At 38.6% G+C, this 61,287-nt stretch overlaps 3 protein-coding genes across 4 annotated transcripts in view; 1 reads left to right on the plus strand and 2 right to left on the minus strand.

Annotated features, from left to right (window-relative positions):
• Positions 1-8,782, minus strand: part of LOC139143657 (adhesion G protein-coupled receptor L4-like) — a 24,653-nt gene extending 15,871 nt beyond the window's left edge. Inside the window, exons 1-3 of the mRNA XM_070714151.1 lie at positions 8,550-8,782; positions 1,776-1,938; positions 339-851 (exon numbers count right to left, since the gene is read on the minus strand). Coding sequence (XP_070570252.1) covers positions 339-851; positions 1,776-1,938; positions 8,550-8,702 — 829 coding nt within the window. The 5' untranslated portion in view covers positions 8,703-8,782. The remainder of the gene's footprint in view (positions 1-338; positions 852-1,775; positions 1,939-8,549) is intronic.
• Positions 8,783-25,472: 16,690 nt separating this feature from the next.
• Positions 25,473-48,169, plus strand: LOC139143658 (protein CASC3-like). Its single transcript, XM_070714152.1, has 11 exons — positions 25,473-25,625; positions 35,097-35,189; positions 35,951-36,049; positions 36,631-36,752; positions 38,191-38,361; positions 38,682-39,361; positions 39,682-39,960; positions 40,320-40,490; positions 41,269-41,540; positions 42,310-42,438; positions 42,890-48,169. The coding sequence occupies exons 1-11, from the start codon at positions 25,518-25,520 to the stop codon at positions 43,406-43,408; spliced, it is 2,643 nt and encodes an 880-aa protein (XP_070570253.1). The 5' UTR covers positions 25,473-25,517; the 3' UTR covers positions 43,409-48,169.
• A 245-nt stretch (positions 48,170-48,414) lies between these two features.
• Positions 48,415-54,059, minus strand: LOC139143662 (uncharacterized). Of its 2 annotated transcripts, XM_070714174.1 has the most exons (4): positions 53,921-54,030; positions 52,255-53,426; positions 49,807-49,926; positions 48,415-48,722 (listed from the first exon to the last, which is right to left on the minus strand). In XM_070714174.1, the coding sequence occupies exons 2-4, from the start codon at positions 53,297-53,299 to the stop codon at positions 48,547-48,549; spliced, it is 1,341 nt and encodes a 446-aa protein (XP_070570275.1). In that variant the 5' UTR covers positions 53,300-53,426; positions 53,921-54,030; the 3' UTR covers positions 48,415-48,546. The 2 variants fall into 2 exon arrangements, 1 of the variants encoding a protein (XP_070570275.1); XR_011554649.1 differs by lacking the exons at positions 48,415-48,722; positions 49,807-49,926 and having other exon boundaries at positions 53,292-53,431; positions 53,921-54,059.
• Positions 54,060-61,287: the final 7,228 nt, after the last annotated feature.

Below are 61,287 nucleotides of genomic sequence, written 5' to 3' on the forward strand. Positions count from 1 at the left end.
TTCCATTTAATGACGGCTCTTCTGTCACAGAGATCCGGTATTTTTCAGCAGTTTAATAGTGTTTGAAATTACGTATATAAGTAACACTAAAAGACAGGGTTCTGGAACAACTGGTGAACAACCACTAATTTCGACATTAAAAGGGCCAGTATTTCTACTCCCCAAAGCGTGTTGATATACACATTTCAGCTAAATAGTGGGTGTTTCAATCTACATTCGTTTGGGAGTAGAGTACGAAATTACAATCGACATTCAAAATAGCAATAACGGAAAAAAATCAAAAGTTTGAGTTGCTGGCCCTTTAAATAGTGTACAAGGACTTTTTAAAGTTTACTCACCAGTTGTTGTCCCTGGCGTACATGTTTTAAACGCCGAGGAAGTTGTTGGTCGAGTTGTGAGGGGCATTCGAACTGCACTTGGTGCACGCCCCTCTGACGATGTCCCCACATAGGTGGTGGGGTTCACCCTCCCCTCGGTCGTCACGCCTCGAGTCGATGCTGTCCTTGCGGTAGTGGGAATCAGCTGTGTCTCGGTTGTCGCACCTCTTTCCGACGATGTCTCTGCGCGGGCTGTCGGGTTAAATCTTACCCCGGTCGTCGCCGATGCTGCCTCGGTTGTCGCAATCCCTCCTGACATTGTCTCCGAAGTAGCTATGGGATTCACTTTTACCTCTGTTGTCACACCTTCCGTCGACGCTGCCCCTGCTGTTGTGGGGACGAGCAGCGCTTCGGTTATCGGAGGTTCCGTTGTCACCGTTCCTGATGTTATAGGAATTACCGCTGCCTCGGCTGTCGTACGCCTTCCCGATGTTTCCTCTGCGGTTGTGAAGCTCGGAGTTGTAGCAGGGAAGTCTAGGGTAAAACAAACACCTTTTTTAATGAAAGTTTAGTTTCAATATAAACACCTTCCATTTCATGTCGACCATAAACATTATCTTGTTGGCCATAACTATTTGTACTTTCTTTGGTTACCGTAGCGCCCCCCCCCTAATATAAACAGTTTCCTAACTGATGAAACTGTTACTGTTACTCTTTGCCTGAATTTAACATGACACCATTGATGACGGATGCTACAGGTATCACTCCTGGTGTATCTTTTGACATATTTCATATTCGAAAACAATCCCGAATATCTTTGTATTCTTCCTATGGGATATTTAAGTATTCCTGAAAATGAATTGTCTATAATGTACTCTGTTATTGAGAACAAATTGTAGTCAGATTATAAGATGTACCAATACATTTTGCATTACACGATTCTGTTGAACATTTGGCATTGTGACATTACTTTTTGAAGTAGAACAAAAATGAATTATTTTTGCAAATAGAAAAATAACAGAAAGTGTGTTAAAAGTTAAAGGAGATCAAAAAGAATTGTTGGCTTATAATACATGAAGCCTTTTCTTTGTCAGTGAAACTATGGCTAGGTTTTGGAATCAACACCTGCATCCAGGTCTGTAGCTATCCAAACGTTTGATTTTTTTGCAATTAGGCCCCTACATCCATTTACAAGTTTTCATCGATGAAAAAAGTCTCCCTCTGAATTGGGGAGTTTGGAGAAGTGGTACAATATTTGTTCAGCGATGTGTGAATGTACGTGGCACAGTTTGAGTAAATGGGTGTCACTAGAACGGGGAAAAACAGATGTGCGTCAAAATAAGTGAATGTAAGCAACGCAACAAAATCGTCGCAATGGCTACCAGATATCACCATGGAGATTTTTTCAAGGACTTGTTTATTTCATCCGGGTTTTCATTGTCGGCATATATGACTTACCGAAATGTATCTCACACAGAGTAGAGATGCCGGTAGAGTCACAGCTCACGTCGTTCCATTTCATCGACCTTTGAACTGTGTGCACACAGTTTTCGCGGTTCCCGGGCTGGTCAGTATTCCAATAGAACACACTTGAGACCTCTCTGTCAGACCACACCCAAACCTGTCAATGATGAACATAATTTATCTTCTTTACTGCACACCATGTTGACTCCATGATGCATAAGGGTAGGAGAAAGAGGGATTTGTTCTGCATCTCGGGCAAAAGAGATGCGATTTTCTTTTTTTAAACCAGTCCGATATGAAATTTCCACAACAGTTGTTATTTTCACCGACTGCAAAATATTTTCTTTACCCTGCAGTGTTTTGCGAGTATGGAGGAAACTTTGAAGAGGAGCGCCATAAATGTTTGTTTGTTTGCTTTTTGTGCTCGTATGTCAAAACTATAGTCCGGGGCTAGAGGGGGTCTACGTGCACCCCCCCCACAGGATAACAAACCTGTATTTTTCAGAACCCTTGGGATCCCTAGAATACGAAATGGAATTTTAACAGGAAAAATATAGGGACGCAATAGCTGTTTATGGTCATGTTTTGAAGGGTACCGCAAAATCACGATTTTCCAAGCCAAATGCATTTTCGTCAAATCTGTCTTCTTGTAAGTCATGTGCTGAGCTCATTTTTTAACATAACCTCACTTGTTTGGTATCATTAGAAAGGGAATTTATTCCTCTTTAAGATGACATATTGCATTATGCAATATCTTCTACAGTTTTTGTCAAATATAACCAAAACTTACCCCTTACCCCAAAATTTAACATTGCAAATTACAGTAAACTCAAATTCTACCAATTTTTTAGCTGGGCATAATAAAATATGCATTGCTTTGTCTGAAATCTGTTTTATTTGATACAAGGACATGTCAGAAATATGAAATAGACTTTTAACAGAAAAAATATTGGGAATCTACAGCTGTAACAGTCATATTTTGAAGGGTACCGCAAAATAACAGTGTTGCAGATTTGCATGCATTTTTGTTAAAACTGTCTTCCTATAAGTTATCTGCTGAGCTTGTTTTGAATATAACCTGGCTTGTTAGGTATCATTAGAAAGATAATTTACTAATCTTTGAAATGACATATTGTAACATGCAATATCGTGTGTAGTTTTCATGATATGTAACCAAAACTTACCCCATACCCCAAAGTTTACATTGAAAATTTCAGTCATAGCTAAAACCAAATTCTACCAATTTTTTTAGCTTGACACAAAAAATCTGGCCGTTTTTGCTATTAAATCTATTTTATTTGGTACAGGGACATGTCAGAAATATGAAATAGACTTTTAACAGAAAGAATATTGGTATTCTATGGCTGTAACAGGCAATATTCTGTGGAGTACTGCAAAATCACAGCAGTGCAGACTCATATGTGCTTTTGTTAACTTTGTCCCATTGTAGGTCTTCTGCTGCGCTTATTTTATTACATAACCATGTTTATTTGGTATCATTAAAAAGCTAATTTACTACTGTTCTAAATGACATATTGTTATATGCCATGTCTGATATAATTTTCATGGAATATGACGAAAACTTACCCCATACCACAACGTTTATATCGAAAATTACTTTCGTAGCTATCGTCAAATTCTACCAATTTTCTAGCTAGACATAACAAATAAGGCAATGCTTTATATGAAATCTTTTTATTTGGTACTGAGGAATGTCAGAAATATGAAATAGACTTTTAACAGAAAATATATTGGGACTCTACAGCTGTAACAGTCATATTTTGAAGGGTCTCGCAAAATCACAGTATTCCCAACTCGCTTGCTTTTTGTTAAATGTGTCTTCTTATAAGTCATCTGCTGAGCTTGATTTTTGACATAACCTGGCTTGTTAGGTATCAATAGAAAGGTAATTTACTAGTGTTTAAAATGACATATCGTAATATGCAATGTCTTGTTTAGGTTTCATGAAATAGGACCAAAACTTACCCCATACCCAAGTTTACACAGCAAATTACTGCAAATCTGAAACTCTACCTTTTTTTACAATTTATTAACTTTATATACCAAAGGCAATGCTTGTATGCAATCTATGAAATCTGTGATTTTGTTAAAAAAGTATGTCACAAATATGAAACTAACTTTTAACAGGAACATAATATGATTTTGTAGCCTTTTGGATCATATTTGGAAGGGTACCCAGGTATCAGGGCAAATTTGCCGAAACACATACATTTGCAATATATGGGTTCCCCTCCAAAAATGATCCAAATGGCTACTAAATTGTATCATCTTCCCGTTATAAGTTAATTTATACTTGTGACATACTTTTGTAACAAATAAATCAGATTTTAAACAAGAATTGCCTTTTGTATTATGTGCAGCAAAAATGGTAGAATTTAAGATAAGCCGTAATTTGCGATTTGAACTTTTTGGGTATGGGTAAAGTTTGACCATATTCCAGGAAAACTATGAATGACATTGTATATGACAATATGTCATCTTAAAGAAAAATAAATTCCCTACTAATGATACCTCACAAGCCAGGTTGTGTCACAAAATAAGTTCAGCAGATGACTTACAAGAAGAAGAATTTAACAAAAAAGGTGCCAGTTTGCGGTACTGCGATTTTGCATTTCCCTTCAAAATATGGCTGTTACAACCATACAGTCCAAATATTTTTTCTGTTAAAAGTCTATTTCACATTTCTGACATGACCCAGTACCATATACAACAGATTTAATACCGAAACAGAGCTATTTTCATCATGTCTAGCTAAAAATTCACGGAATTTGATCACGTTATCTATGACAGTACTTTCAATATAAACCTTGGGGTATGGGGTACGTTTTGGTCATATTCCATGAAAAATATACAAGATATTGCCTGTTACAATATGTCATTGTAAAGAATATTCAATTACCTTTTCAATGATACTAAAGAAACCTAGTTATAATCAATAACAAGCTTAGTAGACGACTTATAAGATGACAGATTTAACAAAAACGCATACGAATCAGGAATACTGAGATTTTGCTGTACCCTTAAAAATACAGCTGTTACAGCTATAGAATCCTAATATTTTTTCTGTTAAAAGTTCATTTCATATTTCTGATATGGCAAAATACAAAATAAAACAGATTTCATACAAAAAATTGTCTAATTTTTTATGTCTGCGTAAAAAATTGCTTGAATTTGACAGTAGCTATGACAGTAGTTTTCGATGTAAATTTTGGGGTATGGGGTAAGTTTTGGTCATATTTCATAAAATCTGTACAAGATATTGCATGTTACAATATGTCTTTTTAAAGACTAGTAAATAATCTTACTAATGATACCTAACAACTTACATTATATTCTATAAGAAGCTCAGCAGATGACTTAAAAGACGATAGAATCAACAAAAATGCACACAAGTCAGGAATACTGAGATTTTCCTGTACCCTTCAAAATCTGACTGTTACAGCTGTAGATTCCCAATATTTTTTCTGTTAAAAGTCTATTTCATATTTCTGATATGTTCCTGTACCAAATAAAATAGATTTCATAGCAAAAACGGCCAGATTTTTTGTGTCAAGCTAAAAAAGTGGAGAATTTGGTTTTAGCTATGACTGCATTTTTCAATGTAAACTTTGGGGTATGGGGTAAGTTTTGGTTATATATCATGAAAACTACACACGATATTGCATGTTACAATATGTCATTCTAAAGATTAGTAAATTATCTTTCTAATGATACCTAACAAGCCAGGTTATATTCAAAAACAATCTCAGCAGATAACTTATAAGAAGACAAATTTAACAAAAATGCATGCAAATCTGCAACACTGTTACTTTGCGGTACCCTTCAATATATGACTGTTACAGCTGTAGAATTCCAATATTTTTTCTGTTAAAAGTCTATTTCATATTTCTAACATGTCCCTGTACCAAATAAAATAGATTTCATAGCAAAAACGGCCAGATTTTTTTGTGTCAAGCTAAAAAATGGTAGAATTTGGTTTTAGCTATGACTGAAATTTTCAATGTAAACTTTGGGGTATGGGGTAAGTTTTGGTTACATATCATGAAACTACACACGATATTGCATGTTACAATATGTTATTCTAAAGATTAGTAAATTATCTTTCTAATGATACCTAACAAGCCAGGTTATATCCAAAAACAAGCTCACAGATAACTTATAGGAAGACAAATTAAACAAAAATGCATGCAAATCTGCTACCCTATGATTTTGCGGTACCCTTCAAAATAAGACTGTTACAGCTGTAGATTCCCAATATCTTTTCTGTTAAAAGTCTATTTCATATTTCTGACATGTCTCTGTACCAAATAAAACAGATTTAATAGCAAAAACGGCCATATTTTTTGTGTCAAGCTAAAAAAAATGGTAGAATTTGGTTTTAGCTATGACTGAAATTTTCAATGTAAACTTTGGGGTATGGGGTAAGTTTTGGTTACATATCATGAAAACTACACACGATATTGCATGTTACAATATGTCATTCTAAAGATTAGTAAATTATCTTTCTAATGATACCTAACAAGCCAGGTTATATCCAAAAACAAGCTCAGCAGATAACTTATAAGAAGACAGTTTTAACAAAAATGCATGCAAATCAGCAACACTGTTACTTTGCGGTACCCTTCAAATATGACTGTTACAGCTGTAGATTCCCAATATTTTTCTGTTAAAAGTCTATTTCATATTTCTGACATGTTCCTGTACCAAATAAAATAGATTTCATAGCAAAAACGGCCAGATTTTTTGTGTCAAGCTAAAAAAAATGGTAGAATTTGGTTTTAGCTATGACTGAAATTTTCAATGTAAACTTTGGGGTATGGGGTAAGTTTTGGTTATATATCATGAAAACTAACACGATATTGCATGTTACAATATGTCATTCTAAAGATTAGTAAATTATCTTTCTAATGATACCTAACAAGCCAGGTTATATTCAAAAACAAGCTCAGCAGATAACTTATAGGAAGACAAATTAAACAAAAATGCATGCAAATCTGCAACACTGTTACTTTGCGGTACCCTTCAAATATGACTGTTACAGCTGTAGATTCCCAATATTTTTTCTGTTAAAAGTCTATTTCATATTTCTGACATGTCCCTGTACCAAATAAAATAGATTTCATAGCAAAAACGGCCAGATTTTTTGTGTCAAGCTAAAAAAATGGTAGAATTTGGTTTTAGCTATGACTGAAATTTTCAATGTAAACTTTGGGGTATGGGGTAAGTTTTGGTTACATATCATGAAAACTACACACGATATTGCATGTTACAATATGTCATTCAAAGATTAGTAAATTATCTTTCTAATGATACCTAACAAGCCAGGTTATATTCAAAAACAAGCTCAGCAGATAACTTATAGGAAGACAGTTTTAACAAAAATGCATGCAAATCTGCAACACTGTTATTTTGCGGTACCCTTCAAAATATGACTGTTACAGCTGTAGATTCCCAATATTTTTTCTGTTAAAAGTCTATTTCATATTTCTGACATGTCCCTGTATCAAATAAAACAGATTTCAGACAAAGCAATGCATTTTTTATTATGCCTAGCTAAAAAATTGGTAGAATTTGAGTTTTACTGTAATTTGCAATGTTAAATTTTGGGGTAAGGGGTAAGTTTTGGTTATATTTGACAAAAACTGTAGAAGATATTGCATAATACAATATGTCATCTTAAAGAGGAATAAATTCCCTTTCTAATGATACCAAACAAGTGAGGTTATGTTAAAAAATGAGCTCAGCACATGACTTACAAGAAGACACATTTGACGAAAATGCATTTGGCTTGGAAAATCGTGATTTTGCGGTACCCTTCAAACATGACCATAACAGCTATTCCATCCCTATATTTTTTCTGTTAAAATTCCATTTGTATTCTAGGGATCCCAAGGGTTCTGAAAAATACAGGTTTGTTATCCTGTGGGGGGGGGTGCACGTAGACCCCCTCTAGCCCACGGACTACTAGTCGTTCAGCACCAACGGTCATCTAAGGGAGCTGCTCTACCGATGAGCTAGGTAAAAGTTCAAGGGACAAACTGTTTTCATTTAGGGCATACTTTTTGTCAAGCGTCTATTTGACGAGTCGCTTATATGGGCCACAACCTTATTTAGGGACCGTGAATAATTTAACACGCGCAAAGTAAACGAGGCCCGTTGCGTTATAGTTCAAAAGCCCCTCCACATCCGACGACAAAATTGTGGCGTGAACTTCTTTCACTCACCATAAACTGCCCAAATACGTTATTTAAAGCTTTTGAACTTCCATAATTAAACTGTTCATAGACTTTTGAACGACAAATTTTTTACAAATAAAAGTATAATTTATTGTAGAAAATTTATTCATATTCAGGGCAACTTTGACGGGCTGCAACTGTTATATCGCGATAACAGTGTTATTTTCGCAACAAACAATGAGATCACTGTATTTCCGCCATTAATACACAGGTATAATATAACATGACGCAAGTTAACGGTTCTCCAAAGTGAGGTTTCGAGGGGTGGGCAACCCCTCTGGTTTTTTTGAACATTCTACTCATATGTTGATAAAAATACAAAAGAATGCATTGCCATGCATATCAAAGAATATGCAAATTGTATAATGTTATGTACATTAACAACGCCTTTGTTTTTTACCAAGCTGTGGATAACACAGTGACGTATATTCTCGAGTTACAGAAATGTTTCGGTATTCATATACCGTGTACCTCCTACGATTACGAGCTTACACACCGTTTATGCACTTACTTGGCTGCGTGAACTTTCACGTTCTAAGGCTAACCACCATTTCTTACTTGTAATATCTCTATCATGCGACAATATCATGGCATTTACACTGTCAAGTGTACTGTTCGTCTTGATGTTCACCAATCCACCGCCAAGGCTCTGGCAATATCTCATCGCCTCTTTTTGAATAAAAGTTTCAAAATGGAAGAGGTAACAGGTGCCTTCGCTCCTAAGTGGAACCCAATCGCCACTTGGGCAGCCTGAGAGAGAGAGAGAGAGAGAGAGAGAGAGAGAGAGAGAGAGAGAGAGAGAGAGAGAGAGAGAGAGAGGGGACATTACATCTAATAATTCCGATGTAAATGGGCAAGTGATTTGTTTTACTCTGAAATATTGAATTAACTTGACGTTGTGTCCCAAAACAAAACAAAACAAGATCATGTGAATAGCCGAATATCATGTTAATCATTACCGCCAACATTCAAACGATGGTAGCTGGTAAAGTGTGACGATGACTTCGAAAGCAGATCTATACACATTTAGGCCTTTGTTTATCTGACATCTTCTGTTAGACTGGGCAGCCGCTGGTCCCGTCTGAGCCTTTAACCCTTTCACCGCCATGGTTTCTCCCAAATCCATTGTTGTCAGTGGCGATTGTGGACCTGTTTACAGGGCACTGGGGTGAACAGGTTAATTTTCCTAACCTTTGGGATGAAAATTCACACAGGGAGTGTTGCCACGGTTTCTTCGGCTTTCGACTTCGAGAAAATTCGCAGCATATCGAACGACATGCTTTGTTATGTGAAGGACTTTGTAATCCCAACCATCGGCTGAATTTCAATGAGTGATTCGTGCGTGTTGGTACAAAACAGAACACCCATTGCCTATGAATGTGAGAGAGCTATACTTACACACTGTATTTGTTCAAATACAGGGATTGTAGTTTTAAAACAGGCAGATTTCAGGCCCCCTCCCCGTCCCGAAAAAAAAATATCGAGTGACAATTCCCCCTAAAAGTCAGGACATTTACTGCTTGCACATGCACGGAGGTTGTCCTAAGAAACGGCCCTGCCTCTAATTGCCGCATGAGCCAACAGTATGGTGTTTAAGACTTTGATGCGGTCAGTGTCCTGTGGGTATTACCTTTTACAACTGCCAAACCTGCTGGATGTGTAGCAACGAACAGTAACAACCATGCGATTTTCGCTTTTGTTAGTTGTTGTTTACAATTTTCACTTCCTAATCACTTTGTTTTTATCAACTTCTGTTTTATCTATTTTCTCAACAGTTGTCTTTTACTGTGACCAAACACTAGTTCCCCTCTAGCATAGTAAGGACATGAAGGGGAATACAACTGCCCGTTTTCAGATTGACTCCGCAATTTTTGTTGAACGTCATTGAAACTGTTGTACGCTAGACATTTGTTCGGAAATACTGTAGCGGGGATTATTTTGTTGAATTCATCCTTGAAAGTGAAAATATGACGTAACAGTCTTGAAAAAAAATCGCGCGAAAACCAGAAAGAAATCTAACTTTCGTTGCGTTCAGTAGCAGGATTTCGATTATCGAGCACAAATTTGCTGTAACAGTATTTCAAGGTTGTACCGTTGAAACCACGTGACGTTTGTGCGCGATATCTTAATCACCGTTCGGTCTTTGTGTTGACGAGTTTCTTGTTTTTAAATATATAAAGGAAGTTCCTAGCTCACAACACGAATCGCTCGCCGCAGTACGTCGATTGGGCAGCAGGCACGTGGGCAAGACCGGTCCTCAAAGACTTGAGGCCAATAAAGTTTATCCCTCGATTGGTTATTTCGTTCAAAACTCCACTCTGTTCATTGGTGTGATAACTGATTGTTCATCAGTTTTCTCGGAAAAACACGACCAATAGCGCAACAGTTGAACGAACATTTCGACTCGTGAATCTGCAATTAAGTTGTCCGCAATTCGTGACAGGTTTGATTCTCAGGAGACAAATGTTTTATAACATGTAAACTCGCAACACACCTACGGAGAATTCAGGGTGTGACGTGTATTCATCGTTCCCCCACCCTGTCAATTTAATATTGGACAAATACTTTACGGTCAAACGATTACAATTAAGGATACAACTGGAAGGATATTTATTTCACACATGAACAGAAAAGAAAAAAAACACAGAAAAATACAGACACGCTATAAGGATTAGTAGATTGGGTAAGGACTAAAAATAGTACACATGTACTAACCGAGTCCAGTCCCCCTGCAATTCACAATCGCTGAATTTATCATTTTGCCATAGAGCGCTGTCTTGAACATGTAGACTATGGTGTCCAATCCATGCCAAAATTACTACTTTGATTTTGCAACACAACATGCCATTCCGAATTCTATTTTACAATTCAACATGCTATTTCACAACTCAACATGCTATTTGACAACACATCATGGACTTCCAAATCCTATTTTACAACTCAACATGCTCTTCCCAATTTCATTTGACAACACATCATGGACTTCCAAATCCTATTTTACAACTCAACATGCTCTTCATTTGACAATTCAACATGCTATTTCACAACTCAACATGCTATTTGACAACACATCATGGACTTCCAAATCCTATTTTACAACTCAACATGCTCTTCCCAATTTCATTTGACAACACATCATGGACTTCCAAATCCTATTTTACAACTCAACATGCTCTTCCCAATTTCATTTGACAACACATCATGGACTTCCAAATCCTATTTTACAACTCAACATGCTCTTCATTTGACAATTCAACATGCTATTTCACAACTCAACATGCTATTTGACAACACATCATGGACTTCCAAATCCTATTTTACAACTCAACATGCTCTTCCCAATTTCATTTGACAACACATCATGGACTTCCAAATCCTATTTTACAACTCAACATGCTCTTCCCAATTCATTTGACAATTCAACATGCTATTTCACAACTCAACATGCTATTTGACAACACATCATGGACTTCCAAATCCTATTTTACAACTCAAACATCCCATTCTAAAGCTAGCTCTGCGGAGCAGGGCAGTGTTACTGGCTATCGAACAAGATTCAAAATGGCGGACGCGAAATGGTCCCCTCGCACAGAGAGAGAAATGCGAACTTTGCACAAGTCTAAAAACGCAGCTTAGTACATTGTGTATCTAAACAAAATGAGCGTGCTCGAAAACTAGGATCGATCACGATTATAAATTAAAAATTGCCTGTTTTTGGAAAAGAAACTGCGCGCTGCAATCAGCAGTTTTGTCTATTGTGCACCGTGCGTGGGAGGCTTATCGTGAAAGACCGAGATTTACTATATGGCGCATCTGATATGGTCCCATCGCATAGAGAGATGAAAATAGGCTTTGTCTAAGTTCAAAAGCACAGCTTAGCTCATCGTGCATCTAGACAAGTTGAGCGTGCTCAAAATAGGAGATCGATCACGATTTTGGGTGAAAAAAACCGATTGTTTTCGGTGGAGAAACTGCGTGTTGCAACAGTGGTTGGTTTTGCCTATGGCGGTCAGCAGGGCTGTGGTGGGAGGCCTTTAGCCGGCAAGGGGTGGACCATTGGGGAGTGGAAAATTTTCGAAAAAAAATTCCCCACAAATTTCAATAAAAATAATCAGCCAAAGAAACTTGAGAAAAACAGATGACGCACTTAGGTAAAAGGAAAAAAAAATCCGTCAAAATTCTGAAACATTTTTATTTAGTCTGCATCAGATATACTATGATTCTTTGGCCAAGAAAGGGGGGGGGGGAGGGGAGATCTGAAGGGTATAATCGTGGCCAGTAAATGAAGTAACTTTTTTATTTTATAACTTTTTGTTTTGTTCATCATATGTTTTTCTTTCACTGAAGTTTGGCATCGTAAAGTAATTCGAGATATAAGATAATATAAAAATCATATCTGTGATATCGATTGTTAACAACTGTATTGTGGGTCTTTACACTATGATTAATTAACAAGAATTCAACAATTCAGGCAGCTTGCATCGGTACATAAAATGGGAAATATTCACCAACCATATGACAAACAATCACTTTCTTTGTATTTCACTATTCAACGAAACTGATTTCCATTGTAATGTTTAAACTTTATTTTACAATTAAACATTACAAATCCGTATTTTTCTTTTCAAAATTTCATTTGTACACTTGTCTTGACGGTTGAATACCGTGCGTGTGAAATGCAATAGTGCAGAAGAATACGGATAGCGACATTACAGCGACCTCTATCGGTTGTTATCCACAAGTCTTTCTCGCGAAGTCCGTTCCAACAGAGCTTTGACCCTTGTCTGGCCCCATATTTGTATCATAATCATAATGAACGGAGTGTCTATTGACACCCGGGTGTCAATAGCCAGAAGCTGCCCTATATGGCTATTGACACCCCTCGACCCGCGACCCTACTCGAATACCTTCAGAACCGAGCTAAGTTACGTTGTTCATTTCTTGTTTCAGACAAGTTGATGCCCACTTTTTTGCTGTAGTGGGTAGGCCTACAGCTTTAATAAGGTAAAGTAACTGTGTAATGTTGTAGAATCATATCAACAGCTCGGGGTCAATAATTTTTTTCAGCGGGCGAAGCTTGTCGAACAACATTTGACCCGAGTTGCGGAACCTTTGAACACATGCGGACATACTAAACACCGACAAGGACCGACAATAGACCGAGAAGGACCGACATGTGACCGACAAGTTGAATTAAACATTAAAACCATTCTTTTTCGATGTTTTGGTTTTAAAATGTCATTTTCTACTATTTTGGTGAATATAAACGCGATTGACAATGGCATTGAAAAAGGAGAACGAAATATCGGCCAACAAGTAAATCGTGTATTGAAGCAGTTCTATTGGCCTTGCTATTAAGGACCGACAAGTTGCTGACAAGTTGAATTAAAACCATTCTTTTTCGATGTTTTGGTTTTAAAATGTCATTTTCTACTTTTTTTGTGAATATTTACTCAACTGACTGAACTGAATTGACGAAACTGAACGAAATATTGGCCGACAAGTAAATCGCGTATTGAAGTAGGTCTATTGGCCATACTAATAAGGACCAACAAGTGATCGATAAGGTGGATAATTATCATTCTTTTTCGATGTTTGGGCTTTAAAATGTCATTTTCTACTATTTGGTGAATATTAACACAATCGACTGAACAGAACGAAGAAACTGTACAAAATATTGGCCGACAATGAAATCGTATATATCTTGAAGCAAGGTGTCACATATGCTGGAAACCAAAAAAATTTTTTAACTTGTCAATGACTTTTGGGTCACTTGTCGGTTTCTTTCTTTATACTTTTAGTTGTCGTAGCTTCAGATCTCTTTGTCGCTGTATTTTGTTTTTAAACTGTTCTTTTATTTCGAAACTGTATATATTTACAAAGATAGTAGAAAGTAGAAAGTAGTGTTTGAATGGCGAAAGTTCGAAAAATCGTTTTTCATTTTAATTTGTCGATGAGTCTTTGGTCACTTGTCGGTCCTTTCTTGACTTCATCTCTAAAGTTGAAAGTGAACTAAATGCGTCCATTATATAGACAATGACGACAAGTAAACCTCGTTCACAAATTTTTAATTATAATTTTTGTGAAATGAAAGGTGGCGTAAATTAATCGCTCACCATGATCAATGCCTTGCCGCTGAATAGGTTGGAAATTAGCGCGTCATCAGACAGCAAAGTTGTGAATTTATGGAATTGCTTTTATCAAACTAGCCCGGAGAAAAAAGGAACTTTAAAAAGGAACTTTAATTAATATCGAAAAAAAAACTAAAATCGTGTCACTTCGGTTCTTGACTTCATTTCTAAAGTAGAAAGTGCAGTTTAAAAGGCGAACGATCGAAAAATAAAGTCGTTTTTTTATTTTAACTTTTCCGTAACTTTTGGGTCACTTGTCGGTGACTGTCTTTGTTTGTATAGTTGTTGCAGCTTTGACAGATCTCTTTGTCGCTCTATTTCGATTTGAAACTGTTTTTTTTTTCAAAACTGTGCATATTCACCAAGATAGTACAAAGTAGAAAGTGGTGTTTAAATGTCGAAAGATCGAAAAAAAATCGTTTTTATCTTTAACTTTTCCGTGACTTTTAGGTCACTTGTCGGTCCTTCTTTGACTTCATTTCTAAAGTTGAAAGTGAACTGAATGCGTCCATCGACACAATGACGACAGGAATTTAATACTTTTATTTTCGAAACTGTTCTTGCGAATCTTTTGATACTCAAAGAGATAGTACAAATAGGCGTTTAACAGGTGAAACGTCGAAAACAAATCGTTTTCATTCAACTTGTCGGTCCACCACTTTTATCTCTTAGTTGTCATAGCTTTAGATCTCTTTATTGCTAGATCACTATTATATGTTATTGTTCAGTTTATTGCATTCTTCGATAATACAGTTGAGTGATAAAGAAGGCCTCAAACCCAATCCATTGTTACATTAAGATGTGAAACCACAAAAGATAGTGGATAGATTACCCTTCGAGGAAAAATCAAACGATCCCATACAAGATGGCGTCTACTACTTCCGGGTAGGGTTTCCTTGTCTGCCACACGGTTACTGCCGTCATGTCGCCCTGTTTTTTCGTTACCATTTGGTCAATTGTGTTCATATTCACTTAATAGTAGAAAATGACGTTATAAAGCCCAATCATCGAAAAAGGGGTTTTCATCCAACTTGTCGGTCACTTGACGGTCCTTGTCGGTGCTTGTCGGTGCTTGTCGGTGTTTAGGCGGAATTTCGAAGGAATGTTTTTGGATTTCTATTGAGAATATATGTTGTTTAGAATAACTAAGCTAAGTTTGGTTGAATTTGGAGGCCGACTGGTGAAAAGACGGGAGGGGTGTCAATAGCCAAATAGAGTGCCGGTTGGCTATTGACACCCATTGGTATAGGCCGCCTGCAGTAGCACTGTAAGACCACAAAATGACGACGAAAGAAGCTTTTTCGAAGGAATGTTTTTGGATTTCTATTGAGAATATATGTTGTTTAGAATAACTAAGCTAAGTTTGGTTGAATTTGGAGGCCGACTGGCGAAAAGACGGGAGGGGTGTCAATAGCCAAATAGAGTGCCGGTTGGCTATTGACACCCATTGGTATAGGCCGCCTGCAGTAGCACTGTAGGACCACAAAATGACGACGAAAGAAGCTTTTTCGAAGGAATGTTTTTGGATTTCTATTGAGAATATATGTTGTTTAGAATAACTAAGCTAAGTTTGGTTGAATTTGGAGGCCGACTGGCGAAAAAACGGAAGGGGTGTCAATAGCCAAATAGAGGGCCGGTTGGCTATTGACACCCGGGTGTCAATAGCCAGGAGAAGTTCTATATGGCTATTGACACCCGGGTGTCAATAGCCAGGAGAAGTTCTATATGGCTATTGACACCCGGGTGTCAATAGACTCGGCCTTGTATTTTACATCTCCGCTTGCTGAGGCTTAGTTGTCAGTTGTCATGGCTGCTCGCTACTTATGATAATCATTGAAATGAATCGTTCACGTAACACAGCCTTCATCAGGCAGACCATCACAGAGAAAATACAGCTATTGGAAAGAGAGTTAGAAAGTACCGATCATGAGTATGATGGGCTACACCGAAGAATGGTAACACTGCTCCGGCTTGTTGTTGTTCTGAACGGCACTGGTCATGGTATCATAAATGATGATGTAGTGACCATCTCCAGCAAGCTGAGTATGAAATATCTCAATTGCAAGCCTGTGTATATGACGAGGGATATTATGTGGAATTAGAAAGAAAAGCGAAACCGTCAAGACAAGTGTACAAATGAAATTTTGAAAAGAAAAATACGGATTTGTAATGTTTAATTGTAAAATAAAGTTTAAACATTACAATGGAAATCAGTTTCGTTGAATAGTGAAATACAAAGAAAGTGATTGTTTGTCATATGGTTGGTGAATATTTCCCATTTTATGTACCGATGCAAGCTGCCTGAATTGTTGAATTCTTGTTAATTAATCATAGTGTAAAGACCCACAATACAGTTGTTAACAATCGATATCACAGATATGATTTTTATATTATCTTATATCTCGAATTACTTTACGATGCCAAACTTCAGTGAAAGAAAAACATATGATGAACAAAACAAAAAGTTATAAAATAAAAAAGTTACTTCATTTACTGGCCACGATTATACCCTTCAGATCTCCCCTTCCCCCCCCTTTCTTGGCCAAAGAATCATAGATATGATTTTTATATCATCTTATATCTCGAATTACTTTACGATGCCAAACTTCAGTGAAAGAAAAACATATGATGAACAAAACAAAAAGTTATAAAATAAAAAAGTTACTTCATTTACTGGCCACGATTATACCCTTCAGATCTCCCCTCCCCCCCCTTTCTTGGCCAAAGAATCATAGTATATCTGATGCAGACTAAAATAAAAATGTTTCAGAATTTTGACGGATTTTTTTTCCTTTTACCTAAGTGCGTCATCTGTTTTTCTCAAGTTTCTTTGGCTGATTATTTTTATTGAAATTTGTGGGAATTTTTTTTTCGAAAATTTTCCACTCCCCAATGGTCCACCCTTGCCGGCTAAAGGCCTCCCACCACAGCCCTGCTGACCGCCATAGGCAAAACCAACCACTGGTTGCAACACGCAGTTTCTCCACCGAAAACAATTGTTTTTTTCACCCAAAATCGTGATCGATCTCCTATTTTGAGCACGCTCAACTTGTCTAGATGCACGATGAGCTAAGCTGTGCTTTTGAACTTAGACAAAGCCTATTTTCATCTCTCTATGCGATGGGACCATATCAGATGCGCCATATAGTAAATCTCGGTCTTTCACGATAAGCCTCCCACGCACGGTGCACAATAGACAAAACTGCTGATTGCAGCGCGCAGTTTCTTTTCCAAAAACAGGCAATTTTTAATTTATAATCGTGATCGATCCTAGTTTTCGAGCACGCTCATTTTGTTTAGATACACAATGTACTAAGCTGCGTTTTTAGACTTGTGCAAAGTTCGCATTTCTCTCTCTGTGCGAGGGGACCATTTCGCGTCCGCCATTTTGAATCTTGTTCGATAGCCAGTAACACTGCCCTGCTCCGCAGAGCTAGCTTTAGAAAGGGATGTTGAGTTGTAAAATAGGATTTGGAAGTCCATGATGTTGTCAAATAGCATGTTGAGTTGTGAAATAGCATGTTGAATTGTCAAATGAAATTGGGAAGGCATGTTGAGTTGTAAAATAGGATTTGGAAGTCCATGATGTGTTGTCAAATGAAATTGGGAAGAGCATGTTGAGTTGTAAAATAGGATTTGGAAGTCCATGATGTGTTGTCAAATAGCATGTTGAGTTGTGAAATAGCATGTTGAATTGTCAAATGAAGAGCATGTTGAGTTGTAAAATAGGATTTGGAAGTCCATGATGTGTTGTCAAATGAAATTGGGAAGAGCATGTTGAGTTGTAAAATAGGATTTGGAAGTCCATGATGTGTTGTCAAATGAAATTGGGAAGAGCATGTTGAGTTGTAAAATAGGATTTGGAAGTCCATGATGTGTTGTCAAATGAAATTGGGAAGAGCATGTTGAGTTGTAAAATAGGATTTGGAAGTCCATGATGTGTTGTCAAATGAAATTGGGAAGAGCATGTTGAGTTGTAAAATAGGATTTGGAAGTCCATGATGTGTTGTCAAATGAAATTGGGAAGAGCATGTTGAGTTGTAAAATAGGATTTGGAAGTCCATGATGTGTTGTCAAATAGCATGTTGAGTTGTGAAATAGCATGTTGAATTGTCAAATAGAATTCGGAATGGCATGTTGTGTTGTAAAATCAAAGTAGTAATTTTGGCATGGATTGGACACCATATGTAGCCTGGCTATTTAAAATAAATTCCATATCAAGCATTGCCAACCAATGAAACAATGGTGGAGTGTGCTCAAATATGTCGTTCCCGGGAGTTTGTAAGTCTAGAGTAGGTATTATTCGTTTCAGGGTGAGATTTACTGGCTTAAGGTAAGTGATAAGTGTTCCCCAAAAATTCTAACGAATAACATGTTGGCTGGGGGACAATGTGCTTCAGCTTTGTAATATACCGGTCCTCGATCTAACTGTTTTATTTACTTTATTTGTATGTTCTTTCCATGTAAGTTTGTTATCAAGGTCAACCTCAATTGAGAGCTTTGAACTTCATGGATCTGTTCCCCTTTAATACTGATTATGCCTTGGCATTTAACTTGTCTATTTTACCGCGGAATATTACGAATTTGGCCGAGGACTCATATACGAACTTACAAGCCTGCTCTGATCAACAACCTATGGGTGGGCGGTTCGTTTTTAAAGCTCTTGGAGTAAGAAAAAACTTCATTGTTTTTCGGAAATCGAAACTTTTAATTTTCCCCCAAAAGAGTTTAACACAAGGCGGCAGCCATTTTGAATTTCAATATCGGTACTAAATGTTCGGTAATTTGTTCCTCAAGTGCCAAACTTCGCAGGATTCGTGATTAAGCGAGAGAATGGTTGAAAATTTCATTAAAGAAAGTTTGAGCAAAAGTTTCAGCTTCGAGACGCATACTACAATGACATACGATAAATAATTTACGGTCAAACTATCACAATTAATGATCGCCAAACGCATGAATAACATACTTCGTGTGGAATAGGTGTTAACGACCGCCGATATATAATTGATGAATAATTTCATGTACTGTCAGATTTCAATGTTCCCTAGTATAACAACCAATTTTTTCTTTGTTTCTCAATTAAAACAAACAAGCAAATAAACAAACTTACGATTTTGCAGTAATCAAACGCGAAGTTAGACTTTTGACGGTGCAATTTAGGTGTCTTCAAGCACGGAGAATTACAGTAAGAAAAGAAACGCTCTGAAGCATTTTGCTCTAATAACCACACTCGGAAAATATTTTACAGTTGAACGATCAAATAGCAGTATCACTGAGTACATTCATTTCGCTACTCGCGAAAGTGCCAACTGCCAACGCCCTATAACATGTGAAATGTTTTCTGAATGTTTTCTGACTTATTGAGTAACAGAAAAATTTCACTCCATCGATATTTCGTTATTTGTCTGAGACGATCGCCAGTTTGACAACGTTATAATTCCTGGTAATAAGCAAACAGCTGGAAAAAGTCCAGTTCAATGTTTTTTGTTTTGCGAAAACTTGTCATTGACCTTATACATCTGCTAACGAGAATAATAGAACTTTGCCATGCGGAACGCCCGCGTGCGTTCGGCAACATTAGAGAGGTTCGGCTACACGTTTTAGGTGAACATGAGCGCGTAGAATCCACGTTGGCGTTTGCGTACACGTTCGCGTGCAAAAGTCCGTTTGGCTACGCATTACGCCAACCGTTCTTGTGGCACGCGCAAGAAATGATTCGGCCCGGCTTGGGTCCGCGTAGTCTGTTTCCGCATCACAGGGATAGCTCAATGGTTACCAGGTATGCCGCGAATCGACGAAGAAATTTCACATAAAAATAACGAAAATACATATATATCTTTGAGGATGTCACTATCATATATCCAACTATAAACAACTGCATGAATGATTCACAGTTTTTACCATGTTTTGATACCTAAAGATGAGAATAAATTTACACGTTTACAAATTACGTGAAAACAGCTGTCTCCACGTAAATACGCGACGCCGGCTCCGTGTACGTGAAGAACGTCCGCACAAGTCGATGACATCATCTGCATCATCGCAGAAATTCGTGACGTTACGCGTTCACGTTCGCGTAAAACGTGTAGCCGAACCTCTCTATTACTGTTTCCAGGCGTCCCCACTATAGACCCCATGTGCACAGCCGCGTTGGCTGTTGAACGGTTTCAAGGACCCATATTGAACGATACGCCAGAATGTATTACGTCTGGCGCTCTGTACGTGTAATTCACAGGCTATCCAGAGTGCATGAATCAGAAGGAAAAATGTTGAACTTGCATTGAAACGGCCAATTCTGGTCCCATTTGACGCTGCAGTCAAGAATGTAAGATGTTTTTGCAATACGGCCATTACGAAAATACCGCAAAGAGACATTTTCGCCACGCATACCCTTCTGCGATACGCTGCGCCAATGTCCTCGTGCATCCTTTGCCGTGTTTCGGTGATAACCTCATACTATCGTCAGAAAATAATTTGTTGCTGAGCTGATTGTACTTTAGAAATACTTACATTCTTTCTGAGTGTATCTTTGTTATTTCGAAAAAAATGTACGCTAGTAGACATTCTCAGTGAAAATGGGGGAAAAAAGCGTCCTGAAACATTGACCAAAGTTAAACGCGATTCACCAGCTCTTCCGGAGTTTACCACAGGGTACAGGGGAAAGTCCCCTGGGTTGGGGAGGAAGGTAGTTTTTGTGCAACGGTTTACCTTATTTGATTTTATCAATTTTGACTGTGATATTTCAAATAAAGTGTTCAACTCTACACCGTCTGACTGCTTTATTATTACCGACAAGTCCTTATCTCCTCTCCAACTTGTGTATACACCACTGTAATTGCTCCGAAAACATTGCCAACTTGCTTTCGACTCCAAACTGTCTGACTGTGTTTCCAATACCTACAATTCCTTATCTCCTCTTCAACCAGTGCACATACCACTCTAATTGCTGCGCAAACATTGCCAACTTGTTAATGACTGAGCGTATCAGCGGATTAGCTTGTTAAGTCAACACCACAGCCGTCCCACACGTAGTGAAATAATTTTAATACGTGCGGGACGGCTGTGGTGTTGACTCAATCACTTAATCCGCTGATACGGACAGCGGATTAGCAAGTTGGCAATGTTTTCGGAGCAATTACAGTGGTGTATACACAAGTTGGAGAGGAGATAAGGACTTGTCGGTAATAATAAAGCAGTCAGACGGTGTAGAGTTGAACTCTTTATTTGAAATATCACAGTCAAAATTGATAAAATCAAATGAGGTAAACCGTTGCACAAACAACACCTTCCGCCCCACCCCAGGGGACTTTCCCCTGTACCCTGTGAGTTTACACGACAATGAAAGACACGACCCTATACTCACCATTCGAGAGGGCCAGGATGTTCGCTAGTATGTACCAAGTGCGGAAAACATGCAATGTTTCCCAAGACATGACTGTTCCGGGCCGTTTCTGGAAAGTGAGACAACTTGACCTTAACACCGGATCTACGGAAAAAACTCCTATTCAACTTCGACAAACGTCGGAATGTATGGGCGACAATAATCTTAGTAGACGATGATTTCTTCCAACCTATATTGAACAGTCCTGGTAGATGACTGCGGTCAACACTCGTTTCATTTCCTTTTACCATAAAAAACATAATACACCATACATCATAAATATCTATCTTGCAGACTTTGTCTTCCAATATCGGTTGCCTAGTAACTGTAGTCAACCATTAAATATTAATTTTTCACATTCCCGGGTGTACAAAGCTATTAAAGAGTACGTGTTGGCTCGCTGCATAATTTCTGATCGCTCAAGAGCTGAAAGAGTATTACAAAAACAAATGAAAAAGTGGTTTCCGAACAAGTTACATTGAATGATACAATTATCTCGAGTTCGTATATAAACACACGAGTATGCAACCAGCGCCGCGAATTTATCTCCCTTTGCCAGTATGGAGTCCATTTCGTACCACACATGCGCAGACCGAGGACACTTGAAAGCATTCTCCTTCATAATCACAAAATGAAAATCAGGCGCCACTGTGCATTTAGCTTTTGATCCAATTTAGGGAAACAGCGTCACATGCATGTATCTGTACCACGCGAGAAAGGGGAAATGTCATCTTACTCCAATACTGGCAATAGAATTTATTCGGGTTTACAAGACCAGTTAAAGTACATGTTTATCGCGTTTTTATCTGACTCGAAGCCCGTCGTATTATTTGCATTGTCAGTCAAAGTTAACTGCTTTCTTTCTTTCTTTCCTTCTTTCTAAAGTATGAAATAACGTTCGTTTGGTTGTTGTTGTTGTTTTTGTTTTTGTAGTTTATGTTTTAATGATGATAATGATGATGATTATGATTGTGATAATGATGGTGATTATATTGATCGGATGATGATGGTGTTCGTCGTCGCTCATGATCATGATCATCATCATTATCATCACCTTTTCTTCTTGTCTTTGGACATGTGCACTTTAGTTGTTGTATTTCATATTTTTAATCGTATGGTAAAGGTATTTTCCTGTCTACACGTCTTGCACTGCTCTTCAAGCAAATGAATTATGCAAAACAATTAAAATCAAAATGTTGTGACGAAAGTATCATGTAACTACGTTACAGCATATCACCATGCCCTGGCCGTCGCATTTTAATTGGTCGAGCTGAACCATGTGACCACAAATACACAGTAATGATTTGTTTACATGTTCGTAAATATGAATAATAATATTGACAGGTGAGTAGCAGTTAGTCTGTCGCTATGCTTGATGTTTTCGTTAGTGCGATCAAGTCTGTTGAGGTCTATTAAGCATGAAAACAGGTCACATTTCAATTATTAATTCAACTATATGATTGCTATTTAACTTCACGGGTGACGCCCATTAATTATCATGACATGTTCTAACCGTCCTTGATCTTAATTATTATTTTTTTGGACAAGTAACTAGTGTACAAACGTTTTCATTAGGCCAAATCGTCCAACATCTGTGTTTCCGGTAACCCGACTTGCCCTAAGAAAAACCCGTCGACCCTGGACATCTTGTATCGCATTTTAAATTATTTCGAGTAAATTATCTAATTTTACGTGTATTTTATGGGTCTCAGCCAACAACAAAATAAGTAAAAATTTCATCCGACTTACCTACCCTAATTTTAGGAGGCATGTTTTTGCCTTGCCTTCTCATGTACAACTGTATGATAGTGTGTTTCTCAATCGGATTCGTTCTAGAGTCAAAGAAATTAACTCTACAGCAAACGACTTTTTGGTGGGACAGTGGACGAGATCATTTGAAACACGGTTCCAGGACAGTGCTTGAAACGTCAGGGGGATTTCTATACAAATTCTGTTAAGCCAAGCCGGTCAGACTCCTGCAAGGTGTTCACACACACGAACATGCAAACAAACAACCACGCATAGAAGACTGGTAGGCCTACATTGGGCAGGTGTTATTTTGAAGCAGTCAGATGAACGCTATCATGTATGGATAAGTCTATAAGGCCTAGAAAAATAGAAAGTTTGTTTCTCATCCTGGACATATTTCAAAAATGATGCGGTGACGCGGGTTTTTTTCTGTCAATGTTTTTATTCTTCAACCAACAAGAACGCGCAAAAACATGTAAACAACATAGGAATGCACGCAGAGATAAATGCACAGCAGTGTTGCTTTAGGATTTTTGTACAGCAACAGTTCTGCGGTTTGACTTTTAGTGCAGCAATGCACAGTTTTGACAGCTTAATATAACAGTGACATATGTGTACAGTCTAAATGGAATGTTAGTGTCAATTATTTTGTATACGGTTCTGTTTTATACTGCACTGTGTTATGCACTATCGTCGCGTATTTTTGCGTTTATTTTTTGTTCATTTTATTTCCTCATGAGCAGAAAAAAGGTTGACGCGGCGGGTCTGAATTGACGCGAGCGAGGATGAGAAACAAACTTTTTATTTTTCTTGGCCTAAAGGAGGCCGTTCAATCAGTACAAATGGTCTTTAATTAAAATACACCGACGTTTCGGCAACACACAAGCTGCCTTCTTCAGGGTAGAAGCTGACAAATAAAAGTGAGCACATACAAAAGTAAAAATCAGGCTGGTAAAAGGTAAACTGAAGATTGCATCGAAATAAAATGAAAATTACACCGTGAACTTGTTCATTCCGACCCCCATCTTCAGCTGGTATAGTTCCACTCTCCACACCCAGGTCAGTTTCATTCCATTGTGCCTTTGTTTCAACCACATTTCTTGTTTCAAACAGTTTTCTGATCTTTGATTTTTAGTAGTAGCGCTTTTTAAAGTTTTTAAATCACAACTGTATTTTAATTTCGTTTCTTACTACTGTAGTTTTGGTTTATTCGCTCACTGTAGTTCCAGTTTTCATAAGTATTGCAATTTTCATTTGATTTCGATTCAATCCTCAGTTTACTTTTACCAGCCCGAGTTTTACTTATATTTGTGCTCCCTTTTATTTGTAATGTCAGCTTTTACCCTGAAGAAGGCAACTTGTGTGTTGCCGGAACGTCGGTATATTTTAAATAAAGATCATTAGAAGACAAAGAGTACTGGTTGAACTGCCTCCTTTACACACTTATCTATGCCATGATCCTGGTGTGTTCCAACACTCTGCGTTTAGCTTCTATGGTTGTTGTTGGACTAACTCTTTGCAGAACGCTATATTAACACGCACATGTCGATATAATACAAACAAATCAAAATAAGAAAAGAAGAGGCGGGTAAAATAATGAAAATATACGTTGTGACGTCAAGTTTCCTGAATATAGTGTGCAAAAGAATTTTGGCACGCATGGCATGGTTTGATCTGTGCATAGGCTAACAGGTGGGTTTTCTTTGTGAGAGGATCCGAGGCAAACAATGGCCTCAAAAGTATGAACTATAGGCCTATATGGAACTGAAGATCTTTTTTGCATTCAGATCAATCGAAATTGGCCCACGAATTTTTACACAAACACAACAGCTGGTCAGTGAAGGGACTAGTTTTGTTGAAAATGATCGATCAATCTTCCTGGCTTGTGTATTCAGAACAGTGACTGTCAGTCTTGCTTCTCCATCCCCATGGTCAAGTTGGCATCGCATCGACCTTCACGCGACCTTCGCATGTTTGGAATATATACACATCAACTGATAAGTTACAGGGTTACGTGTCACACTGAAAATATACGCAACACCAGCTATTATGTTTTCCTTTTATATCAGGAATATTGCAAGTGTAAACAGTAGGCGCTGCATCACTGCGACCTTTCGGTACAGCAACCTCGTTATGTTGGGTCAAAGGTCACATGCCTTTCGTTCTTAAATCTCATCAAATCTCGGAAATCACGAGACTTTGGCTAATCGATAGCAAGATGGCGGAAAGACGTCGAAGACGGCGGCTTTCAGGGTCAGATGACGGAAGCGACGACGACCTGCTTTCGAGCGATAATAGCCAGGACAGGGACGCCAGATCAGACTGTGTAAGTGAAATAACCGTGCGAACAAATCTCGTCCGTATGGTAGGTCGTATAAAGATAAGCGAGACGTTTCGAGCTCGACCTTGGGACATGCTATCTTTAGTCTTTGTAATGTATTACACGAGACAAATCTCGTGTGTAAATTCCAGTGCACCGTTCTAAATGAACCAAGGGTTTTCTTATAGTATGAGTAATTCCAGTGATTCACAACGTTAACGTCTTCGTCATGAGAGAAAACGAATCTCATCTACTCCAGTCGTGCCTTTTTGGTGGCCCGCTGTATTTGTTGCCAGCAGCACGCGTTCTGACATCTCTACCAGCATCGATGTATTTTGTTATGCTTATGGGCCGCTTCGATGGCATTATTCTATCACCGGCTGATTAGTGATCTGAAATGTTTTGCTTGTCTACCGTATTGTCCATAAAATGTGCTGATGTCGACTGGTCATCGTGAATTTATGATCTTTATGCCATAGTTACGCATTGGTACAATATGGTGAGCCGCAGATTCACGTTGCACGATTTTGACGATGCGGGTAGGCTCGGTGGCCCTAGCCAGTCGATTTGCTCGTGAAACCAGGAGATAGATTGAACTTTACAAAAGCCTTTACCATAGGCGCTTTTCTGGGGTCAGTGCTTTGACTCAGTTTTATTGTTGTACGCAGCACAACCTAGAAAACAATGCTAATTAGGGAAAGCTTGGACATCACCATAATAATACGCAAACAAACAATAGGTGTTAATGTCCCCTTTATTGTGATACACAGATCCAGTGTCTCTGGCCACAGTCCACTTTGTTCTGGGCTTTACCTTTAGGGTGTTACAAAGTGTACGGAGTGTTCCAACTTCTGTATATAGCTGGTCTAAATGACGGAATACCCAGTGAAGCTACTGTACCAGAGCTAGCCACAGCACCATTTTACAAGTGGTATAGCATTTTGTGTACAGAGATTTGACGTCATCAGATTTTGGCTGTACCACATTGTAAAATGGTGCTCCAGCCACATCCATTGGGTATTTATTCATTGTAAACATTGTGTGTTTCCACAATCTCAATAGACCTATCCTTGCTGTTACATGTAGATTGTCTGTACCCTGCCTTGTACTCCTGCAGTCAGAGTGTGCTACTGGGTTGTCATGTAATGACACACCTGTATGTCAGGTATTTTGCAAAAAGTGGAAAAGACAACTTGTTCAGTCCCACTTCTCTATAAGCAGGTTGACCCTAACTGTTCTATATGTCAGTAGGGTGGAGCCTCGTGAAAGGGTGAAGGCCCAATCCAAAATCTTTTACTTGCCCTGGGAGAATATGTAAGTTAAATTAGTCAACGAAAAATCTCCAAGAACTTGTTGGATGTCCCTAAATGATGTCCCACCTCCTTTAACACTGTTATGTGGTGAGGCCCTATGAGAAGCCCCAGAATTGTCCAGAAATGTTTGATTACATGGACTTCTGATCACTTGAGCCAGCATTAATGTTTTGAATCGGAATTCATCTTTATCCCTCTGGGCGCCAAAGTCTATTTTTGTCCCTTACATAAAATAAACCCCTGTCAATTCTTCTCAAATTTTTGCCAAAATTTTGAGAAAAAACTGTAGCCAATGAAATGTAATATTCATTTGGTCCAAAATTATCAAAAAATTACGGAAAAATTCATAAAAATTGATAAAGTTTAGCACTTAAATTTTGGTGGGAGAAAATTACAGGGCTCAAAAGGTTAAGCTGGAAATGGATTTTTATAGTTCTCTGTCATGATTGTCCCAAAGGTGAATGATTTTTCTATGGGAATGATGTTAGGCTTTGAATAATTTGGATTTGAATTAACAATTATATTTACTCTGGGGGAGGCTTTTGAACAATAGGATAAAGAATAAATCTATACCCAGAGAATAAGAATAGAATAAGCTGGTTGTTTGTGTACATCAGGTTTTGTCCATGCAAAGGTGCATTATTGCTGTCAGAATTGGTATGGATTTCGGATGCAGCCATAAGTGTCAGAACATGTTGATGGTAATCATCTCAGCATGTCTTTCTAGAATCTATTCTAATACTGTAACTTTTAGAAATTTAATTTGGTGACAACAAGTGTCTCAGTAAACCATAGACAGTAGAGGGCCTCTACTGTCTATGGGTAAACTTTCAAAAGTCTTGGCACAGGTTTACTCCTCACACCTATGAGACAACACAAAGACTCTGCACAAAAATCCATGTTTTTCTGTCAAAGGATACAACAGTTCAAAGCCAGGCTATAGCTACATGTACATGTACAGTTTACACATGTGCCATTCATTCATCAATTTTCAAAGATCCTAAATCCTCTCCTTTCACAGCATTTTTGGTCAGAGAGCATTGAAAACTTTTCTAATTTTTGTAACACAGTGTAGGAGAGGTGTAATTTTTAATGTCAAAATGAAAGAAGTTCTTGAAATCAGAGATTTGAATCCTTGACTTTGTACAGGCTTAGGGGCCATCAGCATTTGCTTGTATCATATGTCATTGTCTGATTTCTGAAATGATATGTCCACATATAAAGCTTATACCATAATTGTGGTTGCATTTGAGCAACCAAACAGAAGCTAAACGTCTGCATATGTTCCAAAATCTATATGTTCCAAAATATAGATTCATGCATTGATGACACGTCAAGTATCTCTTCAGGTGTCTTTCCATAGCATTGCAACACACTGGAGATTTTTGCTGAGTCATCCGTATGGAGAATGAAACTGAAACGGACATAGAGTCACAGTGGAAACCGGGATTGAGCTAAGGGGCTCTGAATATATCTTTATACTAGTAGGCACAAACAAAACTCATTTCATTTTGGTTGAGGGGGTTTAGCTCTTTTACGATTTCAATATGCAAATTTGCACTGATAGTAACAATGTATGTCAAGCAAATTTATGTATTCATAATTGTAATGAACATTTCAAGCATATTCCTGATTAACACTAAACAGAAAGCAACTTATTTCAACCAATTAAAATTCAAGGGCATTATTGAGACTTTTGAAGTGTGAAGTTACAGATAATTACACAGCTAGAGTGACTGGTGTACCATACATGTACATGTATTAGGAAAATATACCACTATATTATTGATAAAACCTGAAAGAGGTATATGCTGGATACGTGCTAAAAACTGAATTTAATCAGGAGATATTATACCAAGTGAAAAGATAATATGATATTCAAAAATTTCATCTGTTGCTGTGCCACTGGATATCGGTCGTCATGTATCATAAGAAAGATGCAGTGTCTTGACACAGATGGTAGACCATAGAAAAAGGTTTTCTAGGGTTTTTAGTCTGACAGTATGTGTGGATGTTTGTTGTCCCTGTGCTAAAAAGCCTCCACTGTCATATTTTGTAAACTTTAATACACTGATACAGCTATGCCACAAGACCTGTTTATTGCCCCTTCATGAGTTGAATCATAGATCCTAATTTTTGGGAGTCTGTGGTTATATGTGATGTCAAAATAAGCCCCGAGAGGTGAGTTCAGTGCTAGATGGTTGGTCCTCAGACTTCACGTTGGTAAACTCATTTTGACTTTCTGAAATTTGTGGAACTTTTATTTCAAACCCTTGTCTTATTGTAGAGCTGTATGCTCAAGTTGCTTTCTTCTTGTGATCTGACATAAGAATCTTATGAATGTTGATGTAAATTGCTACAAATTTTATAAAGTCGTTCACCAAACTAACATTACAAATCCAGCTCACTGAGACCATGACAAAGTTGAACATCTGAAGGAAGTAACTGAAAATTTAATATTTTTTGGTGGCACTGTATAAATGGGTGGGGCAAAATATCAGATGTTTGCTGATGTTTTCAGAGGATTACCTATTTGGTATAAGAGTGTTTTGCATGTTGAATTAATTCAGAAAACCTAGTACCTGTAGGTGGTGTGTGGAATGAGGAAATAGGGAAATGTACACTGTGTGTCATATCTGGAACACATGATGTGTGTAGGCCATACGTGCATATTTCAAATGGTAGGATAATTTGAACAATTAACCCTTTTCCTGCCAAGTCGGTGAAAATCCGCTTGAAATTCGGTGTAGCTAGAAGCTGAGCAGCCACGGCCGTTATCCTCCTAAGGCGGTGGAAATCGGGCTCCTTTTTGGTACCCCCTTTCCTGCCTAGTCGACGGAACTACGTGTAGCAAACCCTTGCTCACGCTAGGGGTCGTTCGAGGACAGGTTTTGGGCGAGGAACGGCGTTTGCTCTCGAAATGGGTTCACAGGGAGTCCAAGGACAGGGAAAGGTGCAGAAACCTGTCCGCCAGTCCCCCACACCCGAGGGGGGCTGGGTTTTTTTTTACCGCTTTTTAGCGGACTTGGCAGGATAGCATGGTGACGTTTTCTGGCGGAGTTGTTGGACGTACTTGGCTGCCTGGCACTATACAGATTGCTGCCGAACTTGACCAACTCGGCAATGCTAATCTAGAAGGCTACCTCTTGCAAACGACTTGGCAGATATGCCGATGGTGCGAGACGAAAGTCACTTATTCAGTTGTGCGTGACTGAAAATGAGAACGTATTTTTGACGGGACGGCTCGACTTGTTCCTCCCATGGAACGGATATGAACGACTCGGAAATACCATTACAAACTGGTGTCCGACGTACTAAGCTGGCTTCAGCTCTGCAAGTTCAAGCCAGGCAACGTCCTTCACTGCCTTGGCCGTGCCATTCAATGGACGTAGCTTTGGATTTTTTATTTATTCCACCGTCCGAAGTACTGGCTCTGGTTTGCAGGCAAACGTATCCTCTTGCCGATGCATTGGTAACTACGTACGCTGTTTGCGTACAGAGAATTCAAAAGGGCACATGAGGTCAATATGCTACATGTACGGGGATACCGTCTGCATTAGCAGGGACTGCTTTTGTTATGCAAACCAGCTAGCAGTACAATATGGCTGCCAGCATGTGGACACGTCGATGGCTAGAACAATGGAAGCATATTGCGTTGCACCCGTGCATCGCAAAAGTGAACTGAAGACTTGGGGGTAGTGACTGGTTATCACTGGTTAGCTGCAGCCCAAGCCATGTTGGTACAAACCCGTACCTGACTGAGGACCACTCGATTAAGTCAGTAATGAACGGTAACACTCGTAAGCCAACTCCCAACTGAGCTGGCAAAACTACGTAAAGCTGTGCTTCAATGGCTCAGCCATGTCGTTAATACAACGGCAAAAACGTAGTTTTTGTGCTACACTGCCAAGTCGTTGGAGGTACGTATTCAATTGACCCTACCCTGGGGAAACAGGACAGGTTTGACGGTGCTGCTGCACCCCTAGCACGACCCTCAGGGTCTCTGACTAACAGACGAGTGAGGTGATGTTTGTGCCTAGCGGACGTACGTAATACTGAAGGAGTTTATTTCCGAAAAAAATAAACATGAAACGGCAATAAAATGACGCACTCCCAGGGGCAAACAAAGCCGGTGACCTCAATTTTTTTCTGCAGCAACCCTTGAGCTCCTTCCCCTGTCTACGGGCATGTAGAAATTATCGAAGTCTAACACGTATAAGTACGGCTAAAACTACCCTGAAAATGGGCGATTTCTGCCAAAATGGCTGGCAGGATAACATGCAGGAGAGCCAATCTTTTGCAGGCACATATTATGGGGCGGTTTTCTACTGACTTGGGAGAATAACGGACAAGGGCGCTCGGCAGGAAAAGGGTTAATGAATGTCAGAGAAAATTCCCATGGCAAATATGATTGACACAAACAGCAGCAAATATATCAACAAAATAGAGATACATTGACTTAACAAGGTAATACCTTTTTTCATACAATGTTTACCAAATAGTAAGTTCAAATAGCAAGTGCATTTGTGGTTTCTTGGAAGATGTGAATAAAAGTTTGTTTATTCATTGTGTGTGTTGGGGGAGGGGGATGTTTCTGCAAGAAAGTACTTCCAAAAGGGTTCTGATTTAGAGCTCCACATAGAATGGCTTACAAATGCTATTTATGTAGGTTACACCTGTGACTGCACTCAGTCTGTACAAGGGCAGGCAGGCCTGGCTGTGTCAGTAGGTTAATATGATCCGTATGGATGGATGTACCAAAACCCAGTACATTGTGTCTTGAATGTCGCTGACATCCATCATCAGTGTCCAGTACTTGCACTGATTACTCACTGGCACAGAGTGAAAACACTCCTGCTTTGAGTGATTTGAGAAAAAAAATTGGTTGCATGTTGTCAGCACCCACTCTGGGTATTCATCAGGCTGATATGGTTGCTTAGCATTATGTTGTGTGTGTTAGGGGGGGAGGGAGGAAGGGAGAGAGAGAGAGAGAGAGAGAGAGAGAGAGAGAGAGAGAGAGAGAGAGAGAGAGAGAGAGATGATTTAAATGATGATCATGCCATTAGTAAGCCTTGCAATTCAAAGTATGTCAGATTGTCTGGCAGACACAAACGCAGTGGTTGTCATATCTATAAAGGGAGGTCATTTCTGGTCTGATAGAAGCACTTCCACTCGTCTTCAATCTGATGCTTAGACTTAGAGCTTTCTATTATGAAATGGCGTAACAGGCAGTTGTCCATGGAATGGAATTTGAACATGTCAAGAACAAGAAGTCTCTCTGAACATCACTTTGTTTTTTGGCAGTGGCAAACAACAATCCTTGCATTTGTCAATTTTCTCTTTTTCATATAATTGAAATTGATGCTCACAAAATGCTTTACAAATATGAAAAATAATGTCGAGTTATTTTTTTAAGACTTTCAAAATGCTAAGACGTGCAGTTTGCAGTCAAATTTAACTCAAAATTTAATGTAGATATCTGCAATGTGAAATGCTATTCCACGGAAGTTATAATTTTCAATATTGTAAATGAGAAAGCTTGCACTATTTGTTTCAAGCGAATTACACCGTGCAGTTGTCATGATCAGCCATGGTACGTGAAACTCTATACATCCATAAATTCAGTTCCAGTCGAACCTAGTTGATTATGATGCTTGAGGTCATTGACCTTCTTAGATTTGCATAATTTATATTGATAATTTGAGTATTTTTATTCTAGTGTTCATCAGAAAGGTATGGCGAATATGTATGGAGGATTTCTCCCTCCAGCCTTGGTGGCTGTTTGAAAGTATGCTACTCATTCCACTCGCTTTAACCTTTTTTGAGGTTCATGTATATCAAGAAAATAATTCCAGCAAGGGAGTATGACATATTTGATTGTACTCCGTGGGTTGTCAGAATTTCTCTTGAATTATTTCTCTAGCCTGTTCCATTTGTGCAATAGGAGTGACCGCACGCACAGCAAATGTTCACAGAAGATAGGAATGTACTGTCTATAGTCTTTCATCAACACTTCAGGATTACTGCGTAACATGTGTATGCAAGAAGACCTTGGCATAATTATGGAATTTTTTGGCTCTCCTTAGCTTTGCGCATCATCTTTGCTAAGTTGCCATTTTAGCTTTTCTGCCACCAGCCTACCCAACCACCCCCTGCCTGGTCCATTCTAGGATTTGGGTCTGCCCAAAGGATGGAACTCAGTAGGGTCAAACCATGTTGTACGGATGACAAGGGTGATCGAGGCAACATCAAGAAACAAGTTCAGTACATTGACCTCTGACCCTTCACATAGCTGTCAGACTGTCAGTGTATCGGTATCACTGGGAAAGGCAATAAAATGCCCATGAAACTGCATAGTTTTCCCATGCCGTGTTCTACATGATAGTCACATGACATAGTTAATGATGCATACTGGAAAATTATGAAATCAATCGCACAATTCTCTTTACAGTGTAAAATAATCCCTACCATTTTCTGTAAAGTGTAAAATTAATAACAATTCTATCGAGATCATACAATTATCTGTCTTTTGATAGACTGGTAAGATAGATTCTTTGTACATTCATTTTATGGGCTTTTTCATTGAAAGTTGCTGTTTAGAATTTACATTCTTTTATTTTTCAGATTCTGAAATGTAAGACTTGAGAATGTTGAAACTATTTTGCAGCGAAAAATTAACGCTGCATGAATATTGTGCTATGGTTTTATCATAAAGCTCTTTTTCTACTGTCTATGATTGCGCTGATCCCAAATTTAATGCCTTGATCCCGTTTGGATAATCGTATGGCATATGTAAAATAAAAACCTGGATTTTTCTAGTACTGATGTAGCATGGGGGAAAAATACACTTTAATTAAGGAGAGGGGTAAATGAACAAAGACAAAACAAACAGATTATGTGTAAACTGTCATTAACCCTTTGAGCGCTGTAATATTTCCCACCAAAATTTTAGTGCAACATTTCACCAGTTTTTATGAATTTTTCTGTAATTGTTTTGATAATTTTGGACCAAACGGACATCACATTTCATTGGCTGCAGTTTTCATCAAAATTTTGGCAAAAATCTGAAAAATTTTTTTTATCGGGTTACATTTTATAAAGGTGACAAAAATTGACTTTGGCGCTCAAAGGGTTAATTAAATGTCTTTTGTTAAAATACAAGCAATGCTGAATATACAAATAGTAACTAATGAATTAGACTCTGACCATTTTAATATCAATCGAGAGCTCTGACAAACATTCAATATTTCTGCAGAGTTTTCCGACAGTTGTGTACATACTGTAAAAACAGAGCACTGCTCCCAAGCTTACACATGTGCATAACAATTAGTCTGAGTTAAATGTAGTGTGTCGCCTGTCTTAAAGTGAAGTCATTTTTTATTGCCTGAAATGTCAAAGATGGCATGAGAACAATGCACTCTGTCCATCACATCCAGATTAATTTCTAGGTGCTTTTCATGACACGGTGGTTTTGTATCGTAAATGTGACTTGCATCAATTACTGTTAATTTTTTTCAAGGTCCATATGAAGACTGTAATTTGTTTTGCATTGAAAATGAAATCTTTTTGACAAATACAATAAATAAACACCAGGAAAAACAGATTAAACTTCATTCAAAAACCTGTGTTGTATAATTGATAATAGAAGATTAATTATTTGGGTACTTGTTTTCTGGTATTAATGGCCTTGAAAATATCAATATTTACATATCAATTTTCATTGTCTGATCCTCTGTGATTGTTGGGGTATTCTTTCAACATCACCAGTGACTTGACCTTGTGACCTATTTCAGGTCAAAGGTTGTCTTATAACCTATATTTGCAACATTTGCTTCGCTGATGTGTAGCTTCAGTATTTCCTCATTTGCAATATAAATATAGTCAAAGTAAAGCTTTTGGCATGACCTTATGACCTTTGATGTGTCGGGATATCAAAGGTGCAGATTGAGTAACTGACAACAGCAGAGGTCAAAGGTTATCTTGTGACCTACATTTGCAACAATCAGTCACTGATGTTTTAGCTTCAATATTTCCTCATATATAACAAGTCTGGTCAAAGTGATGCTTTTCACATGACCCTTAACCTTAGATGGGTCACGACCTCACAATGCAGATGCAGTAACATACTCACCGGCTTGTATTTTCCGTTGTGTCATTTTTACAGGAAAGCGAGACTGGTCATGATAAGGATTTTAAAAAAAGCAATGATGATGAAAATTCTGATGAGTATGAAAGTGCTGAGGATCACCGATCACAGGTATCTTGTCTCATTGTCTACAGGCAGCCACATGTACATGTACATGTACATGTATTGACTCATGTGTTATGCTTCAACCTTATACCGGTACTACACAGCCTGTCAATTCTTCATCTGCCCAGTCAGTGAAAAACCAGTACTGATCCAAAACTTTATATATTTTCACCTACTTGCATGTATGTTTTAGCAGGTCAAGTTGGCAAAAATTATGTTTACAGTATCAATGACTTTAGCCTGATTCAAAGAGACTGAAATAATCTTGATTTAGTTTTACTCTCTGTCTAACATCAAGTGTTTGACACAGATGTATGACAGAAATGAAAGGATTTTTTTTGACAGAAAAGATCATTCATGAACTTGTGATTATAAACGTTGGAAAACATCTTTTTTTCAAAAAGAAGAGTAGTGCTACTCTCTTTGCACTCGTATGTGACTTGAAAATCAGTGTGAAATTGGAAGAGAATATATCAAAATGGATCTAGAGTTGATAAAAGTGTCTGTATACAATTCTACAATGGTAGGAGTTCTATCAGGGATTTCTTGAAGACTTCTGGATCTGCATCATAGATCTACACCTCTGTTCCACGGAAACGATGAATGTGGAACCTTGGAAATGTTGTGAAATGTCGAAGCCCAAGGATTTGCTGTTTTGGTACAAAAGATATGTGATTTCGACCACAAATTACCAAATTGATTATCAATTATTACTTTGTGAGGATTTATCCATACCTTTTGTTTTTTTTCTCTCCATCACCAAACAGGGTGAAGAAGGTGATGATGATGAGTACACAGATGAAGAAGAAGGAAGTGAGCAAGATGAAGGCAATGTGAAGGAAGAGAGAACAAGAGGAGATGGACAGGTTGGTTGTCATGGTTATTGTTTAAATCAATCCTGTCATACTGATGGAAAGTTTTTCTTTTCCGTTGTGTAGTCAAAATCACCAAGTTCGTTCTTTTATCAGCCGTTTGTAAACTTCGAAATGCTTTGCCATAAAAGTGGCTGATAAATTTTCTGTTATCATAATTTCTAGCAAGTTTCTTCCACTTTTCTGTTTTTATGAATTTTTCTTCTATGAATTTTTATAAATTTTTGATAATTTTGGACCACATCGACATCATTTTTCATGGGCTACAGCTTTTGATCAAAAATTTTGGAAAAATCTAAAAAAACAAAAGTCTTGATATGATAAAACATTGGCCAGGTTATATTTTATAAAGGAGACAAAAATTTACTTGGAATAGAAAGGGGTAAACATGAGAAACACCAAATATTATTATTAGAAGGGCCAAAGTATTAGAAAGGCGATGCTAATCTAATTATGCCTGCAATAAACGCTGACTCAGCTCATCATTTTTACAGTCACAATAAAATTGACGTCATTTTTTTGGAATGAAGAACAGATCCTGTGATTTCTATTTCTTTTCATTCCATTCACTGCAGGAGGAAAAACAGCTAGACACTGATCAGGACCGACAGAATCCGCAGTACATTCCCAGGAAAGGGCCGTATTTTGAACACGATGTGCGGTATACAGATGAAAATAAAGACGGCAGATCGGCAAGGTATGGAATACTAACACATGTGAAAATAATACAATGAGGGCAAATTTCAATTTCATGCATCTGTATTCTGACAATACTGCGAGGAGAATTGTTCCTTGCAATCACCAACTTTACATTATGTGTTTTTCATTGCTGTAAATTAAAAAAACGTTGAAAATAATATCTACTGTTTGTTTCTATATAGCCATAAATTATGTGCATGCAGTTAATCAACGGAGACATTTAATTTCTTTTTTGTAAGAGAAATAAAATTGTACTGGCTGCCTCTTGTACATTGTCTTGCTGAGAAGATCTGTACGGCAATGTTTTTATTCTCTCAGGCCTTTGTTCCAGATGGTCATAACTTTTACTCGTCATAACAGTTCCTTTTCTATATTATTCCCATGATTAATTATCTTGAAATCTTTTATCATCAACCAAATATGGCTCTGGTACCAGGAGATACAGCTGCATACTAGCCATACAGTACGCACATTGGCGAAACTCAACAACTCTAGGCCAATGCTAAACCACAGAAAAACGCAACACTATTCTGTGGGGTATTTTTGCATTTATTCATTGAGAAAGTCACCCTCAGATGAGCAGTGATTAACACCATGCAAAAGAGGGGTCCAGTGTTGTTTATGTGCCCATACTGTATATTAGCCAAAGTAAAAAGTATGTATATATATATATATATATATATATATATATATATATATATATAATATATAATATATATATATATATATATATATATATATATATATATATATATATATATATATATATATATATATATATATATATATATATATATATATATATATATATATATATATATATATATATATATATATATATTTAAAAACTATCTACTGTTGATTGACCAATCAGAGTGCTCAATTCAGGGTGTTTTATCTACTCATAAAGCCTTGGTCACCAAATTCCAGAAACGAATGACAGCGCCGTATAGTAAAGTACTGTCCAATCAAAAGTGAACATGTCATATTCTGTAGACATCTTGTACGTTTTAATATTCAAATTTGGTAACACAGCGGAAACCAGCTGCAACACAAAATCTGCTGTGCCCTAGGGCATTTATATAATGTGCCCTTGGGCATTTATAGGATGTTCCATTACATGTGGAAGGCTATTTCACAAATAAAAGTTTTAATTCATATCCTAAACATGTTACATTGACAAAAGGGACGGTTGACGTAAACACATTGAAAACGAAAATATATCAGTTAGGGGCGATAGTTTTTAAGTCGGATAAAACCCTCGTACTCGGGCTCTTCTGGTATATAAAGTCCAACCCTACGATAAAATGTCTCGGCCTGCGGCCTCGACATTTTATCATTGGGTTGGACTTTATATACCAGAAGAGCCCTCGTACTTGGGCTTTATCCTATACATATATATATATATATATATATATTGTTGTGTTTCTACGCAGACCTAACATCAGGAAAAAACTATGGAAGGAAAGCGAGAAGTGGGCGCATGACATGTACAGAGAGGATGAACAAGCCCCAAAGTCTAGGGAAGAAATTGTGATGGTGTACGGCTTTGACATGAGATCATCAGATCATAACCAAAGAGGTTACCCAAGACCATACAGGGGAAGGTAAGGGAAGAATTTCTTGAACAGCAAAATTTCTGAACAGAGAGAGAGAAATCAAACCAGCAGACCTCATTGAGATTTGGACTGTGTACCATATCCATAACATTCTCACTTTCTGTTTAATTTTACGCCAAGTCTAAATGATGTACCAGATTTAGACATTCACCCCCAGATTCCCTGTATGTAGGTTAACCCATACTAATGCAAACAATTGGATCATATCAAAGTTGTGGCGAAAGTTTTTAGTTTGTGCGTCACTTGAAGTAATATATACAGGGGTAATGATTTTCAAGCGGTCAAATCTTGCCTGTTGTCAATTTCAGAGGCCAGAGGGGCCGAGGAGGGGGAAGACGCCCTCAGTACAAGGATAATAGGGATTACTACAGCAATAGAAGTGACAATTACTCCCGGGATCAGGATTACAGAAACGACAACCGGCAGAGATACCAGCGGCAAGAGGATTATCACCAGGATCAGAGACCGGAGCGGTCGTACCGGAACCAGAGAAACAGCTACCAGTCCGACCAAGGCGGTGAAGGGTATAAAAGCCAGCGGAGTGACAATCGGCACTGGAATCAACAAGGTGATGCCTACATCAATGAGGACTATCGCAAGGAACAACCTGCCCGGAATTCTCAGTCAGTTAGTGATAAGGAAACAATCCGGTCGTACCCACGGACTCGTGAATGGACAAACACAAATTATAAAAAACAACGCGAACAATTGTACCACGAGCAGGAGGAAAGAAATGATAGAAACGCCCATTATTCAAATAGGACTAATGTTTCCAGGGGTAGGGAGGTTAAGTCGTACTCCAAGGAGAGACGCCGGCCACCGGCCGCAAAGAGCCAGGAGGAGGATGTTGTAGAAACGGAAACTGCCAGCGTAGACAAGGAAACAACAGGGTTAGAGGAAAGTCTTGAAAAGTTGACGATAAAAGTGGAGTCATCACATCACGGAGAAGGGGATACCACTATCACAAGAACTATTACTAATGAAGCAGGTGAGACAATAGATGAAAATGCAAATTTTACATCTAGACAGGTCAGTTTGAGTCTTGTTCATTTCATTTCATTGTCTGATCAGAGAGACATCTGTTGCACTGAAAATAATGTTAAAGATTTTTCCCCTCACGAGTTGATAAAAAGATGTTCAAATATTTTATAGATGCATGTCAAAATGCCAAGGGGAAGAGTAATCTAGCGCCACCAGTGGTAACTTTTGGAGTGTCATTTGTTTTCAATTTGGCTACTGGGTAGAATTTCAACAGCTGATCAGAGCTGCAAGGAACCCATTTCTTTCTGTCAATATTTCTTCCCGTAGCTCACAAGCCAGCTTCAAACAATTATCCAAATGTTCCTCAACAAGAAATGAAACAGCCAAGACACACTCCTCCGAAGCCAGTGCAACGAGGTGGTAGCCATGCCAGACAGGAGGGCAGTGCACCATCCAAGTCATCCCCTCAGAGGGGTGGCCATTCAAGGCCAAAGAGATACTCCTCCCAGAGGCAAAGACAGATGCCGGAAGCTGCCCCTCCACCAGCTATGCACCTCCCTGCATTAATGGAAGGTCCCGCCCGAGGGCCACAGTTCTATGATCCAGGTGTGTATTTCCTATCACAAACAAGACACCAATGTTGGTAATGATGGTTAGATCCAATGCTGTCAAAGGTGTAGTCTTGAATGACAATATTTGTAGACAGAGAATAGAAATAAATGTTATTGCCATTCCATTGCTGCAAGAAGTATCTTACCACATTTTCCAATATGTGTAACCAAGTTCACTTCAAGTTTAAGAAGCAAATTCAGTTCAGGGAATGTGTTTAAAAATTCAATGTATGAAGTCTTATTCCCAAACACAATCATGGAATGAATGGATTAGAATATTTCACTTTGTTGAAACACTTTGTATAAGATATGTATGAAGAAGTTATAATGGATTACTTTTACATACTTTTCCAGGTTTCCAGGGACCCATGTACCATCCCAACGCCAATCCACCTACCACTCTTGATGGAACCCCACCCCCTCCACCTGGACCTCCCCACACAGGGCAGCCCCCTCCTCCTCCTCCAGGTGACCATATGATGAGACAAGGCATGATGGTGCAACATGAAATGAACATGCATCCAGGTGAGTGGTTTCCAATGTCATGTGGTTATTTAAGTTTGAGCTGACCAATGACAATTGTCAACGGAGGTATTAACACCACTGAAAAAATAAACTAAATGGTGTTGTGCCGGTGGTATGGCGTATGTACTACATGGTCTGTATGCTCTTTGAAAGTCCTTGAAAGTGAGATTCAGTCCTGGAAAGCCTTGAATATTGATGAGTCACATAAAAATTTCCAGAATAGCGACATTGTCAGTCATGATATCATAAAAATGATGTGTACCATGAAATGATTTATGAAAATCATAAAATCGTAAAAATGGTAAGTGGATAGCAGTATTTGGACATCAAGAATTCCTTGAAAATCCTTGAATGTTAAGGTAGACTATGCCACAGGTACTACAGATATTTGAACTCACAAACTTTTCCAATTTCTGATCTACCACTTCTGGAAGCTCATTTTGAAGCCCTTTGAGTAAGGAAAATTTTCACTGTCTTAGGTTTTAGAAATCGAAAGTCTTATTTTCCTCCATGGCGTTAACGGATGGCAGCCATTTTGAATATCACATATTGTTAAATCTTGGGTAATTTGTTTCTCCAATACCAAAATTTGTACGGTGACCCCCTATTTTTATGCATGATTTTAAAAGAGAATGGTTGAAAGATTCCTGGAGGAAAATTCAGCAAAAGTTTGTCTTTTCCTTTTCGAGGCGATACTCCCCTTTAAGTAACTTACCTTTATGGACCTTGATGTTATTTTGTATGTGCATACTCTCACATTAATTTGTTTTACTCACAGGCATGCAGCATCCATCACAGCCACACATGCCGGTGCCAAATCCCAACATGTACACCCCAGTGTCCATGGCAACCCAGCCTCCTCCTCCACCTCCCCCAGTGGGAACTTACGCTCCAGCCTTCGTATCGCAAGGAGTGGTCAATTACAGCGTACCTCCTGGGCCAGCGTACCAAATGGCGCCGCCAGTGCCAGTGTCGGCTCCAATTCCAACGCCAGCGCCAGCACCTGCCCAAGTGCCAGTAGCTGTACCTATGCAGCAGTACCCAGTAAAGGTTTGTATACCCCCACAAATACCAGCTCCAGTTTATATACATGTCTTAAATTGAAGGGTTTCAAACAAACTTGTTAACTTTTGGTAAAACTTTCTTCAAGAAAACTGTACACTGTTTTCTTTCATTTCCTATATTTGGAAAAATCATAGACAAGATTGTAAAACATTCATTTACTCCTAAAGCATCAAATGAATCCACACAAGGAGCATACGAGGAAAGTATCATGGAAATTTGAGTATCCCCAAAAAACTGTCCCTGAGCTGCATTCTACCAGAGCTGCTTAACCCTTCACCCCCAGTTCCCTGTATACAGGTCCAACTTTACCATAGAAAACAATGGATTTGGGACAAACCATGGTGGTGAAAGGGTTAAATCAAGGAGCCTAGGGAGTTCTTTGAGGTCCATGTTTAATTTTGGTTGAGTCAGTTCTTTTACGATCAACTGATTGGTTATATGCCATGTGTATGTCTAAGCTATTTGGAGTGTACATTGAAATAAAGCATGTCAAATTTAGACAAGACTTGGCTTCTTTGCACTCAGATGAACCGACACAGTGTATTATTGTATTATCGTTTGTGCTTAAGGTATGGGTGATATGGCATGTGATCCAATCATAAACCAAACACAATCAGTATGTGGCCAGCAAGCTTACATTTGGTTCAGTTTATCCTAGCCAAGGTAGTTTTTGTCGAAATTTACAAGATTCTGTCTGTTCAGAAGTATTTATTATTTATAATATTTTTTTTTGTGATCCATTTCGAATCAACAGCAACCACCACAGGGTCAGATGTATGGAGGTGTGACCTACTACTCCACTGAACAACAAAGAAGAGTTCAAAGAGCGCCCCCTAGAAGACCAATCAACAGAATACCAATTCAACCGCCACCAGAATCAGAGGTAATATAATGACAATGTTGTATCTTTTCTCATGCATCAAAAAAATCTGTGTGGCATGGCCGATGATTTTATATTGCTGTCTGTAGAATCATGTGTTGCATCACTGCAGGACCTCGTGCACTCCTAGTCTGTGTGAAACCCACCAGCACACATCTTTATCAATCTACCTAAATGTAACAGAAATCTAAATCAATTATTTGTTTTCTATCCTTGTTTTGAACATTTTTAACTCTGCATCCCCGAATCCCTGTGCATCCTCGACTCCATGTAAACAGGTCCTTACTCATCATTGATAACAATGGGTTTGGGTCATTGGGTCAAACCATGGTGGTCATATCAGATTCTGTATTGCAACATGAAGCTGTTGTTTTTTCAAATTCTTCTCTTAGTTCATATTTATTCTATCTTTGCAAAAATCTGAGTGGTTCCTTGTGTTTTCACTTTTGTGCAGAACGCAAAGAAGGGTGATCAAAAGGCAAGCCATGAGGACATATCGCATCCACAGGAAATGGCACAGCAGTCACAGGAAGTGATACAACAGCCCCAAGAAGTGATGGCGCCACCTGACGATGTGTCACAAGTGCAGTCTGAACACGCCATGCAGCAGCAACAACAGCAAGTTGATGAGCAAGAGTGGCGGCAATCGGACGACCAGACGTGGCAAGAAAACAAAGACGACTGGCAGGATGTGGGCGAACAGCAGAGCGAACAATCTGAAGTGCAGGCGACAGTCACCACAGACGAGCAGCAGAATCAGGATTCCCAACCGCAGACGGAAAAGACACAGTCTCCACTGCCCAAGGAGGCTGAAAAGCCGGAGCAGCAGGAGTCACAACAAGAAGTGGAACAGCCAGTGCAGCAAACGCAGCAGAGGGGTGAACGGGAGCAACAGAAAGTGGAACAGCCTGTACAGGCACACTTGCAGGTTGAAGAGATCGTACAGCTGGAGGAACAACAACCTCTACAGTAGAGAGCTCCACACAGAAATGGAGGTGATGCAAGAATCTTCATTAGTCCAAAATCTACCAACGGGGTCCTTGGACAAAACACCTAAAGAGTGGAGTGGGAACAAACTGGTTTATGCTGGTTAGACGGAGCTGTTTTGTTATATGGGTGACAAAATTCAGAAGAAATCGCATATTTCTGGTGGAGTTTGTGATGTGTTTCTTGATTTTATCCCGGCAAGGTAATAGAATTGAGTGCATACATCGTGAAAGGAATCCACTTATGCTTTAGGAAAGCCATGTACATAGAACAAAGACATTGTGGAAGGAAGAACATTCTGAACCAAAGCTGACCTGTAGTGGCGTAGCTGAGACAAACGTATTTTAGTCTAGAAAATTTAGCTTGTACTTTTCATCAAGGATTTGTGATTTCCCAACTGTTGGCTTAGGAAGATGAATTTACGGACTTCTTTTAATTTATCAAATGTCTGATATGGACATTTTCTGTGACTAAAAATTTGCGTAATTTTGCTGTTAGGTAGAAAGTAACATTTAATTTTTTAAAGAGAAAGTGTAATTTTGGTAGGTTGACTTTCATAGAGCATGATTCTTTGCTTGATCTTTTTATACTCTGTGGTAAAAGCTTTCGCAATATTTCAACAAGTTGGAACTATTTTTTTTATAGTTGGATGTGCATGCTCTCAATGATACGTGTGCGTGGTCAGGTTGGTTGAGTAACAGTGTTATTATTTATACCTGTATGTTATTTGTTTAAATTTTTGTGTAATTGGGAATGTAAGCTTGTTTGACAGAATTTGCAAATGGTGATCACATGATGGTCATGTGATAGTCACATGGCATGTGAATGGTCTGTTACATTAGTAGTAGAAACCCGCTGTTGTTTAGTTACTCGTATAAAAATTATGAAATGAAAGTCATCGACACATGATGGTCTTATTTTTTCTTGGAAGAACCGTCATTCTGTAATCAGTGTGGAGTATAGAAGTTAACCCTTTGAAAATTATTTCAAACTTTACAAATTATTTGATTTAGTTTTGGTATGATTGATTATGGCTAATTGGGTTTCTTTTTTTTATTTTCAATTTGAGTGGATTATGCAATCATCTTTACAGAAAATATTCACCCGCTTCAATTGATATTTACCTGCAATACACAATACTTTTTTTCTTGGCTTTGTGAACAGGGCAATATTCACTGATATTGACCTTGTTTTTAGGGTATTATTTTGTACAGTAGCATCCTATACGTAAAATTGCATATTTGCAGTATGGTGAAGTCACCAATAGCCATTACTAGTTTTGCCTTTTTGCCAAGTGGATTAGACTTCGCAACATTTTGCTGAATATTGTACATAATTGCATTTTTCCCTATTTCGTAACATCTTCAAATAATCCAAAAGACAAAAATTTGTTGGAAGTAGGCGGCTTCAGGGCCACAATAACACAGATGTTAGATGTTGGGCATTGTAAGTCCCTACAGCAGTGGTTTATGTGGACATATATCAAATACATTAATTTATATTATGATTTGCGATCTGTTTGTTAGAGCCTAGAGCAACATAAGTGTAACAAAAGTGTTAACTTTCAAAACTTTGACCAAGAAAATTTTTCTGCTTTAATGTTCTTGGTCCATGGTGTGTTGGTTCTCAGAGTTTTATGAAGAAAATTCATCGGAGAATGACTGTCACACTGGCATGATTTAGTCAGCTTTATCACCCAGGCCTTGGGTTAAAAGGCCGATATTTCTATTATTGACTTGCACATCCGAGGCCATTATTTCTATTGTTGGCTAACACCTGGTACATTATTGTAATGTTAGTCAGTATTCAAAATATAACGCTCATGACTTCAGTAGCAAGTGTTTGAATCAGTGCCTTTTCTCATTTTGATTTCTGTGGGAAAATGAAAAAAAAACGCATGCCAATTTAATCAATATTTAACTATATGGACCTCAGTTAGGATGACATTGTAGCAGATAGCTCAATCAGACCTTAATCATGATTGGTTGAAATTCATAACCATCCTCTTATGTTGAGTCCAATATTTACACAATTTGAATTTTCACAAATATTATTGAGTTTCTCTTTCTCATTGAAAAGTGAATGTTAATTCATGGGATGGAAACGGAAGTTTTAAATTTTCATTTCTTAATGATTTCCGTAGCAAAGATTTGTCGGTTTAACTTTCCTCAGTCTATTAATATCTTAAAGAATTTTCAGATGATGACAGTCACCAAGTTTTCACACAAAGGCTGATTAACCTGCTCACCCCCATATTCCCTGTTAACAGGTCCTAACTCACCAATCGTAACGTTGGGTTTGGGCCGAACCATTGCAGTGAAAGGTTACGTGATGTTGATGTATCTGTTTTTCACAAAGAGAGAGAAGTCACAATCTTAAACTTAGAAAGAAAACCAACCTCTGAAAAAGTCCTACGCTTTGATTTTTGAGCCATCTTAGTACTTTATACGAGAAGATGTCTGTACCGTTGTTGGATCTCATTCATATGGCCAACACAGTGTAAGCAATAGTTCTTACGTGAATCACTTCACAAGCTGTTAGTTTCAAGAGTATATCACTTTACATGCAAACATTGTCTAGTATTGAAGTGGTAAATGAATTTAATGTGGGGGATAAATGTTAATATTGTGCTGTTTTGAATTTGAAGATATTTTACCCCCACCTTAAGTTTGTAGCACAATCTTTCATATGTCTATTCCTGCTTGTCTAAAGGTTCCTTTCATAGTATGTAAATAGGAATGTACCCCCTTGAAAACTGTGGAATTGTAGTATGGCCAAGCATGAAGCCAGTGTTCTGGTTATATTGTTGACTGTGAATTTAGTGAAATACAAGCAAATCTTGGATTGGTACAAAATGGTGTTTTAGAGTCTGTCAACAACAACAACCAATTTACATAACACATAATTTGCATATTCTTTTGTTTTGAAAATGTATTCTTTAGTATAGTTATCAACATATGAATAGATCGCTCCAAAAACAGACCGTGGCCCACCCCTAAATAACCTCTTGTGGAGAACCCTGTAAAAGCAGATTCTGTTATATGTAAAAATGAAACCGCTAGTGATAAACACACACAGATAATCAACAATCATGCATACAGCGATGACCCTCAGCTATGGCAATACAGCATCAATGTCTGATAATACACTTTGAACTCAGATACAAAGCTCCTCTGACTGTCAGCTGCATATTGCCTGGTTATGGCTTATGCCTGGCATTGGTGACACTGCTACTAAAAAAAGAAGCATGTTTAATAGAAACACGCAACTGCATGTGTGCCAGAAAGACAACCACTTGTACAACCCGCTACCCAGCTGAGCATTTGCACATGAAGTTCCACAATGAACACATCACTATACCTGTCCCCATGCAATGCAGACATACACTTGACTAATAGATTCAGCTTTGCTTGGGAGTTCTGTGACCTCTGACCTCATGGTGTAGGTAGGGTAGGAGGTCACAGAGCATCTACTCACAGCTGAATCGTTCAGTCTGCACATGCACTAACACTGTCAGAACCTAGATTCGAAGTTGACTCACACCTCTGAGCAACCCAGATACAGAGGGGGCGTTGCCACTACAAGCCCAGATAGGCAACCACTCTCAACAAACGAAAGGTGCGCTGCCATTTACTGTAGTGTAGATAATGAAGTGTGGAGTACGCCACTTCTGCCAGTGTACCAAATAGGTAAACATCACTACAAAGTAGGCTTACATGTATAGTTCCATAGCCCAGTGCCATCTAACACCTGATTTCACAATGTGTTGTTTCATGCAAGATGTATTGATGAGCATTGTTTTAGTATGCAAATCAACGTACAATTAGTCATTGTCAATGGTATAGTCATTGGTCAGAAATTGTGCACTGTCTAGCCAGTGCAAAGTGTATCCTAATTAAAACAGGTACGCCCTGTAGGGCATTGGACATTTCACAACCAGGGTTGGATTTTCATTTTGAGTTGTCAGTCGTCCATTATCTTTGAACTTTCAATGTTCAAGATCACTTTGCATGTCATGTTAGAAGAAAAAAGAAAGATTTTGTGACTTTTCTTCAGCTTTCGTGCGTTAGTATAAAGTTCTTGTACTTTGTCATGAGACCTTGGTGAAAACACCAAACAATATTGTAAAAACGCAAAACTTTAAAAGTGTAAGAGGCATTGTAGAATTGTTTTCAACTTTTTCACAAGTGTGAGATTTGGTTCCGTAGTACACAGATAATGTGTGTCCATGACTCCTGAGGGTATGAGAAGTTTTTTCAGGAACAATACAAGTTGAAATGTGCAGTAGATGACACATTACAAATAATTTGGTGAAATAAAATTTTATTGGTAATTTCATAGCCAAGAGAACAAACAATATTTACTGGGATAATTTTTTCTTTCTTGTGTCACACTGTTATAATGTAGGGAGTATTTTTTCTGGCCTCAAGCTATCAAAGCTATTGACAAAAACTTGTGTGGCATTGCCATATAGCCACGTACATGCATGATGGCTTCGTTGTGGCTGACACACATTGCTAATTTTAATATTCATATAGTTCTAAAATGTGTAGCCGGTGTGTTTTTTTGAAAGCAAAGCATATTAAAAACTTGTATAGTGGTATTATAATTACCATCATTGACATCATCATCATCGTTATCATTGTTATTATTCTTGTGGTTGCATTAGGAAATAGATGCTTATTTTTGTACTTTCTAATTACTATTCAAGGGTTGTGAATAAAGACTACTCCTGTTACCAACATCACTTGATGTCTCTGTGAGTTTTCATGTGTTGTTGCCAGAGTCTTGAGTTGTTGATAGAAATTCTCCACAGCTCAATCCTCTTCTTCATTTCAGGTAGAATGCAACTCGGGGACACATATTCGGATTCTTAAACTCCTACGGTATTCTTTTGGGCAACTGCTTGTAGGGGTTTATTTTAAAGCTTATTGAGTAAATAAAGTTTTCACCAGCTTAGTTTTGTAAAAATTGGGAATTTTATTTCTCCATGTACCATACATAGTCGGTGACCTCTTATCACCTCACATAGACCTTTGACCCCACTTTTGACATGGCATTATTGAAGAAAATGAAGATTTTTGATCTAGCGCCTCTCCCACTAAACTGGGAGACCACAGTGAATCAGTCACTGACTTGTTCGCAGTGGGGTCTTGGTAGCTGTAAGGACTGTTGCAATGCTACATCATCTGACTGTGTGTAGTCTGAGTCAAAGTCATAGCCCATAATATGCGCCTGGCCCATCAGCCAATCATAATCCCTGCATGACACGTAGGCTTCCATTAGCAGAGAGAAGAAACCTGTGAAGAAATGAATTCATTGATAATAATTTCTGCACTTGGAAATTTATTTATTTGGGTTATTTTATCAAAGTGAATACTCTTTTGGTGATAATTTAGCATGGTGTATTTTGGTGGTGGGGAGGGTAGTACGGAAAAGTCATAATGAGGCCATCAATTTTCCTAGAAGTCGAAAAAGCCACATGGTATACCAAAACAAGCGACCTAACGGCCGATATAGCTCTGCTGTGTTTATGTAGAGAATAACTATTTTGACACATGTTGATGAAGAAGGTGGAAATCTTTGATAGCTCATTTCAGTGGCCAGAAAAAAGTTGCTAAAATAGCTGCAAAATTACACAATTGAAGATTTCATCATAATCTGAATATATCACATTTGATCATCCCTAAGAACATGTCAACCAAAGCTATCTGATGAGTAGTTTTTTGAGAATGAAATTTTCTGACCAAAAATGGCAAACATTGCCCCAAAATAAAAATTGCAGATTTCTCCATAATTTCAATATATCATATATTAAAATAATCCCTTGGAACCTGTATACCAAATATCAAAGCTATCGACTTGCAGTTTTTGAGAAAAAAAAAATTTAACCAAAAATGGCAAAAATTGCCCAAAATACAATGTGCCCAAAAAATATAAATATGCAAATTTAACCATGATTTGAACAAACTTAAGTAAGGTCACCCAAAGTGAACTGCATATATAAAATTTCAAAGCAATCGGACTTGCGGTTTCAGAGGAGAAGGCAATTGTTGACAGACGACGGATGATGGACAACAGATGACAGACGACGGAAGATCAACCTATTTGATAAGCTCCGTGTCGCTGACAGCGGAGCTAAAAAGCGAAAAAATCCCCACCCCATATTGGAATGGACAGTCCCTAGATCCAGTCTAACTCACCATCTTACTAACTGACAACAATCATGCAGAGTATATGCTGTGAGGGTGACCGTAGATCATTAAATTACACTCAAGGGTGTAGAACTCTAGTAATTATTCAAAATTTTTGTACTTTTCTGCCACAGTTTGCAGTTAATGTTTTCAAAACTGGGACAAGTTGATATATGTATACCAGTCTCACCTGTGCGATACCCAATTGTACAGTGCATTAGAATGGGCGGCCTGTGTTGCGTTGCTATTTCCGCTATTCTGTCCCTGAACTCGTGAAATATTCTGACACCATCACTGCCGCATGGGTAAGCTGTAAAAAATAGTGTGACCACCATATTACTTCACAGATAAATACACTTAACAGAAAGGCCTTGTATTAGCATATGTGTCTATTGCATCCAATCAGTGCGCTCAGTAATTTTGGGACATCTACATGTAAGTCATGGTTATGCATGTTTGTAAGTCCTTGTGCCAAGTTTAAAAGAAATCTGTCAAGGAATGTCGGAGTAACGGCTGTGGACAAAAAAAAAACACAACAAAATGACCATGTGGCACAAGTGAGGTTGATTGATCTTGCTTTTGAATAAATGGAGAGGGAGACGAAAACAATCCCAAAATTATTGAATAACAAGTCATTGACAAAGACATAGTCCCCACTTGTAATAGGAGTATTAGTCTTGATGGGGCAGGGAAATGTGGTCATTAAGAAGTATCACTGGAGTGTATATGTTGAGATCTATGGGCACATAGGTCTATGTCGTTGTTCCCAATTTGAAACACATGAGGCATGTCTATTAAAGTTATGGTTCTAAATCGGGAAAAAAGATCAGACCTCTAGCTGTATTGGCTAGCCAAGAAATAAATATGTGCATAATAATGAGGTACAAGATGTGATATCTTAAGGTCTAATATCCTATCAGAATTGGAGGGTATAGAACTTGTGGTTACCGAGTTATGCATATGTATGTATAATCAAGGTCAAAGGTCATCAAGGTCACGTGACATTTTGAAAAAAATTTGTTTTGCTAATTAATCCCTATATGCCAAAAATCAGACCTCTAGCTCTATTCCCTTGCCCAGAATTAGATGTGTGCATAATTAATGAGGTAAAGCGTGTGTTGTCATAAGGTCTCCCACCCTACTAAATATAAAGGACATAGCACTTGTAGTTATGTATTTATCGACATAAACATATATTTCAGGTCGAAGGTCATCAAGGTCACATTACATTTGGTCAAAAAATTTCTATCTTATAGTTATCCCTATATACCAAAAATCAGACATCCAGCTCTATGGGTTTGCTCAGAATTTGATATACGCATAATTAATGAGGTCTATTGGCCAGAGGTCCATATATCTTTCTTTCATGAATTTGACTTTGTTTGTGTACCGTCTATTTACTGTCCGTTCTGTGCTGTTTTGTGTCTATGTTTACAACTATTGTCTTACAAATTTTGACCTAGTGTTATTGGATTATGGATTGGTATGATTGCGATTATTGTACAGTATGAAGCATCATAAGGTCTCCCATCATACCATATATAAAGAGTGTACCACTTGTGGTTACTGAGTTATGGACAAATATGTATATTTGAGGTCAAAGGTCACCAAGGTCACATGACATTTTGTCAAAAAAAATTGTAGTGCTAAGTTATCCCAATATACCAAAACTCAGACCTCTAGCTCTATTAGCTCGCTCAAAATTAGATATGCAAATAATTAATGAGGTACAATATTGTGACGTCATAAAGTGTCCCATCATACCATACATGAAAGGTGTAGCACTTGTGGTTACTGAGTTATGGACAACTATGTATATTTGAGGTTAAAGGTCACCGAGGTCACGTGACATTTTGTCAAAAAAATTGTATTCCTACGTTATCCCTATATACCAAAAATCAGACCTCTAGCTCTATTGGTTCGCTAACAATTAGATATGAGCATAATTAATGAGGTAAAATATGTGGCGTCATAAGCTCTCCCATCATACCATATATGAAGGGTGTAACACTTGTGGTTACTGAGTTATGGACAAATATATATATATTTGAGGTCAAAGGCCACTGAGGTCTCGTGACATTTTGTCAAAATATCTGAGATATCTGCATGAGCTTATGGACTCACGGATGGACTCACGGACAGACATGACCCAATCTATAAGCCCCCTGGACTTCATCCGTGGGGACTAAAAACTGTGTCACTGCATCCTTTTTGCAATATGAATACGATGAGAAACTAAATTTTTATTTTTCTTGGCCTTATGCATGGGAGTCTATGGACTGCCTTATACATGGGAGTCTATGGACTGCCTTATACATGGGAGTCTATGGAGACTGCCTTATACATGGGAGTCTATGGAGATGAAAACTAAAAAGTCCTCTAATACGACCAAATTTGATCGCATTGTGAAACAAATCGACGTGCATCTGTATGGGGTAGGGTACTATCGTTGTGCAAAGTTTGAAAGAAATTGACCAGGGCATGTCTGAGATATCTGCGTGAACGGACGGACGGACAGACGGACGCACGCACGCACGCACGGACATGACCAAACCTATAAGTCCCCCCGGACGGTGTCCGTGGGGACTAAAAAGCATTACTTGGGGAGTAAGGTTTACCCAGGTTACTTGGAACTTACGCGCCGGAATGTGATAATAAGGGATGCCAGCTTCTCTGAATGCTTGTCTCTCCAACTCTGCGTTATAGCCAATTTCATCACCGAATTCGTTTTCGTTTTGAAGTTCAACATTCCAGGGAGAGTTTGGAGAAATGTAGCCATTCGATTTATTCGGATCGATGCGTGTTTCTAATAATCTGAGAATAAACTGTCGGTTCCCTTTAAAGTACGTCTGCGTCCCAGCTGGGATGTTGAGAAGAGTCACCTCTTCCTGGGAAGGTTGTCCAGAAATGATGGATGTCTTCCCTTGCCTCATGTTGATGACAGCACCAAATCCGGCTGATTTGATCATCGGGATGTGACTTCTCCAAACCTGTCCGGCATCGAAGAATGTCGGTGACACGAACTTGGCCGGCCAGTACTCCCGCCACTTGGCAAGCTCACTGGGTGACTTGGTTACGATGGCAACAGGTGGTTCTCTTGTTGCCTTGGAAACTAAAGATACGACGTGTGCATCACTATCGAACTGATAACCCATGGCGTTGCCAATTCGGTAAAATTCCTTCGACTGCTCTCCATCTTTTGGCGCTAATTTCTTTGATCGGGCGAGATGTAAAAGAACAGTCAGTGATGACGTGTATGTGTCGTTGCAAAACACAAGAACTGGTTTTGGAAGACCTTTCACGACGGCCGCGAACTTGTCGACATTGTCCAAGGTCAAGTAGTTTTGGGCGACATCGACGCTCAATACTTCATATTTTAATCGGAGGGTGTAATTCGTCATCTCTCTGATTTCTCTATTGCTTGGCAAATACTCATGGCCAAGCCAAGCTGGGGCGCTGATATCGAAGACAGAAATGATAGATTTAAATCCAGTTTCGGCGGCGTATTTGATCTGTCGTTCCGATAATCTTCCCGCCGTGAAGAAATCCGCAGTTATTCGCTTGGTCCACCATACTTTGGATGGGTTGAATGGCGTCGGAAACTGTGCGATCGTGACCGGACAAATAGCACCGTAAATCAATAAAGCTTGACATATCAAAGTTTTTAGAGTGACACGTGACATTGTTGGTCGTATCTGTACTTTATAATAGCACTAAATCAAATTTCCGATGTTGTTTAAATTTGCACACACTGTAAAGGCTGTGGCTAGCGGTCCTTCCCCTCTAGGCGAAAACGAAGACTTGCCCAAACTATCCTACCATACAAAAAGAGAGACAGTTACTTCAGTAAGCACACATTCACCAGTGATCTACTCAGCTCTGGGCCTATGCGCCCCATAGGCGTGTGTACATATGCCTCTGTATGTACACACGTCTATGGGGCGCATAGGCCCAGGGCTGAATAGATCACAGGTGATTGTGGTTAGCACAATGGACGTACAACAGACCACAGTCACCTGTGGTCGGTCTATTCCGCTCGGCGTCTATGCCCCCATAGACGTGTGTACATATGCCTGAGAAGTAGACATATGTACACACGTCTATGGGGGCATAGACGCCGAGCGGAATAGACCGACCACAGATGACTGTGAACAGACAAATCCAGCAACGCTCACGAATATCTTCCGTACTAACAGCTCTGCATGGCAGTGCTGTATGTTACCGGCTACCCTCCGTATGTTAGCTTCAGCAGAAGCCCTGGGCCTGAGTTTTGCATAGTATTAGGCCAAGAGTACAGGTGATACCTTGAGTCGACACGATGCAGAAGAAACGAGACTGACGTGATCTTGAACGCGCCTTGGCTTAGTCAGGTTAGCCACCTGACTAATTGACTACTTGTCCAAGGGGCGCTCTATCTCATAGTCATGTACTAATCTAAATTGGATGGCAGCTGGTGGCCTGAGTGGTCAAAGGTAGAAAATCCATATCATCTGCGCATGCGTGGTTTCCTGCATTGGCTTTTGGTTACTACCACTGCACGTGTGGCAGGTACAGGTACCTGCAGTGTAACCTGACCTGATGCATTACATGTGAATGATAACCGCGCCACCGGGTATGGGATACGTCTCTTGGAGATGGTGATCTGAATGGCGATGGACATCAGGGACGTGTATTGTTCAAGTTGGCAAAACACGTTTTTTTTTCCCGAGCTGGAGCACTTTTTACCGTGTCCAGTCGTGTGAATAAGCTTGCTGTTTTGGGAATTCTGTTGTTGAAATAAGCGAGTCCGCTATTTTAAGTCAATTTTCCTTTTACCATTTCTTACAGTTTTCCAAGGTTCGATAACACATTTAATCTAGTAACTTCAGTTGTGATAGTTTTAATTCAAATACGGTAACGTGATTTTATATTCTGGACGGCAAGAAAAGGAAAGAGTTGACGAATTCTCTCTAAAAACGATATAAAAGAAATTGAATCGTAGACTCAGAAGAATTTTTTTTCCATTTAACTTTATTTCGATAAATTCTTTTGATGTTTATCTGGTTTATTATTGAATCCGTGGCACAATTCGGCCAACCAATAAACCAATTTGCATTTTCAAAAAAGAAATCGAAATTGAGCTAATTTTCAATTTTCAAATTGTTTTATCATCTTGATTATTAACTTTTAGGCCTATTTCTAAATTTAAAATCTTTGGGCTGAGATTGAAATATAGGAAACAGGTATATACTGCTGTGAGGATGGCACTTTACGGCCATTCAAATTTCCCTCTGACAGACTCTATTTCCAAAAATTCGTATTTCCGTTTTTTCAATTTCCAATATACCAAATGTCCGATTTTCCCATTTCATTTGGAGCGTGGCCCAGTATCTTTTCATACTGTGGCGGAAATAACTGTATCGAACTGGAATTAAGATGTAACATTTATCTCAGTGTGACCAAATGTACTTGGGCGGGGCTTGGTTACGATGATTAGCACAAGATACTTTTAAAAATTAACGGGAATGAGGGACTGGTCAGTTTCTTCGGCCTTAGGGGCCGGTGGATTCATGGGTGTCACCCTGTTTTTCACCTTGTTGACAGGGTCACCTATTTTGAAATGCCGAATAGGGGGGTCGGTGTGTTTTTAAATTTCAACACTGGCTCATACTTGCCTAAAATGCATCAAATGCATCGTGCTAGCCATGAATTTCATCATTCAGTTTCATTTTTCGGTGCGCCATTTGGGCGCGTAACTTTACTAATATGAGGTTATTACGAAAATACCGCAAAGGATGCACGAGGACATTGGCGCAGCGTATCGCTCGAAGCGAAGCGGAGGGTGTTGCACGGCGCCAATGTCCTAGTGCATCCTTTGCGGTATTTTCGTGATAACATTATAATACATCTTACATTCTTCACTGGGACATCAAATTGTCTAGCTGTGGCTATGCAGGTCACGCACGCTACCCGCCAACAATAGCTGCGTTTCCAAAGCTACAAATTGTCTGAGTAGTGACCGTTTTAGTGCAATGTCAACATTTTGTTCTTCCGATTTATACTATTGTCATAATCTTCCAAATTGGCGCACAGAATAGTAATATTTCACGCTCAAAATACATTAGCGTTCTGGGACGCGAGTGATCAAGCTGATGTTTCTTTGTTTGGACTCTAACAATGCTGGCGCCACGAAATACCAGCACAGTATCGACGACATGATCTCACTCATTTACACATTTACAAGAATTACCCAGTAACATATTTTCTCATGGAGGTATTCTGCGTACTACCCCTATGTTCTGATGTGTTTCAACCAATCGTAATATTGAGCCGTTGTTATCATTTTAATTTATTCATGGCGTGGTTTTGAAACAAAAGAATTGTAGCAAGCCACGCACGGGCAAGTGATAATTTCTACTTTTGTAATCCTTTCTAATGTCGGTAAATCAAAGCATTTTCTTATTATATTCTTTATGGCGTCGGCATCCGACATAGCCAAGATATTGTATAATAGACACACTAACTCAGAGGATTGAACTTGGACCACGGTCACTCTCTAGTGGAGTGACCGACACGAGGACCGATAACCACGGTCACTCTCTTGTGGAGTGACCGAGACAGGACATTCACAGTTATGGTTCCGTATTCAATAAATAAGTTCCAGTTGTACATCAGCACTCGTCGTCTGATCCAGCTTCTTTTCCTTTATGTTAGGACATGGTGGAGAATCTATACAAAAGCATTTATCCTCGTATTTTTGTTATAACTGTAACTTTGCTTAAGTGTTTTTATCAGCTGTTGAGTGACACATTGACATTTGCTATGATTTTATCGTGTGAGATTCGTAGTGTGTGGGGTAACGGCCGGCTCCATCATGCTGCCTGATGTCACACCCTCAGAAGCAAAATTCTATGTTTCACGATTCAGTATGATATCGCAATAGGAATTTTGTCTACATTATGTTGTATTGTATATTGTTTCTTCGACACCCTAGTTTCCGTTGTGTATTTCTTTTAATGTTGCATCTCATTTTTAACTTTTGCTCTCAGTTATGCAAATTACCCTTTGTATGAAATTCAATTGTTTTACTTTCGCTGAATGCCCAAATCTGAAAACGTTCATTTTTTTGCTTCTCTCAAAACTTTAACAGTGTTTAGGCCAACAAAATATCATTTCATACACTTTAAATCACACGTTTCCGTACAAATGAGGATCTATTTGAAAGCCATTTTTGCAAAGATTTTTGGAACACCAATGCTTGGTCTCTATTTCCGTTTTACGCTAAGCCAGCGTGTTTTTCTTGTAAGTAAGATTTACGAACAGGCTTTATTTATTATAATGCTGACGGCAAACCAAGAGATGGTCACAAGAAGACGCACAAAGTCCGCCATCCAAATGCCTACACGCTCTTTACTATTATTCTTCGAGGCCAAACGAGCCCAATTATTACCCGCCAAAGACGCGAGGATTATTTTTAAGGTTAATAGCGATCATGCATTTTAAGATTATAAATCACACGTGTTTCAGACTTTCTTTTAAAGAAATGTACTTTGTCATATTCTCAACTCAGAGGGAACGGACGTATTATTTTGAAAATGAGGTCATTTTCTATTTCGAAATTGGCCCATGTCATAATCTTCCAAATTGGCGCACAGAATAGTAATATTTCACGCTCAAAATACATTAGCGTTCTGGGACGCGAGTGATCAAGCTGATGTTTCTTTGTTTGGACTCTAACAATGCTGGCGCCACGAAATACCAGCACAGTATCGACGACATGATCTCACTCATTTACACATTTACAAGAATTACCCAGTAACATATTTTCTCATGGAGGTATTCTGCGTACTACCCCTATGTTCTGATGTGTTTCAACCAATCGTAATATTGAGCCGTTGTTATCATTTTAATTTATTCATGGCGTGGTTTTGAAACAAAAGAATTGTAGCAAGCCACGCACGGGCAAGTGATAATTTCTACTTTTGTAATCCTTTCTAATGTCGGTAAATCAAAGCATTTTCTTATTATATTCTTTATGGCGTCGGCATCCGACATAGCCAAGATATTGTATAAATAGACACACTAACTCAGAGGATTGAACTTGGACCACGGTCACTCTCTAGTGGAGTGACCGACACGAGGACCGATAACCACGGTCACTCTCTTGTGGAGTGACCGAGACAGGACATTCACAGTTATGGTTCCGTATTCAATAAATAAGTTCCAGTTGTACATCAGCACTCGTCGTCTGATCCAGCTTCTTTTCCTTAATGTTAGGACACTACAAATGCAGAACGCTATCTCAGACGGCTTCTGCAATCTCTAAAGTGTGTGTACTACACACGTACGTACAGAGCGCGCGAGGCTGAACAAACTATGACCAGTCCCTAGCATCGTCTCACATACTGGAAGACAAGAAAAAAACTGTTTTACGCGCTATCCATCAATGTCGCAAACTTGTACGGTGTAAAAATTGTGACAGCCATCAGCCAATACAGAGTGCGGCATGCACATTTACTTTTATCTGATTAATTTATTCATGATCAGCTGTCAATCTTTGTACGCAATGATGTTCTCCGTACAATGATCTAGGTACCCCGTCATAGTTTTTAAACCGTATGCCGGCCAACATTATGAATTGCATACACAACCCTATCCAAATCTTGACCTTGAAGGCGATGATATCATGTTTGAGACAGTATCGTCTTACACTTCGTTCTCCGATTAAATCATAGACAGTAGAGGGAGACTCCCCCTCCACTGTCTATGATTAAATCAGAGCAATTTGTGGCGCAATAAAGTAACATCGCGCCAACAGAAACAATATTTTGATACGTGAAATCGCGCCAAACGGAGTTAGGTGATGCTATGAATGATAGGGTTGGCAGCTTGGCAGTCCATCGCGATTTTTCAATTTAGCAAAGAATAGCAACCAAATTACTTGTCAGCTTGAAAGAAAAAAGTGTGATGTTGGCTTAGTGTGAAATACGTTCAAATTATGAATAAAATTTAGGGACCGAGCACAATTAACGGCGGGGGGGGGGCCGGAAGAGAAAATGGGGGGGCCACGAAAAAAAATGAGTGTTCTTGGGGTGGGCCATGAAAATTCCAAGGAAGGTAAGGGGTGGGCCACCAAAATTTTTTACACCATGACAGACAGAGAATATTTTTCAGCATTTTTGTTCCTTGTTGAAGTTGGAGTTCCTTGTTAAACTTCTTGTAGCGTGATGAAATACCAAGTCTTGAACCTCACAATGCAGTTGTTCTGTGTAAAATCAGCAATATTATGATTAAAATAGCACAACACAATACTGACAAGTATATTCCCTTACAAAACTGAACTGCCTATTAGCCAGTCCACATAACTGTGTGGAACAGGTGGCATGGCTATTTGAGGGAAAATAGGCAGTCCATAGCAGCCCAACCTGCCACATGCCAGTATTGGAAATACGACATGTTAAAATTTGAACATTCATCACAAGCTATGCATGTGAAATCAGGCTCAGCCATGTGAAGTAACCATTCATTAGCAGTCCTATTGAATTCATGACAGAAGGGAAGATTGTCAATGGATTGAATGGTAGCTTACACATGTGGCAGTAAAAATTTAGACATGCATTAATAAACTCAAAGGACTGACTTGTTTGTCAATTCTCATGTTTTCATATCCCTATTGTCTATTTAATTTAAATAAATTAGGCAGCACTCATGTGTAGAGTTGTTTTTACTTGAGTTAAGTTTTTCAGGTGAAATTACTCATGTTTGCACAATAGAAATGTCACATGGGTCACATGCACTGGTTACCAGTTAAATTGTTCTCAGACTTAAATATTTAGTGGATACAGAAGCAACGGTTTGCCATTTTAAAGTGACAGTGTAAAGCTGTAAGTTTTTGATTTTGTTAATATTTTTGTTATGTATTATTTATTGGTTCACAAATTTAAGTTGAATTAGCTCGTTGATATTATCAATACAACTAACATACACTTTGTGTGCATGTATATTATAAAAGTCCACGTGTTATTGTGTTCAATTAAAGTTTAGTCCAGACCAAAATGTGTTTACCAACAATAACAATGCTGACTTTACATAATACAGGTTGTGAACACTGGACATTTGAACGTGTTTTAGAAAATAGAATAACATTTGCAATACTGGCTAACATGATTTTGAAAAGAGAGAAAAACCTGTAGTCGATGTACGAAGAACAAAATTTCTGCCAAAATTATGAAGTTACAGACTATCCCTTAAATATAGTTAGAATTAATTTAATTCATCTCCATTCAAAAAAAAGAGACCAGGATTTTCAGCATAAACCAATGAATATGACAAGAGGGGAGTAATGCAGATGGCTGCGAACGTCTGTGAGTAGTAAATTAAATTAGATAAATCAGCACAGATCAAATTTTAAACATCGTTTATTTTTATTTTCAAAATGTGAAATAATTAACACATGTTCACCGCTAAATATTCAATATGATCGGAACCTGCATTCTATTGAAAGGTACTCACATGGTTGGATCTGTCAATAAATTTTGTCAGATCATCACACAACGACGAACACACTTGCGACGGTTCTGCATCTGCCATTGTAAAACTTTCGCGATCACAACTTACATAAAACTTAATGGAAACGCAGTACAGGTACTGTTCATCCCCAAACCGTTCAAAAATCGAGCCGGATCGACTAACGGTTCTGACGATGTATGATGTCGTGACTTGGAAAGAGTTGCGTTTCCGAGAGTGGACGGCACGCAACAGGGTATGAACGTAAGGTCCCGTAAATGAGTATGCTGGAATTTAACAAGGCTGATCAGTATTGCAACGGGGTTCACTTAGTGTGCTGGCTTAGTGTGCTGGACTTCCGTATTTTAACTGATCTCTTCATATAAAGTCATTTTTTGCTTATTAGAAAAATCTAAAAGAACAGTTTACGCGTACTTGAAATGTCAAAATTTTGCGACGGTCACGACCCTTGACCTTTCGAATTTGACCAATGCTTTGTGTTCCCACGCGATCGTTATCGGACACATTATGCGTTGCATCTCTCAAATGAGATAACGCATAGTTTTTTCAAGTATTAACGGCTGTTCAAATCTCCAGCTGAATCTTACGAATTATGGCTGATTTCTCAGTCATTTCTTCCCCCAGTGACGACACATTTTTAGTCAAAACAGCAAGTGAGTTAGGTCTATGTATGTTTCGGTGGACATTTCCCCGCGACATTGTTGGATGCAGTGACCGAGATAGCACAAGTCGCCGTGGACGATAATTTTCCATTGATCCGGTAAGTATTTGAAATGCATATTTATAAAGGGCAATTACGAAATTAGTATGCCTTATAGAGAGGCTTTTCTCTGCACATCGATGTTTCCCTGGAAGCTTGGCTTTGTATATGGCCCGACATTTTTAACCTGAGCTTGAGGGCCAGTGGCAACAACTAGTCAAGTCAATACAACTTACACAAGCCCAATACATTTCTAGATATGTTACACTTTTAATGTGTTAATTTTGCACTCGCAAAGATGCATGTAAAAAATTCCTCTATGTGTATGTAACAAATCACACACATGTTCTGAAACTGTATTGTAAATTTGTTGTCTTAATAAATGTTGCTAAGTTCATTCTCTTCTTTCTGTTTCATTTCAGTGTGCATATCAGCCAAGGCCCAAGAAAAATTCGGCAAGAATAA

The sequence above is a fragment of the Ptychodera flava genome, chromosome 11, assembly GCF_041260155.1.
Source record: "Ptychodera flava strain L36383 chromosome 11, AS_Pfla_20210202, whole genome shotgun sequence".
Lineage (NCBI taxonomy): Eukaryota > Metazoa > Hemichordata > Enteropneusta > Ptychoderidae > Ptychodera > Ptychodera flava.

What these genes read in the sequence shown, in the direction of transcription:
- LOC139143658 (XM_070714152.1), top strand. Translation starts at nt 25,518, where the DNA reads ATGGCGGAAAGACGTCGAAGACGGCGGCTTTCAGGGTCAGATGACGGA. An exon ending in TGAAATGAACATGCATCCAG is followed by an intron (nt 40,491 to 41,268) that starts GTGAGTGGTTTC and finishes TTTTACTCACAG; the next exon opens with GCATGCAGCATCCATCACAG. An exon ending in TGCAGCAGTACCCAGTAAAG is followed by an intron (nt 41,541 to 42,309) that starts GTTTGTATACCC and finishes TCGAATCAACAG; the next exon opens with CAACCACCACAGGGTCAGAT.
- LOC139143662 (XM_070714174.1), bottom strand. Translation starts at nt 53,299, where the DNA reads ATGTCACGTGTCACTCTAAAAACTTTGATATGTCAAGCTTTATTGATT. An exon ending in TTATTATCACATTCCGGCGC is followed by an intron (nt 49,927 to 52,254) that starts GTAAGTTCCAAG and finishes TATTTTTTACAG; the next exon opens with CTTACCCATGCGGCAGTGAT. An exon ending in TACAATTGGGTATCGCACAG is followed by an intron (nt 48,723 to 49,806) that starts GTGAGACTGGTA and finishes ATTTCTTCACAG; the next exon opens with GTTTCTTCTCTCTGCTAATG.